General features: G+C 41.3%; 1 protein-coding gene across 2 annotated transcripts; it reads left to right on the top strand.

Moving 5' to 3' along the window:
- Positions 1-31,949: 31,949 nt before the first annotated feature.
- Positions 31,950-52,436, top strand: TRIB2 (tribbles pseudokinase 2). Of its 2 annotated transcripts, XM_075086786.1 has the most exons (4): positions 31,950-32,031; positions 32,929-33,356; positions 37,342-37,634; positions 50,093-52,436. In XM_075086786.1, exons 2-4 carry the CDS (start codon positions 33,087-33,089, stop codon positions 50,559-50,561), a joined length of 1,032 nt encoding a protein of 343 aa, XP_074942887.1. In that variant the 5' UTR covers positions 31,950-32,031; positions 32,929-33,086; the 3' UTR covers positions 50,562-52,436. The 2 variants fall into 2 exon arrangements, with proteins under 2 accessions (XP_074942887.1, XP_074942888.1); XM_075086787.1 differs by lacking the exon at positions 31,950-32,031 and having other exon boundaries at positions 32,765-33,356.
- Positions 52,437-72,089: the final 19,653 nt, after the last annotated feature.

Here is a 72,089-nt window from a genome sequence, read left to right as displayed (position 1 = left end):
TATACCATGAATACAGAACAGTAGTGTAAAAGCATTGCTTTCTTTCATTTTCTCTCCCTTTCTAGCTTGCTGTCACCATATCATTCTGTGCAACACAACTCTAATTTATATTAAATTTTAACTTTTCTTTCTATAGAGCATAATTAAGTATTGCTTTTATTTTGCTGATTCCCAATAATCCACTTGCTGTTTAGTCCTGGGAAGATGTCATCACTGTGTGAAGTTTTTTTTTTTTCATTCGCTAGTATTTGTACATGTTAATACATTTAGGTTTGGCCTTGGTCTAATGTTCCAGAGCACACATTTCACGACCTTTGCTGAAGCAATTATGTTAGCTAAATTAACTGAAGAACCCTTGTTCTGCTCCTGATTCAGAGGGTCTTGAATTTTCCACCACTTTTCAGTGAAGACCCACAACACAGTTTCTAGATTGAGATTAGGACCCGAAATTAAATCAGAAAAGGGCAATCAGCACAAGGAGATGTACATAATTTTATTGTGTTTTTTTTTTCCTCTCAAGTATAAAATAAACATTCCTTTTAAACAAAGGTATTCTTCCAGCTGTAACTTAAAACCTGTAGAATAACCACACATAGTCAAAAAAGGAAAAGGGTGAAGAGGAGGAAGACAGTTCAATACTGGCATTTTGACCTGCATTGATAGTACTTAGGTTTCAACAATAGCCTAACAGAGGCTCCTATTTTTTGAATACTTTTCTTAAAGATGATTTTACTAAGGAAAACATGATGGAGCTTAAAGTCTTAGTAAACCTAATTCCCACTATTAAATATTTTTCCTATGATCAGTGTTGACTGAATAAAGCCCTAGGTTGTGGAGGAACCTGCACAGGAGAAAATTTTGCTGCAGCTCATTTTGTTCCCAACTAATCAGGAGGTAAGATGGCTCATCTGTATGATGAGTCCACTTAGGCAGAGATGTTCAGGTACAGGCTTTTATTGAAAAAGCCCCAGGCTGTAGAGCTGTAACAGGTAGATTAGGTGACCAGAGCTCTGCTTCGTTTCTGGTGCCTACTTAGTTTACAGTCAGCAATAAATATTGAAGATCATCCTGGCAGGTCACACAAATAACCTCAGGCCATATCTACAGTGGGGATTTGTTCTTTTTTGCAGTCATTGGTAACCATCCCATGGAGCTGCTGCACCATCACTGTCCTCAGGCTTGACAGACAGGGCTGGCGCATGAACAAAGGTAGCTCACACCAGATGCAGGCAGAAAGAGCAAATCACTGCTTATATGTAATGGGTCTGTCTGGGTCTATGTCTACAGCCACAGAGACAAATGACACCCCCTCCATGTGAGCAGGGACAGAGACCCAAACTGGATCTCTCTTCTTGTTGACATAGATTTACCTCCTGATTCACAGTTTTCCTGGCAGTTCCTCTGCACACATTTGAAACACTGAGAGTACCTAATTCTGAAAGCAGGCTTAGTCCTGCTCCTAATGAAATCATTAGAAATGTTGCCACTAACGTTGATATGTGCAGGATTGGGCCTGTAGCTACATGCATCATGTTTCCTGAAATATTAGCTAGGCCACGAGTTGCAGAATGCCACACAGCGTCCCTGCCAATCCCCGTCCCTCCAGGAGCTGTTTACATGGAAAAGAAATCAGCCTGGCACCCCTGATATGCCTTGGCTTCCCAGTAGTTAGGGGACTCTGCAGACTTTAATTGAATGAAGTCTATAAATAATTATAATTTCCTGCACTTGGAATTGTAAAGGTGACTTGGAAAGGATTTTGCTTTTGTTTTGAAATCATACTTACCTTCTCCCTGGCTTCTTTAAGAATATCACAGTGAAAAAGCTGAAGTTTTTATTGTGTTTTCAGATCACGATATTTGATAGCTCTTTGCCTTCCTTTATGTAGAGGGAAGAATCTCCTGACTGTCTCACAGAATGAACATTAGATCCCACAATTTAGCAGCTAAAGGCTCAACATACCCACTGACTTCCTTCCTCCAAAGCACAACTGAAATAAAATAGATGTGTGGTGAGGAAGGCTTCCTCACTAAAGGTGAGGAAGCAAGAAATCTGCCTGCTACCCTTTCCATTCCTAAATGCATTTGAATGCACGCCTCCCTTAAACAGTCTTTTCTTCTACCCCATGTGAGCAAGTTAGGTGGAGTAAACATGTCTGTGCAGTGGTAATACAAAGAGAGCCATGTATCATTTCATCCTGAGGGAAGGAGCATCTGGTGCATCACAGATTTGTCAGGAATTAGGTTAGGAGTCACAGTACTATGTTTTTTAATCTTGTTTGACTTAAAACTGTGTTTTGTAATCAGTGTAATAGAAAGGCACCGCTGAGACACAGGGATTAGCTGTAGAGAAGAAAAAGAGTAGTACACACGGTTCTTTGATGTAATTAGAAAGTGCCACTTTAACAGCTCAGAAAGCTGCATATAAAATCTCAGCTTAGCAATCACACTGTCCAGCACTCAAACTTCTTGCAAAGCATTGTTGAAGTCAGACAGAAGCAAACTCTGCGCAATTTAGAAGTGCAATAAAGCATTCAGTACATAATAAATCACAAGAAAGATGGATCATATTGGGTGGCTACAGCTGTCAGCAATGTCAAGCACGTGAGTAGAAAGGAGCATTTAGTAGTGAAAATGAAATGTTTAATAGAGGACGTTTAATGAAAAAATGCCTGTTCTTTAATTAGAGAGACTGGAAGGGAATCAGGGCAAATACTACATATGACTTTAGACTTTACTTTTGTGTGGTATTTTTGAACCCTGGCTTACAAACACAGGCAGAATGATCACGGAGACCTTCCGTCTGTGGAACATAAACTGGGATTTATCACCCTAGAGGAACTGCCACTGTAGAAATGCCTGTTTCAACACTGTTAAAAGCTGAACATATTTGGCAGCTGAGTAAAGCATTAGGAATTCTTTAAAACCCATCTTTTGATCCAAACTTGTGTTGTAAATAACACAGCAGCAGCTGCAAAGGATTCTCAATTTCTACCATTAACGTGGTAGGCAGAGACTTTTCTTTCCCTAAGTACATTTAAAACTTGCTGAGTTGATTCTACAAAGCTTATACACATCCATAAGAGCAAATAAAAGCAAAATATATGCTTTTTATTATTATTATTATTTTAGTGGATCTGCTTCTACACATACTACACTAGCAAATCCTTCTTAAATTATAGAAGTTTTGCATTAAATTGAGTTACAGAATCAGGGTTAAGTATACACCAAATGATTCCTTTCTGTTGACAGTCAAGTTGCATGCCATCAGCACTCCACGGAAAAAAAGAAAGTGCCTAATCTGGAGTTTTACAAGTTAAGTTTTAAGGAGAGGACATGGCCTAAAACTCTCCACTTTGTGCCACATAAGCTCTGAGAAATCAGACGGTCTGTCTGAGAAAAGGGCTAATGAGGCTAATTTTGGAAAGCTGCTTTAGGCTGCATCAGAGAGAAAGATCCAGAAGTTCAATTCGAACAGAAAACCTAAGACTGTACTCCCTGAGGTGTGAGCCAGTGATCAGTTCAGCTGTGGCCAGTTCTGTTTCTATCCATGCTGAGCCGCATCTCTTTCTTTCAGTGCTAAGTAACTCAATACCTGGTTCATGACTCAGCCTACGAAGATATACAACTTAGACAAACTCTTTGCTATCTCCTAAGGGATTGCTCTTTCCTTCTAGGAAAGGCAGAGCCTTCACTTTTCCTCAGTAGCTTAGTGTTCAACTAAACAAGCAGAGTTCCTTTCCTCACAAGAAGGAATTGAAACCCACACCGTTGCTTACTAGGAGAGGACACTCACCACTCAACTGCAGACTGCAGTAGTGTGGGTGTATAGCAGACACCTCTCTCCTCATCAGTTTGATACTCCAGTGGGCCTGTATCCTTTAAAGATAATTGAGAAAAGTTACTTGCCAGTGCGAAGACATGAACTTAGTTCTTATTCCAAAAATACGAAAACGTGCTTGGAGCAAGGAGTACAACCCAGGTTGCCTCCATTTTCACAGGAACCCAGGCTGTATACACTTGGAGAAGCTGACTCCACTGAACACAAGAAGATAATTTTTTTCACCTAAGCTGTCTTCCACCTTTTCTTTTTCATGGTCAGGCGATGATCGCTACTTCATAGTCCTTGAAACCTCTAGGAATCAACCATTTCAGACATTAAACTTGCCCCCTCCCCTTTTCACAAGCCAATAGTTTTGCTTATAACGTAAATCTTTTTAACTCTCAGGAACATCAAATTACCTCATAAAGCATGAGGCTTTGGGTGGCATGCCTGCAGGCAGCCTCCTGGCAAGGCTGAGTGCTTCCCAGGCCCAGTAATGAGGACAGCCCAGTACAATAATATGCTAAAACCATACAGGAAATGTAATTGCTGTTAAGAAAGGTTTACCCTACTCCTGGCAGCAACAAGAGGTGAAATAGACCCTTTTTGTTTCTGCAGAAATTCAAAGACTGCCTACAGACAGAATGATGGGTCTCAGCAGAGAATTGATGGGAGCTGTGAATCTAGAAAGATATATAAGGAGGAGTTTGATTTTCTTCTCTTCTTAGTCTCAGGGAACAAAGTAATCAGAAAGTATTTGGTATATTTAAGCCAACAAATAACAAGATGTCTTCTTTTTCCTTTGATCTGTCACAAAAACCTTGACCTTTTTAAAATTTGCCAACACAAACACCTTATTCTAATGCTGGCTTCTATGATTTTATCCTGAACTCTCACTACCCAATAAAGCCAACTTTCACCTGTTACATGACTATTTTGTAGCACATGTACCTTGCCAGCTTAATCCAGAGTAACATTAAGGTAGTCGGGGTGGATGGTTTATTCATTAGTAGAAAAGGTTTATATATATACATTAATACATATTTATATGTATATATTTTTATATTTTTATATATATATATGTATATAAATAAAAGCTGTTTCAGGTCCATTCTGAGCATTTGAAAACTTACGTCCTTCAAATGGGTGTCTAAAATCTAGATCTCAATGAACAAGCTCCATGTAACAAAAATAACTTTTTGTCAGGAGCAAAGACTAGACATGGTGCATCACCCGGTCTGGTTGCCACCAGCGGACAGAGCTGAGGTATATGTTAGACTGGTGGATCCAGTCAGAGAAGCTAGTATTATTTTTCCAGTAACATTGTTGTTGACACAGACTGCCACTCAAGAGCACTATATGCACAAAATTAAAGGCAAGGAATATCCTATAACCTACTTAAACATGAGATACCGCAACACTTATCCCTTGACCTTTCTGATTCTCAGCTGGAGATCAGAGAGGTCACCCTTCCCATTTCCCTCTCTTTCAAGGTAAATACAATGAGGCGATGCCAGTTTTTACCTGATGGGGATTTGGCTGGCTGAATATGAGACTAATAGCTTCAGAAAACACTTGAGCCTTGGCAGCGATAGTAAATACTGTTTCATGTTAGTTATGTATACCTCACACACTTAGCTCTAACTTACTGTAAATAGAATGAAGAGTGCCTAGTTGCTGAATAATTTATTACACATTAAATATGGCCCAAGGCAATAGAGTTTTCAAGTTCCACAAAGGCCTTATATATTTCCTGCTGTTATAATTATGTAAAGGAAATACTGACAGTCTGAATTATGAAATATAGATTATCCATTCAGCAACAGTTCAAAGATATATTGTGTGTGAGGGTAGTAAGAACAGACAGGGGATTTCAGACATTATGTGTACTCTTATGGCAGGTACAGTATCTGTTTAAATACCTCCTTGCTGTGTAGCAAAGCTGCAGAACATGAAGAGACCTTCAGTTACCCCAACAAATGGGCATGGCTAACACTATTGACTCATATCCCCTTAGAGCCACATTTTTTTCTCTTTCCTTTGTTTCCTAGTCTCACTTTATGCTTCTTTTCATGTTTAATGAGACTTAGAAATACCTTTACTTCACTGAGCATCTTTCATCCAAGCAGCTCAAAGAATTAAGGCTCACAACACCTCTGTGAGGAAAGCAAGAGGTACCCAGAGATTATTTTCACCTACAATAAGGTGTGTGTATCTCTGAAGTGGAGGGTAGTAACACTTCTGAGAAGCAATGTATCTCAAGATTACTTTTGAACAGCATATTACATTGATGTAGTCCTGCAAGGTGCTTCATGACAGATCCTCAGACAAGAAAAATACTCAATACCTGTGCTTAAATTAGATCTGTAGATTTGTTGGAGCTACTCATTCTTAAAATGTCAGGTGATTAAAAGTTTCACTTCTATACCTCAAAGAACCAAACATTTCAGGAAATCAGGATCAACGGATTCTGAAGTCTTAGTGAGACCTGAAGAAAATACCACTTGACATGGGAAGGTTTTCAGCTATGGACAAATTTTAAGAAGGGTACTTTGCAAATCTGCAATGACTTCCATCAGAGTTCAATATGCCTTATAAAATTTATGAAGCACATTATCTCTGTTCTACAAATGAGGAAGCTATGCACAAACAGATGATGTGATTTCCAAAGCTTGACAGCAAACGAGCATGGTAAAAACAAGAACACCCTGCTGGCTTCCTGGGCCCTATGTTTCACATTGAGTTGTACTTCATCTCATATACTCATATACTAGAGAGACTTATGTGCTCCCTTTTGAATCTAGACAAAGATATCCATTCATCTTAATGCTGGAAACTCTGATCTGGGATTTTAAAAAAAAAAAAAAAAAGCCGTCAGGTGGGAGACAAAGATATTTTGAAAAAGATATTTTCCTCTTGATTATTCAGAAGTGATTTTCTTATGTGTTGATGTTTCTTTTTTTAAAAAAGATATTTAATGAAAGGTTTTCAGAAAAACCACACCATTGGTAGGAAGTTTGCTAAGTTTTCTAGACCCTCTCTAAATATTCCTGGCCAAATGGAATTACGAAACTTTCCTATGACACTTTTGAGTAATATATCATGATATGTAGGGAGATGATGCATCATAAGATTTCTGTATTTCAGAGGATGGAAAAATAAATACTTTGACAATCAATGAGATGTCAACCAACATTTTAACACAAAAACTACTTGTGCTGAGTGACATCCATTATGTGAATGACAGATCAAATGCCATATATATAACCTTAGTCATGCAGTCATGGAACTTCACCCTCACTATAAAGCTATATGAAAAGAAAACAGACCGAGAAAGCAATTCCAACTGTTATACTGAGGGTAGGTTGGATTAAGTTTAACTGAATCAGAATTGCACTGCAGTCACTTGGAGGAGAGAGTGAGAGAAGGCATTCTTGGCACCTGCGAAAAATAACAAAACAAGTGTGATTTGACTAAATGGCAGATTTAGGGAAGGGGGCTTGATTTGCCCATATAGACTCTCTGCTATTCCTTGTACTTAGGATTATGATTGAGTATTTAATTATATTGATCATGTACTATTTTTTTTATTTCTGTAGAATCACTGCCTCATTTAGTGGGTGGTACTCAGTAAACAAGGCAGCTGTTCAATATTCCTTTTTATCCACTTTATTCACTGTGTGTGGTCTCATGCCTTATTTAGTTCACACAATCCAAAATCGGCCCTGGGTCTGGAATTATTCACCAAATAGTATGTGATTATGCAATTAAAGACTGTATCAAAATACACAAAAGGGTAGAATTAGAATTGCATACAGCTGAATTTGAGTTAGTTGAACTCCTTACATTCTGAGTGCTTGATTTTTCCACCTTAATCTTCTTTCAGTAGTTTTGTTTTTCTTTTTGCTAACCTTCTGAGGAAAAGTCTGTGGTGGACCTTTGTAAGCCTCAGTTGCTAGAACTGCAAAGTTGTGGCCTAAATTGTGAATGGTTTGCTGTGTAGAGCTAAAAAGCCTTAATTCTCAGCATATCCGCAGAAAAGACTCAGGACTTTCTCCGCTGGGTCATTGCCTGATGTGGCAGTATCATTCTTTCCTATGCCATTCTCCTAATGAAGCCTCCTGAGAAACAACCTCACCTTTGCCAGAGGAGTAAAAAAAGGCTCATTGTAGCTCCTACCTAATATAACACTGTGCCTTAAGCAAGGAAACCCACAAGGGTCTGGAGAGAGGCGACGCATTCCGTTCACCTTGCCATGGCCAGATGGGGATGCTTTTGAGTACGATGACATCCCTGATCACAAACTACAGACTGTGTTTGTGGCTTTCCGGGGACATCACTTCTTCCTCGCTCAGCAAACAAAGGGTATAAGATGGCCCTCTATAATAAAAGACAGATCCTGTCACCTACTTAATTTCCCCTGTGGTTTTCACACGTTTTGGCCTTATTCACATGTATAAGGGATCTCAGTGTTAGCAAGGCTGTTTTTTCACGCTACTTTTTTCCCCCCCTTCATTTAATCCAAGTCTAATTATACCCAAGTATGTCTAATTATATCCCCTAATAGCAGGCTAAATAATTTCCAACCCTTCTTGGCTTTTACCCTGTTCAAATATTTAAAACCAGGGCCAGAATCTCCTCTCATTTCTACTGGGCTATGTCAGAGAGTAAAATTTAGCTTAGACCAGTGGAGCTGCAGACTCAATAGTAGTAGCAATGGTAGTGGCAATGCAGTGTGAGAAGAGGGCAGCGTTCCATACTCCAGGATAATCCTAGGATACAATCACTTTGGTAATTTGGCGTAAATAGATTTAATTTGGCAATTTTCTATAAACCAAATTTCTGAGGCTATGTGAGGTCTGGGGGAGAGGAGGTGGAAGGGAGCAGGAAGATTAACTCATCAAAGAGTAAACTGATTATTTTGAATTTCAAGCGCAGAGAGGGCTCCAAGCGCACACTTAGAAGCACTAGGTTGTGGGCACCACAAAGGGCTAACTGTTAATTATTGTCACATACGTTGTGTGGATTGTTAAATGACAATTACCCTTACACTAGGGTACAGCTGGAAATGTCACCCTTGTTCTTGCTTTACATGACCTAGTGCAAGACACAGATGAACATTTATTTAACTTGTGTAAAGTAGTCTGTGTGCTGGCTGCTGCTCACATTTTTTTTCCTCTTTATGTTGGCTGTCTTCCTACGTGTATTGCAAAATAGTGTCCTCCACTTACCACCACTGCCTCCTCTTCCTCCTGTTCCACCTCAAGCTATGAATGAAGAAAGGCAGCTGGGTTTTCTGCCACTTTACGTATTTCACAACTGTGTAAATTTGCTCCAAGCCCGCCCACCCAAGACCACACCTCCACAGTAGCCTGGACCTGTTCCCACAGAAGGAAGCTTAAGTAATCTTATTGACCAGTATCCAGTACCAAATATCCCATACCAAAACTGAAAAGATAAACTAATACTGAAGGAGTCTTTCTGTTGAATAGGAGCTGAAGTCCTTGTTTTGAACAGCAGAACACCTGAAATTCTTGTTTCCTACTATTGCAGGGGAGGGTTAGCCCACAAATTTAAAAGGAAATTACATCTTTGGAATAGGATGTTGAGGAAAAAATCTATAAAACTAATTTTAGTCAATATCCAAAGATTTCTAGATCTGTCATAGGAGTTCCTTTGGAGGTTTCATAAAGATTGGTCTTCAATCATGAATATAACAGACTTGTTGCACAATATAATATGAAAAGTACAGCATTTCCACTTTTGTCTTTGACTCAGACAGAAATTCCCAAGAATTAGACCAGGTAAATTATTACATGTGTAAATTTAAATTAATTTTCAAACACAGCTTTTAAAGAATTGTGGAGTTTGTGTCTTTCCTTTTTTAAGTACTTTTATAAGAGGGATTTGTAAGATGGTGTCTTTTTTATATATAGTTCTGTTCCTAAATGACTGTTCTCTGCAGACTTGGAGTTGACTGTTCTTTCACAGAGAATTCCACAAATAACTTACTTCCTTCAAATTAACTGTTCAAATCTCATGGTCTTCCAGGGGAATGAGGTTGCAGAGTTGACAGTAGCAAATGTTATTCTTCAAAAATGCCTTTTTCTTCATTCCCCTTATCCCCAGTTTCTGAAAACACTGCACCTTTGGAAAATATGGTAGCCCAAATATGTAAATATATACATATATTTACATATAGAATAGATAAATATATAGAAATATAAATATATAGAAACACACAACTATGACATCTGATTATAATGGAATTTGCTATATGAGGAAAAAAATGCAATGCATTTTTTAAAATTACTTGCATTTTCTTTGAGACTGCAAAGACTACTACATTCTTATCCTAAGCATATTGCTATTTCTTTACATCACCACAACACAGAGCCCAGGGTACGTGGGCGCACTGACAGTGCTAACTTGGCTAGCTGTCTTTTATGTTAACCTCACCTCTGATTTTCAAATGTTGTAAGAATTGAGTTTGGAATACCTGTTATTTGTTTGCATTTTTGTTTCTCTGTATATAGTAAACTTTTATCTAGCATTATGGAGATCTCATCTAGGAATTTCTATAAAATCTCATGATTCTGTTTCACTATTTAACATGTACCTAACATACACTTTTCAAGCACGAAGTCTGGATTGATTCTTTGCTTGAAGGTTTGCTCATGGTTCCACAGCAATTCCAAACTCTGCAAAGGCTAAAACAGATGCTTTAGTCTCTGAGTGAAACCTCTGCAGGTCTGCAGACTAAGTTAGTGACAGCTGATGAACTCCTGGTATAACCAGTAGGTTTATATATGCATCATGACAAGCCTTCCAACAACAGAATAGCGTTCCAAAACTTTGGACCCGGCATTAACTTTGCACTATTTTATTTTCCAAAAAAATTACTGTATTCATTCTGCTCATCTTTTTTACAGTTGGCATGGTAACTGCCTAAAAATGTGCTAGAGGCATTACAGCTCTAAGCTTTTCTTGCAGCCTATGATGCTTAATCAAAAAGTTTGCAATACATCCCAGTACTGTAAGTGGTAAAGCTAAAAATATTGCTCTCTTCAGAGCATAAACAACTGCAACATGCTTTCAGAAAGAGTTTGTGCTTACAATGAAACAGAAAAACACCAACACTTCCCCCTTTATCCATTTCTGCACTTCAGCAGCATGCAGCAATCCTGCAAGTATTGAATGTCTGATATTGAGTAAATTTTTGCTTCCCAGCACTGTATTCTTTTAAGACTGAGGTAAGCATGTAGGCTGGAAGAGTTTGCTCTCTTTAATATGTGACAAAGACGCTATTTTAAGCCATGATACTGCAAATGCATACACATGGAGGGATTTGCACAAAAGCAAATAGTAGCACGGAACTCATGGGGATGACTTCCAATATCAGTAACCTCTACATTCAGCTGGCTACAGAATTTAGGCTCAGCCTTTATAAAACATACAGGTGGCCAAATATTTTCTTAACAAACTACTGGTATTGTATATATTCAATATTTCTAAGAAGACACAGATGCAAACTTAAAGAGGGAAGATGGGGACTGTGAAAGCTTCACAACACTTGATGCAGAAACTTGTAATGTCAACGAAGGGCTTAACTGCACATAGCTATCTTCCAGATAAATCTGCATCTGTCTAAAGGACGGTACTGAAACTAGGGCTATCCTAAGAACAAATTGTATGAACATGGAGCATTACTTGCTAGAGATTCCTTATAAGAGGCACAAAGTAGTTCTAGCCTTTGCTCCAGCACACAGGGCAAATACCTCCTCGTAGGGGCAATTGACAGCCTTCACCCGACTTTTTTATGCCTGTCATATCAGTGAAAATTTTACCTATGGAAAATACGTTCCTTTTTGGTACTATTATACGTGGATCTCTAAAACGAAGGATCACACCATAGTTTCTTTCTAGAAGATTATGATAGTTTATATTTAGGCACCTTGAATTGGCCTTCATGCTCTCAGTGTGAGGCCAGATGAACCCTGCTACTTAAGCAAACATGCACTTTTAGAAGGTGTGTGCCTGGTTTCTAGGGCTATGGCCCAGCCACGCATTCCTTAGCACACAGCAAAAGTGATATAGGTGTGCTATCCCTCCTAAAATGCTGGTCTTTCTGTTCTCTCTTCTTTCTCTGAGGATTTTCAAACAGGGATATTATGTCTACTCCTGTGTAAGAGGCATGACTACCAGTGCATTGGTGGCAGCAGGGGTAATGACGGTGACAACAAACAATGCTGACTCTGAACTTGTTGCTTAGATTTGATGGAAAATCTATGCTGTAAAGCCTTACAATCTTAATATCTGGCAATCTTGATGTTTTGATGGGAGTCATAGGTGCTCAGAGCTTCTGGGGATCAGGTTTCTCAGTGAGGTGTCACGTATGACTTCAGTCATCTGTATTTGAAAACACTACTTTGAGAGGTTTGGCCTCATCACTCTTGTACACTAATAGGAAAGGTTTTCTGACTGTCATGTACAGCTCTAATGAGGGCATATGTAAGCCTGTAAAATTTTTTTCTGGTCTCAAGTGTCAATTTAATTGCAACAGAGGAAGGTTGTTTTTATTGTCCCAACAATTTTGGATGCAGTTAGTTACAGTTTCCTTCTTTGTACATCACCAACTTCTTGCAATACCTTTGACAAGATGGGGGCAGAAAAAGGGCCAGATCTATAAGAGTAAACAAGTTCCATCTTCCACAAGCTGAAGTAAAGACACATAACATGAGAGTGATGGTCTTGTAGAATACAAACACAGAAGCACCCAAAACCTACACTGTGTTTAATATGTTTGCTTTTGTTAAGGAAACACCAGGTTCTTGTTTGCAAGAGAAACATGGATTCAAACATATAAGAGGTAATGATTGTACTGGTGTGAGTACATCTGTTTATTCAGGATTGTAGGAATAGACTTTTAAACAGAATCTTTTTCAATTTTTAAAAAATCTAAGTTTCTTTTAGGAACAACTTTAAGGTATTACTAAGTATTAAATTTTCACAAGAAGGTGTAATTCTGCTCTTCATTAAAGCTATAAACCTGCTGAAAAAATATTATTTATTATTTCATAACTTCTTTTACTTTTTAATTTAGTTTTCTAAGGAATAGAGGCCAATGTAACTATGATGCACTTACCTGTTCATCAGTCTCACTATCATTCTATCTGCCTGGCTTCACAAATAGGTCTTGTACCTCTTGAAAAAATTCAGAGAAATAGAAATTTCAAAGTTATCATATTGCTAAAAGTGTTTTGAAAATACGGAACTGTGTAGGACAGAGATATGATGTTAGCTGTCCCCAATGGGAGTGAGCATGCAATGTGAGCTCACACCTGATTACACATCAGAGCATCCACACAACAAACTGAAGTGTCCCAGACATTAGAAAAATTTCAATGTGATTTTGTGCCTCAGTGTGGGCAATGCTGGGCAATCTATTTATCAGTTATAATGTCTCACTAGTGTGGTTTCACTGAGTTGTAGCAAGAACCAAGCTGGTCCTGCTATTTTAGTGGAACTCAATTAAGAATTTTACCTGTTTCCTTTTTACTGCCAGAAAATATTCCATAATTTTGTAAAGATGCTAATTTTACACCCATTTTGATTGTCTACAACTTTGTCTATGATACATTTCTGTTGCATGAGTGTAACGGACATTGTTTCAGGGCTTTGGGGCTCTTCTGCAACTGCATGGGCTAGCAAAGCCCCATTTTGTTCAATACTCAGGTAGGCTGTCACCCAACACCAAGGGGACACAGGCGCCATGCCAGCTTTGAGTCCCATCCAGGTGAAGGGTGTGGCTGAACTGAGACTTCAGTTGATGGTTCTGTGATCACCACGGCTTGTAACACCATTCAGTGGAAACTATAAAAAAGGCACTTAAAGTATCCTTTACAAATAGTTCTTCTAAAATCCAGTAGAATATCTATGGAGATATTTTCAAGATGTTGGGCTTCTGCTCTTACTGGGAGAGGCAACATTTCAGTTTGGAAAGAAGCAGGGACCAGATTGGAGTTGTGTTTTTCCAGATCTTGTCCATTTCACTTCAAAACCCCGAGTATAGTGAGGTACTTTTGACCCTTGAGATGAAGGAAGTCTTACCTTATTTAGTGGTCAAATTTTACCAAGAAGCTATTAAAATTATTTCAAGCCAATATTAGAAATACTAAATGTTACGGAAAATTAAGGATAAACCTAGAAGTGAGAACTTATTCTTAGGCCTTATAATGTTTTTAGATATTTCACCATTCCTCACTCTGTGCAGCTACTGTTTCATGAAAATGAGACATGCTTTGCAGTTGAATTGTTCTTTAAGCAGAGAAAGTTCCCAGTAGCTGTGGGTCCAACACAGAGGTTGAATTCAAGGTGGTGGCTCCTCTGACTCAAATGAAACAAGATGCTGGCTCCCAGGACAAGAAGAAAGGTAGTGATTCCTTCTTCCCCAGGACTCTGAGTGACCAACACAAGCCTAAATAATGATAGTATTGGGATGACAACGCTTTAAAACCACTGCCTTTCGTTTACATATACATAAAATACATCTCAAGTAAAACAAAAAACCCAGGATTTTCTAACGATTTAACTATTATGCTTGTGAATACACATTTTCTATTTTAAATAAAATTTTATGTAAGTAATACATGGGATTCTTTGTCAAGGAGATTGCAGGGGTTATTTTAACTTCTTCCTTACTTTGCAACTCTTCCATGACAATATTCAACTCAATTTATTTGGCTTCTTCAACAGTTAAGACTTTCAGGAGCATGACTTTCTGTTAAATGCTACCTGTACCAGGTAGCCAAAAAGCTTCTCTCCTTCAACGGGTCCGATTCCTGCAAAAGAATCCAAGATACAAACAGCCCCAGACCCTGCAGACACATAACCAGGTCTACCCTTAACAACATCAATGTGAAGTTACATATGTGAGTAAAATATGTGGATATGGGCCAGGGTAACATCAAGGGACATTTGCCAGATCCTAATTGAGCAAGAAGACAGGGTGTAGACTCTGATCCCATGCTTTGGTATGTTGCTAGGCAAAGGGCAACAGCCCTGCACTATCACTCAACAAGGTGTGCTGTCATTGCACAATAACTCTGTACTGTGCGCCGGGATGATTACAGAGTGCTATTTTCCGTGTATAGAAGATATTTTATTTATATATATTTTATTCTGCTGACATGCAGAGGAAATAGCTGCTTGGTAAATGTCATGTTAGAGTAAGTGTATAGTCTATTTTTAGCTAGACAATAATGTGAAAGGTGCTGTTGTTTATAGGCCACTATGGGTGTGCATGGCCTTACACACAAAGGCTGGATGGAAGACTTAAAAAAACCAATGCCTTGTTTCTGCATTGAGTTGTTGGCATGGAGAATCGTACCTACACATGACACTGAGGAAAGAGGAGTTCAGCGCCTTGCTACCTCCAACACTGAACGTATACCTATAGCAAAAAATTCCCAACACATTTTGTGACGAAATACAGGATATGTAAAAAGATAAAACTGCTCCTTGGAAAACAATTTCTCATAGGAAGTAGCATGAAATTGTTTTTGGTTTCACAGTTATCTTGTTTGTTTTGCTAATCCTCACAAAGATTAATAAAGGAATGATGAGACAACAGCAAACTGTAAGCACAGGAAGCAACTATTGCCTAAAGCATCTGGATATGATTATGTAAACACGATGTAATAAGAAAGCTGAGAGATCTAACTTTCGAAATCTCTTTTATTCCCTCCTTAAAAAAACCCTCTCAGAATATTTGCCTTATTCTCCAAGTATTATGTAAGTTGTTAAAGCATTGCAATTTTCACTGCAAGTTCCTTGCTACTATTGATCAATCTGCCTTAGATTTGATCTTTTATCCAAACTTTTCCCAGCATGTTTTCTGGTATCTGACCCTTTAATTTGAGAGAGAGGTAATTATAATTTGAAAGGGACATTTTGTATCTAACTGCTATACATACTATTTTCCTCCTACCTGCTGGTAAATACAATCAATCTTTTGAAAATTTATTACATGGTAGGGTTTCTTTTTCTCTGTCACTGTAACAGTGACCTCTTTTTAAAGAGCAAGCAGTTGAACAGTATAAACAGTGAGCAAGGCTAGTCACTCCAGTTGACAACTGGGCTACTCACTAAAATTCCAGAGAGATAAACCTTCTAAGAATACTACTTTATCATATCTAAATGTCAGCAATTTTAATATTCTTTCTATCTTTTAGCTTTCTACTCCCTCAGCAATTCCATATTGTACAGAGTGCTAGCTGTACAGATTAATTTTTTTAGCCCTTTTGTTCAAAGTAAGGACTCCAGTTTTATTAACAAATCAACTTAGATCTGTACTTTGTACAAAATGTATTCTAAACGCATTTTGACCTCTTTGTGGTTCTTCCTCCATAGACAATCATTACAGAGTTTGTCTGCATAAGGCTCCTGGGGGATTCTGTGGTACTACTATCTGGCAACTGATGCAGAGACACCTAAAATGTCTAAATTTGATCCTTTCTCCAATCAAGTGATTCAGGTAAACAGAGGCAATAGGAAGAGTTTTGCATCTCCAAAAGCTGACCCACAAAACTCAACATGCTGAAGGAGGCTGTCCAGAGCAAGCCAACAGGCACCCTCACCCATCCTCACCCCATGGTCACTGGAGCTAGGGGTATATCAGGCATGTGTGTGCAACTCAGCAAGCCTTACATCCTTCAGGCTTTACCTCAGACAAGTTCTTAGACAGCCATAGAAATGTTGCTTTTCATTATGGTTTGTATGCAATCTACTGGTCTGGATGCACACTTGGGAAGGGGGCAGGGGCTGCATTCAGTCTGAAGACGTGCAGACACAAAGGCTTCATAGGTCAGGACAGTGCCATGCTCTGGTCATACACAGCACAAGCTCATCCTCAACCTTCTTTTGAAACCAAGACACTGGAAAACCCCAAATGCAAGTATGGTGGGTTGACCTTGGCTGGACATCAGGTGCCACCAAGCTGCTCTGTCACTGCCCTCCTCAGCAGGACAGGGGAGGGGGAGAAAATGAGGTGGGAAAAAAACCTCATGGGTCAAGGTAAAGGCAGTTTAATAAAAGCAAAAGCAAAGGCCATGTCCAGCCACCTCCTGGGAAGCAGGGCTTCAGTACACATAGTGGTTGCTCTGGAAGACAAATGTTGTAAGAAACAAATGCCCCTCTCCCCCTTCCTCCTCCTTTCTCCTAGCTTTTATTGCGGAGTGGATGTCATATGGCAAGGAATATCCCTTTGGTCAGTTGGTGTCAGCTGTCCTGGCTATGTTCCCTTCCAAGATCTTGCCCAGCCCCAGCTTACTGATGAGGGGAGGAAATGTTGGAGAGACAGCCCCAATATTGTGCCAGCACAGTTTAGCAGTAACGAAAACACTGGTGTGTTATCAACACCTTTCTAGCTACCAGTACAAAACACGGTACTATGAGGGCTGCTATGGGAAAAATTAACTCCATCTCAGCCAGACCCAATACAGCAAGAGACATTGACAAAGATGCAGAGGAAGACCAACAACTCAGTAACTTGGACGCTTCATTAAAGCAAGAGAAATATGCACCTAACCTGTCATTTTATACCCATCTAATAATGTAGAATGACTGGAGAGTCCAAAAGGGAGAAGGAGCTGGACAAGTTGCTGTCTGGCACTTCTATAGCATCCCTTGTAATGCACAGAAAGTCCTGCTTAGCCTCAGTAGCTCTTGGCAGAACATGGTCATTGCAGAGCCCTCTTCAGTGAACTTAGGTCTCATCCCTACTAAGCATAAGCAAAAGGAGACTATTTTGGTGGTAGGGGGCTAATGATTTGCCCAGGTACGTTTGTTTCACAGGGCCACCAAAAATATTTATCTGGCAGTAGGACAAAAAACCTGCCTCTCTTTTCCTCTGGCTTTTACTGTTTAAGCACAGGGCTGAAAAAGCCTATCAATGGCACGTGAGGCCAAACACAGACTCCATTGTCTTTTTTTTTTTTTCTAAAACACCATTTTAGCTGAAATTTTCCAAAAGAAAACACATAAAAAGAGGTTGAGACAGATGTCTGACAGGGGTATTTTCAATTCAGTTGGTCTGAGTCTGATAAGGTTATAAACAACAAAAATCAACGTTCCTCTTGACTAACACAGTTAGTCAACCTTAATGACAGACAGACAGCTAACCTTGCTCATAACTGTAATAAGGAACTACTGAATGCCAGACTATTACAGTTTTGCCCATAATATGAAGTTATAATAGATAATTACAGGTATCAAGATGGGCAGCTGTTTCTCTGAATTAATATTGTCCTTTCTTTTTTTTTTTAATTTAGGTAAGGCACCAAAAATGTTAAAGATTTGTAGTCATTCATTCACTCTACAAAGCAGCAGCCTAGCAGTAGGTTCCTGCTCCTAAGCAAACACACATACAGTGTCATTTTTTAAATTAATTTTATTTTGATGGAAAAAAAGTGATCTTCCATGACACAGAGTTTTGATTGGTAGATTTTTGTTGCAGTTTTTCCTGTTTAATCTCTGAAAGCTGATGTCGCTCATTCCAATTGCCCACAGCATCAGCTTTATTCTCTTGAAAGAACTTGCTCTTTTATTAGTTTTCCCTTAATGTTTTGAGCCCTTATCAGAAATGGTAATCTTCTTAAGGTGTTGGCAGGAGCCATAAAATTCACCAAAAATAAAGCTTGTGTCTAACCAAGTATCCCATTAGCAGGACCACCCAAGAGATCCAGGTTTGTCACAGACACAGTATATTCCTTTATATGATTTTCTAGGATTAGAAAGGAGATTTGGGGTGTTGATTAGTCAGGTTAGAAAAAGGTTATGAAGACTATTCTACCTAAAAAACACAGTCTTTTAGTTGTTTTGGAGCAAATACATTCAGGTCTATTTCTTTATTACAGCCAGTCCGTTTATCAGGGTTATTTGACTTCATGCAGCCATCCTGGTTCTGGGTCCCACAGCTTGCGTCAAAGAACTTCCCTTGGTAATTTATGACCAGCCTTTGTCTGAACTCCCCTCTCTTTGCATGCTGGCACTGTGCCCTATGCAAGAAGGAAACCCCACAGGGGCTGTGAGGTGCTGCTGCACCTCTGGGTTATGAACTCTGTCCCTGACCATGGCTTTGCAAGCTGAAGCCTCGATTACCCCAACACGCTGCCCAGGCTGAGCCACACAGGTGCATCGCTGTTACCCCACGATGGGATGAGGAGGGCAAAGCATTACCCAGGAACTGGTCCAGGGAGGGCTGGTCTGTCCTGCAGTAAGAGCCCAAAAATCAGGTGTGAGCTTCAGCTTCACTGTTTGTTTCTCTGTTTTTTTTTTTAGGGAAGTGAAAGCCCAGAATGGGGATGGCTCTGGAAACTCTGAAGCATTTTGATTGTTTCAGCACAGGTTGGGAGTTGCCACTGTAGCACTTATTGGAAAAACAGTGGTTTGCATCACAAGAGCAGGATGAGACATAGTGATACTTGAGCTAAGTCACCGCTGCTTCCCAGCACAGTTCAAGGTGATGACTAGTCCCAGAGTAGCTGGCATCCCACTATAGCAAAGATCACTTCTTTCACTGTCTTGTACAGTAGTGATTATAATCTGCCAGATCAATCTTTCCTTTCCTGGAGCTGAAATCTCTGTGACTGACAGAAGACCATATTTGGAGGCTCCACAGTTCTGAAATTGGTTTATTCTGGAAATCTGCCAGTGTCACAGCCTGGCAAAGTAGAGGGATCAAAATTACACTTGGCTATTCAGTCAGTCTTGCGAACTGTTGCATCACCGCTTCAGGATGTTAAAAGCTTTTGAGTTTAAGGGACAGCTCTTCACTTTAGTCTTAGGATCATTTCCATTAATTTCCACATACCTAAAAACTGGACAAAACACATACTTCTCAAGTTCATTACACTTTGAAAACATAAAATTTATCTGTTCAGTATTCCTTTGCCCATCTTAGCTGAGGAAGCCAAGAAAATAAGTGACATGAACTGCCTGTAAGTGGCAGACTGGGGACCAACATCGAAAGATTAGATGACAACAGTCATTCATTCATGCCTTGTGAGACAGAAATAAAATGACTTTGTGTTCATTTCCTCCCCACACCTCCACCCTTTTCTAAGGTTAGCAGAAAAGATTCCTGTAGCACACAAGTTATTTTAAGATCTTGAACAACTTACAGATCTAACATCTTTTTCCATGTGTATAAATAACCCCACCTGTTACAGTATCATATATATGTGACAATTAAAATAGATGCAAGTAAAAAATAGTAGTATACTATGTTTCAATCTAAAAATTATTCTAGGAACAAAGCACAGATATGAGACACAGGCTTTTTCTATTTCAAAAAGATAGAGGGGATTCTCCAGTCTGAGAAGGATTTTCCAGTATCAGAAACCTATTACACACTCATCGACATCTTAAAAGTTACTGAAAATTGAAAAAAAGAAAATTTTCCTTGGACAAGCTGTTGAAGTTCACAATGTTGTGTCACTGCGCATAGTAGGGGCTGCCAAAGTGGTGCCAGGGATGTGTCAAATTTGTCTCAGCTTCACAAGTTCATGTGTCCCCTTTGTCATGGTTTAACCCCAGATGGCAACTCAGCCCCATACAGCTGCTCACTCACTCCCCCCCGGTGGGATGGGGAGAGAATCAGAAGGATAAAAGTGAGAAAGCTCATGGGTTGAGATAAAGACAGTTTGATAGGTAAAGCAAAAGCCATGCACACAAGCAAAGCAAAACAAGGAGTTCAATCACTGCTTCCCATGGGCGGGCAGGCAGGGGTTCAGCCATCCCCAGGGAAGCAGGGCTCCATCACACGTAGCAGTTACTTGGGAAGACAAATGCCATCACTCCAAACATCCCCTTCTCCCTCCTCCTTCCCCCAGCTTTATACGCTAAGCATGACATCATATGGTATGGATTATCCCTTTGGTCAGTTGGGGTCAGCTGTCCTGGCTGTGTCCCCTCCCAAATTTTTGTGGACCCCCAGCCCACTTGCTGGTGGGGTGGGGTGAGGGGCAGGAAAGGCCTCAACTCTGTGAAAGCACTGCTCAGAAATAATGAAAACACCCCTGTGTTATCAACACCATTTTCAACATAGAAACAAAATATAGCCCCATATTAGCTAAGAGGAAGAAAATTAACTCTACCCCAGCCAAAATCAGCACACGCTTTTACTGTGGCATCTAAAACAATCACAGTTCACCAGGAGTTAATGAAGTGCTTTTTTTCCCATTTTTCATTAGAGATCTGAGACACAAACTGAGAAAGCTCAAAGATATTTTGTGACAAGTAGGCACAAGACATGATAACACACAATATCTGCTTCAAACAGTTTGCAGGCTGATCCTAACTATACTCCTGGAGCATTACATGGTGGAACAGCCATACTTCGGATAGGGAAAAGATCTGAGACCAAACTTCTCACAAATTGTTCCCAGTGAACTAAAAATCCACGGTGCAAAGGTGGTTATTTTTATAGTGATATTTTGGCTTCTTTGTTTAGTGGCCATATCACATTTTCAGCACCTAGAAATCCTCCACTTATGACAGTGTCTGAATGAAATGTTGTTACTGACGTAACAATTATCTCCTCACCCTGTAGCTTTCAAGTTATGACTTAATGTTGAGAAAACTGTGGGCTAAGTGAGTGAAATAACTTCAGTACCTTCAAAGGATGTGGTTAGAATAGTCTGTAGGGGTGGGAAGAGTTTTCCTTTGCAGTTGGTAGAGTGGCAACAACAGAGCGGCTTTTCAATTGCTTCTGTATTGCAGCTCAGGGCTTTTAGCCCCTGTCTGCTGCACCCACACACGGTCTGGTGCCATCACTTAAAAAGCATATAGCAACCTCTCAGCTCAAGGAGTCCTTTCAAAGCAAGTTTCAGTCACCCAGAGGGCCAGCAATCTTAGAGGCTGCTTTTTCTATCCCTGAGATAGATTATCACATTGACTCTGCTGCACTGGGACCACCCTATGCCCATGGTGGAGAAATAGGATTTGCTTTTCATTAATCCGTTACTATAAAAAATTCCTGTAGGATATTCTGTAGCTAGAGCACTGATTCATTTCTGAAACTTCCTATTCAAATATTTGTTTTATATGGCAATGGTATTAGTAATGTGCAAGTTTTATGCACTGCTATTTCCTCCCACACCCATTGAAAACTAACAAGAGCCAGCCTGTCAAAATAAGCATGTGAATTATAGATCAGCTAAAACACGCTTCAAATAGCCAGTGTTCCAGCCTAGGTGATACCATATAACTCTGCTTTCCCTGTGCTTGTGAAATTGCACAGTCTACAGTTCACCAAAGAAACCCTATAAACTGGAGTCTGGATTTATCCCATCCCATTGGAGATACTTACATCAGGTGATTAAGAATGGAGAATTTTCTTCTATGGTTCATGGAAAGGGACAGAAAACTTCCTTTCAGCTCACCTAGGATTTAACTTGTCCTTCAGGAGGGCCACTGCCGGCTACCAATGGAGCCCAAGGTGACTGATTTCAACTTAGGTGCCTCAGTTACGTACTTCATTTTCAAGGAGAAGAAAAGGAGCCAAGGCTATCTCTGAGGCTCCAAAAAGCTTGTAGGAAGGCTGAGTTCTTTCTTTCCAGTCTGGCCCCTTTTCACGGACTGCATCCATATGTTGCCTCGGAGGTTGGCTCTGGCATTACTTTGTGGTGCCAGCTGCTCCCAATACTGAACACCTAGTATGTATATTGTCCTGCAGGCTATATTCAAAATGATCAGGAAATGGGAGCAAGTAATGTGTCCGCAATGTTTGCTCATGTGGGGTAATAAAAACGAAAGCTGACTCTGAGGAGCTGCAGAGGCGCCTTGTGCTACAGAATGACTGGGTAATAAAATGGCAGAGGAAATCCAGTGTTGGTGAATGCAAAGCAGTTCACAAATGGGAAAAAATAACCTTAACTGCATGACCCAGCAATGGGCTCTGATCTGATCTTAAACACGGAGGGGACACAAAAATCTTGGAATCGTGACATGCAGCCATAGTCAAGACTGTCCTATTCAGCATAGCAATTAGCAGTGGTCAGAAAAGCAAGTCAGTATCAGCAACTGATAGAAAGAAATGCAGAATAAACCAATAGCCAACGGTGTGCCACTGTAAATCCATGCTGCTGCCATATCCTGAATATTGAGTGGGATTCTGGTTTCCCATCCCAAAGGGTATAGCAGAAGTAGAAAAGGAGCAGCGAAATGAGATCTTTTATAAAAGGAATTATTAAATAGACTGAGATTCTTCAGCTGGGAAAAGAGACAGGATATAATACAGGGTCTATAAAATCATGAATGGCAGGGAGAAAGTAAGTACGGAATTACTGTTTGCTGTCTCCTCTAACACAGTAACGAGGGGGTATCAAATGAAATTAAGAGGCTTGAATGACACAAGTTCAAACAAAGAGTTACTTTTTCATATATACAATTAAGTTATGGAATGCCTGGCCACAGGATGCTGCGGTTGCTAAGAGCACATTAGGGCTCAAAAGCAAATCAGAAGAATTCGCTGAAGAAAATTCCGCTGATGGATATCAGAAAGAAAGGCACTGCTGCTGGTTCAGCAAGCAAATGGGCTGCAAATCACTGGGAGAGGAGCCTGAGAGACTACTAGGAGGGTGTGCCATTATATGCTTGCACTGTTTGTGTCCCCTCCCATGGACATTTGCTGTTGCCCTCTGTCAGACAGAAGATACTGTGCTAGATGGACCGCTGGCCTGACTTTGTATGGTCATTGTTACATTTCTAGAAAAGATCATTCTAAGTAAGATCATATACCTTTTTTTCTGGTTGATGTCATCACTTAAGCAAGTGGAAAGTAAAAAAATGCTCATGGAAATCCAAACAGGAAGCACGTTGCAAACAAAGAGGCACAGGCTGGTGCCTGCAGAGCTGCTACTCTTCATGCTCCATGGGACCTGAAAGAGTCCTCTGCTACCTGCAGCCAGAGCACAGATGCTGGAGGACAATGAAATTATCCAATCATTTTTTTTTATTCCCCAAATTATGGCAGACCTGATGCTTATCATTTGAAAGCTAGGACACACCTGGGCAGCAGCAGCACAGTACTGAGCCAGAACCATGACAGACAGTAACTCTCTCTGGCTAATATGTTCTGATGAAACCCAGGCCAGCCACTCAAGCAAAACTCTCCAGTTTTAGTGCTTTCAGAGATTTCAATCTTCAGTGCCAGCAGGGTGGTAACTCTTACAGTATAGCATGAAGCAAGGCTTTGTTCCAAGCAACCCAGAATTGGCTCATTTAACCAGCCCTACCTCTGAGTGTAGGGTGAGCTTCCCAATTAGCCTTTTAAAAGCCTTTCACTATATATGGCACTTTCAGTCTTGGCAAGATAAATCTGAAGGGAGAGCAAAGGGATGTCTCATGATGCAAGTACTAAAGCATTCTTGGATTTTCAAGAAAAAATACACAAAACTACTTCCTGACTCAAAAAGAGCTGTATCTGGCATGGGAAACTTCTACATTAGACCTCATCCTGACAAGGAAATATTAATCACAAAATTTAGAGTTTGCTTAGGTGGAAGTGACAATGACTTGGTTTTATGTTTTACGTGCTTTTAAAATGCGTTTTACATGTTTTGGAGGTGAGCAGGATAAAGTTCTAACTGGTAGAACTTATTGCCTTAAAAGATCCTGTTCCACAAAGCTGAAAAACAATTAAGAGAGGTATCAGCCAGCCCAAAGGATAAAATTTAAACCAAAAAAAATGTGAATAATGATTTACAGGCAAGTCAGAAAAAAAATCATCAGATCTTCAAAAAGCCACAGTTAAGAAAGATGAGCACACTGGCTAAAACCAATATCCTTCTGAGGAAGGAATGGAAGAAAGTTAGTATTTTGCCAATACTTCTGCAGACAAAATAGGGCAACCAGGTAATTATAGGCCTGTCAGTTTGACGTCTATTCCAGGCAGAGTGATGGAGTTGCTGATAGGAAAGTCAATTAATAAAGTATTAAAACAGTGCAATTTAATTAATGGCAATCAACACAGATTAATGGAAGAAAGATCTTATCAAATTAATGTGCTATTTTTATGAGACTACAAATTTAGTGGATAAAAGCATTTGTGGTAATATTGTATACTTTGACTTTGGATGCATTCGCCATACAGTATCATAAGAGATTCTGACAGAAATCAGAACTCATATGATGAACACACCTGGCCAATCAACTTGTTTTAAAGCTGGCTAGCACCACATCTAACAGCCTAATGGAACATGGGGCTATTGGAGAGTGGGTTCTGCAGGGACTGCTTATCAATCTTGTGGTTATTAATAATGCTGTCAGCAATGCGGAAGAAAGCAGTGCCTATGCTAATAGTATTTCTCAGTGAACCAAAATTTGAAAGAGGGCAGAAGTGGGCAATGCCTTTTCCACATTGCTTGAGAAACAGGTGTAAAATAAGCTACAGGTGTTTCACATGTAGCCCAATGTAAAGAATCAATTTAAGAACAAACATCTCAGAAGTTATTTATGTAAGAACGGCTCTCCTTTGGGAAGCTAAGACTGAAAAATGAACTGGGGGTCCTGGCAGACAACCAGCTAAGCCCCAGAGCCCTCTGAAATTGTGTTACCAAAAGGGCCAATGCAATCTTTTTCTGTGTGTGGAGGATAGCATTAAAGAGGAATAACAAGGTTGTATCATTTCTGCATTTGGCCTTGGTAAAAGCTACTGGAATAAAGTCAGTGCTGATGTCAGCAACTCAGGAAGGATATTAGCAAATTGGAGGTAGTTCAGAGAAGAACCACAAGAATATGAATTAAAAAAAAATGGCTGTAAAATGGAGTGCCTTCATGGGGTAAGTCTATTTAGATTTAGTGTATCAAAGTAACAGCTAAGAAATAACTTTATTATGGTTTATAAGTGCTTTCATGTGGAACCGACATTGTCTAATAGGAAAGTTTTTGCTCTGTAGAAAAAATATACAAGGAAATTCAATGGAAAGCTGAAGGTGCATCATTTAAATTAAATTATATTAAAGATAGGCAACTACTGCAACCATTTACCATTCACTGTGATAGAGCTGGATGTCTTTTCTGTCTAGTCCTTCCCAAGCCCTGTTCTTTTTCAACAGGAATCAGTTCCAGGTAAGCTAATGACCCATGCTGAAGAGTTAGAAGACTGGTCAGGAGGTGGTCATAAGATGGTTTATGCCCTAAACATCTGTGAATGCAACGGTGTAAACTATATCAACATACATTTTTAAGTAAGCTAAATAAATATGTCTGAGTGAGGAATGTGATCCAAGTTTAGTGAATCAGAGTTTCTTGTGTACATCAAGAGGTGCTTTGTGAATGATGGGGTGGTGTTTCTTTCTAGCTCTGCTCTGGGAACCTGCTCATTTTTCAGTGCTACCCAAAAAGCTGGCAACACAAGGTTGCAATGAAGTTTTGGAGAACAACTCCTAGAAGCGCATCCAGTTGTCACGTTTCCATATTACATTCGCCTCCACCAGCATCATGCTGATGGGTGCAACTGAGGTAGCAAAACCTGCCTGAGAGGGATCTGGTTCAGGTTATGTACTTGTCTGGAAAATAACTTCTCAAGGCAACTTATTCCTAAAGTGAAAAATTGATGTTATACCTATCTAAAAGAAAAGAGACCTTAATGGCAACTGGGAGTCTGAGTCTGTTCAATCCCAAAATATTAGGAATAACTAGTCGTAATATTTCACAGCTTCTCTTGCGTATACGTGTTTTGCTGGAATGTGAAAACATAGCACTTCTCTTCCTGATCTTATACCCGTGGGTGTGCTGCAACTCACCTGGCCCATTACAAAAGAAATAAACCCACCCTTTCTCTTAACAGTATTAGTATAACTTAAAATATGGGAAATATAAAAGATGCCACTTATATCTGACTAGTGAGGGAGTCTTCTTCCCCATGTAATTTCATAAAGTCAAAAGACGGGGGCCATTCCGAAGAGAATTCCACCACGTAAGATTGACTTCAATTAGTGGAGGATAACATTGATATGGATATACATAACACAACCACTTTTTAGCTTCTGGGAATGGTGCCATCTGCAAATAAGAAGAGCTAGTGGTAACAGAGGAAATGTAAGGTCTGGTTGGGGTAGCCAACAGCCCACAGTCTTGACAGTCTGATTTGGAGGGCAGTGTTGTGATTTAGAAGGTCACTTTTCTTTTGCTTATGCTATCTGAGACCCAGCAGCAACACATCTGACATACAGATAGAGATTTCTAAACTACCAGGAATGGCCAGGCTGGGAACGTGCTGTGGTCATAGCCACAGCTAAAGCCTGGGTATGTAATACTATTGCTTTGAAAAATCTAATACATTACTGGGAGCCGGAAGCAGAGGGAAAGATCACTAATTCTTGAGCCAAGGACTGCTTTGCCTCCTAGGCAAAACACTCTCCCATATGCAGAGATCTGTCCTGCAGACAACTAAGACACTTTTTAGGTCCCAGATGAATAAACATATGATGAGAAACCTCACAACACTTCAGCTAACAAGCTTTTTTTTCCCTTTACAATTTCTGTACAATATAACAAGAAGGCAGCTTGCAGAAATGTTGGATCTGCTTCTCTCTACCTCATTTAACTGGCTTCTGTACATAAATTACTTTGGAGTGGTTTTTTTTTTTTTTTTTATTGCACTGTAGTCAGTTGTAAATCTTGCACTGAGTTATTCAATAACACCTTTTTTTTTTTTTTTATTGTTTGAGTGAAGAATGAAGCCTAAGGCTTGATTCTGACTACAGATACGGCACATAGGTATTTATCCTTACATACTTTGTTGTATCCTTATTGCACATGCATGTAAGCCCCACACGAGCAGTTCATGCAAATGGATAAATTTCTTGTCAAGTTACCTCTTGACAGCAGCTCATTTAATAAAAAATGAACTCACATACCAAAAGTCAAAATCATGCCTCTTTTTAAAGAACAGATGCTTGTCTCCATGTCTTTGAATTGCCCTTTCTGATGGGTGGAGAAAAGACTTGTCCCTTTACTGTCCCATGATTTATCATTTTGCCTAGCCTTCCTTACTAACATACTCTAAACTTCTAGTGTAAATTATTACAATAAAACAATTACAAAAAATAGAAAAACCTACCCAAGTTGTCATGGGGATCCAGCCTTGACAACTGGTGGTGAGGTACTTGCAAACGTATTTTGAGTTAGCTACTTGGATTAATTTTGCTGGAATGAGACTGTCTTCTCAATGTGACAGTTCTCAATGCTTAATAGTTGTTTGATGTTCCCAATAGGCTCAGGCCTGCACTTTGTAAATCAGCAAGAAGTAAAATGAAGTTCTCTATTTTACCACTTAAAAAATTATCCTTTTTGTCCTGCCTTGTGTTTGTATGCTGACAATATATTCTCTGTAAAGGGACAAGGAGCAGACTGACCTGGAAAAGGAAGTCTTTTTTATGTAGAACTGTCTTTGATCACTCACAAGACTTGTGCTCTGATCTAAGCTCATTGACATCAATGGAAGAAAGACTGCTATTGGCTTGGGGGGGACGGTTGGCTCCTGTCCACACAGAGTCCACATACGCAAAAGCAGATGATAAAAGATAAAACATATTGAAAGTCAGAGTTACAGAAAAGATACTTTTCTTTGCACAAGGTTAGATTTATAACACAATCAGATGTTTTTTCACCTGATATTTTTTCTTAGTCCCTGACACAGGAAACTCCAATTTCCACATCTATTGTTGTTGCTTACCTGCAGATAAATCTTGGATACAGAAAAGGGGAGAACTTGGTGGATACTTTGCAAAGCATAAAAATGGAAGGCCTCCTCTGTAGACACTGCTGGGACACTGAAGAATAGGAAAAGGGAAAATAAGGCTCCAGGGAAACCACCCCCCCGCTGTATTTCCCGCAGGAAGAGCCATTCCAGACAGGGAACTCAGCACTATAGTAAAGGACACAGTCATCAAAGTGGATAATTGCAGAGTCTACTTAAAAGATAAAGAAACTCCTAATGGGATTGGCTCTCTAGGTGACAGTTTCCAGAGAAGGCAGATGAGCACAATGAAGTCCAGAGAAGAAAAGTCGGTCAGTCCTAAAAGGAATCCGCCCCAGCTCACTTGGGGGAAAGAAGGCAACCTTCATTCTGACATGTGTCAGTATCTTCAGAAAGGTCATGGGGAGATAACGATAGTTCCGTCATATGCCATTCAGCTGGCTACTTCTTTGGTACCAATGATTCGGTAACTGGTTTATATTTCATATTGAGAAAATTTCTCTCATTCAGTTGAATGAGATGATATAATGAAGCAATACTTTCCACTGCCAACACAGTCTATTTCAAACAAGAGTCTCCAAGTACTGTGAACATGACATTTATGCTTGGACCAGCCACCGGCATTGGTTTAGTCCAGACATTCTGACAAATGTGTTTCAAGTCAAGCATCTCTTCTCGTTTGGTTAATGCCTCCTACATAAGCACCACAGCTATGCGAGACAGGCAGCAGTTAGACAAAACTTTACTGCTGACTTTGCCTTCAGACTTTGATCTGACCTTTAGAACCTGATTCCTTTTAACATCTCACATATTATATGCTGACCTTGCTCTACAATTTCAGCTGACTGACATATACTTACATCAGTAAAAACAGGCATAGGATTATGTACACCCAATGTCTCTGAGGCATATAAAGACCTGTTCATTAAGAGTTTATTCCTTTAACATTGGGCTGAAATGGCAATAGTTTCATTGGCGTACCTGAGAGCAGAAGCAATGCAGCGTTAGGTCTGGGAAAAGATGCCATAGAAAAGGAAAGTAAAATTATTAAAACATACAGGAAGAGAGAAATTGATCCCACGGATAGTTAACTGTGTCATTCCCAATCACACCACATTTATCATTCCATGCCTTTAATGGTAGAATTAAATCCAGAAACTGAAATATATAACCTCTTTCTTCCAAGCCTGACTATTTATCTTTATGGCAGGTGTACCCCATTCCACCCTGAATCACTTCTTCAGATGCTATTAAAAATATTGGGAGCTTCCAACCAGAGGCTTAGAATGAACTAGATAATTCACTCCTTTCTCCTGTTGGGCTTGGAGGCTCTGGGTAGCCTTTCCAGGGTTGCTAGGGACTGTGGCTCCAGCTGATGCTGGGTAACTAAGAAAGTTAAACAGAAAACATTTGTCTGGAGAACAAAGGTTGATGCAAGAGCCTAGGTCCCTCATGCTTTGTCATAGTCAGAAGGAGTATGCAGGGGGAGAGGAAGGGAGAAATTGTGTAAAAAGCCATCTACTAAGAAAAGAATGTTTGATTTGGATCACAGGATGTGAGACTGGAGAATGTATTGCATAACTTTATGGCTTGTCCTTATTTGCAATGATTCAGTATCCGGCACTGCTCATCCCATTTCTAAAAATGGTATTGAAAAGTTACAGAGTATTCAGAGGTGATGGGAATAACTGAGGAATGGGAGGAAAACACCTTTTCATTTTACAGCAGACAGCAAACACCAGCTCTGCAGGTCATCCTACAGGTTGTTGCAGATCACTGGTTCTGTGTCCTTCTCCACTACCCAAGGGACATTCACCAGGTCAAATCCCAGCAGTCTCTGTTGCCAGAGGCTCATCTCCCTGCCAAACATAAGGTCATGACAATCCTTTCTCAGTGGTATTGCTTTTGTAACTGCATAACAGGGCACGAGGAGCTCCTAGCATGGCGGATGAGAGTTGAGGTGGGTGCAACACTGTGGAGGGAGAGCTACCCCTCACCACAGGCATTTCTGAAGACTCCCCTGCCAAGACCAGCCCCGATGAAGGAATCCCTACAGCCTCATTGCAGCCCTGTTGAGGTGTTCCTCTCTACCCCAAAGCATGCACCTCTGGGATAGCCTTCTCTATTAGGGTCACTTCATTGTTAGTATGCTCATTTCTCCTTTCCCCTTGAAAACAAGCATCATCCAAATCCACAGGTCCTTACCCCAAAACAACCCTTCTCCCATTTTGGACCTTCCCCTGTGCTGATATGGGAAAAGGGGAACCAAGACATGGCCAGGCTCTTGGCATCGCCCTGCAAAGGCTGCAGATCCGGGACTGAGCCCTGCCCTCCCTGTCCTCTTCTTACTGCTGGATTACATTGGATTGGTTTTGGTTGTTTTGTTGGTTTGTGGGTTTTTTTTTTTTGGGGGGGGGGGGGGGGGGGGGCAGTGGTGGTGTTAGTTTTTTGGTTGCCTTTTTTTTTTTTGGGTCGTTGTTTTAAAGGAATTCACAACCAACACCCTGACAAACTCTAGGGAGTAAATGCTGTCTCATTACGAGTTCAGGAAGCCACTCATCAAACTTTAACATATACCCAAAATTGTTGTTTAAACAATAAAAAGGGAGCGGGTGAAAAAACCTAGCGGAACGCAGTGGTGCTGGGCGAGGACAGCTCGACCTCATTCATGGCTTTCTCTGTGCGGGGCGAAAGGGCTGACGTTTTCCCTCTGCTCCCCCCGCCTCGTTTTAATTTTGGGATGGATTAAGACAAGCCTGGAGTCGGGAGAACTCCTCCCACGCGACTGCACCGGGAAGCAACCGCTTTTGCTCCCGTAAATACGCGGAAACCCACGCTGCCCGGAAAAAACCGATTTCTTCATTGAGAAAAAAAACCCAGGACGCCCGCCTAGAGCTCCGGCGCCAGCACATGTAATACCGCGCCCAGCATCCGCGCCCGGGCGGCGGGGGCCCGACTCCGCTTTTAGGGGCGTTTATTCTATCATTGTTATTATTATTAAAAATAATCATTTTGTTAATGTATTAAAATTAATTAGTTAACAGCTTGTCTCCAACCGCAAGGGCAATCCCCCGGCAGGCTGGACCTGCCGGAGCTCAGGCAGCGGGGGAGCGGCAGTGCCGGTGCCCGCCGGTGCGAGGGCCCGCGGGCGGGCGGCCCCCGAGCCCCCCGGCCCAGCTCTGCAGGGCTGCGGAAGGACGCCTCACCTTGTTTACCCCGACCGCGGCTGGCGGCGGGGGGAGGCGGTGGGTGGCCGGGGCGGGGCGGGGCGGGGCGGGGCGGGCGGCGGGGCCGGGGCGGGGCGCGGCGCGGTGGGCGGCGGGGCCGGGCCGGGCCGGGCCGGGGCGGGCGGCGGCGGCGGGGCAGTCAGCCTGCGCGCTGGGCACCGTGCGGGCGTGCGGCGGCCGGCAGCGAGGCACGGAGGCAGCCAGCGTCCTCGCCACGTAAGTAGCTATTAATACGCCGGGGCGAGACGGTGCCTTGCTGAAGGGGATCGGCGCGGCCATCGCTTTCCTCCCCTCGTCCTACCCCCACGGAAAAAAAGAAAAAAAAAAAAAGACTCAAACAAAATCTGCTCCCTGCATTTTTTTTTTTAACGATTCCGATTGATTCCCCGGCTTTTCGCTATTGCCCCTCCAGCCCCCGTAGTAAGAAGTCAGCCCCCCTTTTTTCTTTGTGCGTGAACTACATTAAACCGCCGCGAAGGCAGCGAGTCCCCCCCCCCCCCCCTTCCCAGGCAAAAATCCCGCTGTGCGGTGGAAACGTGAAAGCGTTCCTCTTCCCTCGCCCGCGGTTGCACTTTTTGTTCTGTCGAGGCGGCCGCGGCCCGGCCGGCACGCTCCTTTCCGCCGGCGCGGAGCGCGCTGCGCCCCGTCCCTGCGCGGCCGCTGCGCGGCCCCATCCTCCGGGGCGGCCCTGCCCAGCCTCCCGCCCCGCCGAGCGCTCTGGTGTTTTCTGTCGGCCCGGCCGCTGCCCGCTCCAAGTTAAATGCTCCCTCGCTATTTCGCGGGGCATTTTCGGAGCGCCCCGGGCGCCAGCGGCGAGGCGCACACGCCATCTACAGCCCGGCCGCGGCAGCGCGGCTCTGCCTCGCCGTAGGAGAAAGGACGGTCCCCGCTGCGCGCAGCGCGTTACCTAACCTTTTGTTTTCGCCCTCGTTCCGCGCCCCGCGGGAGCGGCGGCCGCCGCCGCCGAGGCCCGGCCGCTCCGCGCCGCCGCCGCCCCCCGGCACCGGGCGCCGCTGCCCCCCCGCCACCTCCGCGCCACCTCCGCGCCGCTCCGCGCCCGGCCGCCGGCGGGAACAAAGGGCCGCGGGCTGAGCGCTCTCTCCCTGTGCCCAGGACGCGGCGCTGAGGCCGGTCGCCCGCCGCCGCCGCGCTCCCGCGCCCGCCCCCCCGCACCCCCCCGCCACACAAAGGCAGCCGCAGCTGGACGGGCGACGGACCGCGCTCCACGCCAGGGCTCCGGTGCAGCGTCTCGGCTGGTCTTCTCCATACTCATGAACATACAAAGGTCAACCCCTATCACGATAGCACGATATGGGAGACCGCGGAATAAAACCCAGGATTTTGAGGAGCTCTCGTCCATACGGTCCATCGAGCCAAGCCAGAGTTTTAGCCCGAATCTAGGCTCGCCGAGCCCGCCGGAGACCCCGAACTTGTCGCATTGCGTTTCTTGCATCGGGAAATACTTATTGTTGGAGCCTCTCGAGGGAGACCACGTTTTCCGAGCCGTACATCTGCACAGTGGCGAGGAGCTGGTTTGCAAGGTAATGCCTCTCCTCCTTGTTCTCCCCCGGGTTAGCCCGCTGTCGCGTGTTGGTTTCCTGTGTCTTGCAGGAGGGCCAAGCACGGTCGTGTAGCTTAATTATTGAACAGTTGAGAAACAAAAGGCAGGGAGACAGGATTAAAGGCGCATCCTGTAACTTTTCCCTCTCTCCAGACAATGGCCACGTTAGAGCGGTGGCCCTGAGCCAGTTCTGCCTCTCACCCGGGGGATATTGTTCTGCCTAGAGCCGTCCTTCAAGTAGGTCTTAACGTGAGTTCGGATCAGGAGAAAGCCTCATCTTCCCCACTCTCACTTTTCAAAATGGAGTAGGGAATCCCCAGCTCATTTCAAGGTGTTGGGACCTGCTGGCTTCCTCGATTTTTTCCTGTCCCTTATTTTGCGAGTTGGGGTGCAGAGGAGGGTGGAGAAGCGGGGGGAGGGGGGAGACTGCCGTCAGCTTTGTCTTAAAAGTGATTTTAAAAAAAGCCACATCGAATTCATCAGCCCGAGGTCCCTCGCCGTGGAGGTTGTTTGCAAACAGCATCCTCCCCCATTGCACAACTGAGCAAGAATAAAAGCTGCACACCTACGTTTTTCAGACGAGCAGACAAAATAGCTATCCCACTCTTTGTAGCCTGCCTGCTTTTCTCTGCCTCCTCTCAATTTGCTCCCACTATTCGAAGGTGAGCTGTGGGAAAAAGAAAGCCACGTGCGTGCACGTTCGTGGAGGGATGTTTTTCTCTTTTCAGGCTGAGGGAATATTTTTCTTTGTTCCTAAATTGTGATTCTCATTGTCTGTAGTGAGCCAGACTTATGCCCAGCAAGCTGAGGCAGTACCCAGTAGTAGTTTTTATAACTACGCAGCAAATTGCAACCTTGCAACGCACGCTGCAGTGTTTGTATTGTTCCCAAAATATGGAATTGTGCCATTTGGCTATCGTGGGCAAATTTCTAGTGTTGAGCTAACTGCAAAATGGGGAAGTAGACATATACAGTGTATTTGTATTTCAGGGATTAATGATAGTATTGCTGACCGTTTTGTAGTTTCTCATGCTTGGTTCATAAGAAGTTACGGACTAGGCTGTAGCAGGGAAGTGAAAATAATTGCTCCTGTTTGTAAAGATTGGAGTTCAGAGGGCAATTTAAATATGCTTACTGATTGAGTTATAAACCCTGATGTTGAGGCAACCTCGGACTTTGTGTGGTTTTTTTAAGGGGGAAAAACGGGCCCGTGACTTTGCAAAGGACTAATATTGCATGCTGAACTGAATGCTTTGTTACTAAACTGAAACAGAACATGAGGATTTCTAGAATGAAAGCCCTGCTCGGTGCAGTAGTACAGTGCTGCACTCTAGGACGTTGGCATCTTTTCATGAAATAAACAGATCCCACAAAGCTGCTGCTCTGCATGAAATTATAGGTGAACTTGCATAGCAAGTCGTAAAGCGGGGGCTACGCTCTTCTTTGTTTCCTGTTTGGTTTGCAGGATTAAGGCACTGTTTTGATAACAGTATGAGCAGCATAACTGCAGCTCACGAAGAGTGGACTTCATCTTTTTTCCTCCCCTTTAAGCTGTACGTTTCTGAGCTGATCCTGACATTTGAATAGTATCGGGTTTTCCACATGTGTGAGGCACTACTTCTAGCTGTGCTCCAAAAATATGGTCTTAGCCTGAATTGCTACTTTGTGAATACGCAGTTGTCAGTCCTGAACTCAATTTAATGCGCGCTTTAAAATGCCTGCAGTATCATGACTACTATTTTGTCAAGTAGCCTTCCGGCTGAGAGACCTGCTATCTGGTATCGTATTGAAGATGCTCTTAGAGATTGCTTGCAGAAACATTGGTTTGGATAACAGACACATACTGATGATTCTCAAGATTCATTTGGCTGCACCCACTGACTGTACAGATGCCGTTATTTGCTTCAAGGCTCTGTGGCATCCAAACAATGGTAACTTCTCACTTCCAATTCACAGCAAGAACTAAATCAAACTGCAGCTTATTGGACATTCGCTGAATTGAGGCCAGGGATCTTAAAAGCTGGAATACAAAGAAACCCTTTTTATAAAGTATTCTAGATTGTAGCAGTAAGATAGCACTTCCCGTCTCCCCCCTTTCGAACATAGTACTGGTACATATCCAGACCTACTTATTTAACGTAGTCTGGGAACCACAAAATGCAACGAATTTATATCAGGATAATCTGGTTAGGAGAGAATTCTGGAAAGGCTTTTCTTCACACGAGGGTTTGAGCTACACAAATGTTCCTGTTTAAATTTTATTTTATAGCAGCCGCTTTGTAGAAGAGCGATTCACTTACAATGTAGTGGTTATGAGCTTTGAGATCCAAATGTCAATGAATTCTCCTCTGGAATGAATTACACACCAGGGATTTTAGCAACACCCCCTCCCTACCCTGGCTCCACTCCCCTGGCCACTGTGTCACCAGAATGCCTCAGTGCTAATCTAACCCCCATAAAATGTGTTGGATCTGTTTGGCAGTCTGCCTTTAAGGTTGTTTTTACCTGTGCTGGAGTATAACAGCACAGGTACGGGGTGGGGAGAAAGAGGTGTGTGACGAGGGGGTGTCCCCATTTCTTGGGATTTGTAGTCCTTTTTCTGCAGAAGCAGTTTCTTAGGATTTCGCTCTGAAGCATTAAATGTATCGGCTTTTGAAGCCTCAGGTAAATTTTGATTGAACCGTATCTCTCTCACTCAGTTCTGAGAGCTTTTTGAAGCGTCAGAGAAAGCAGGGAGGTTTGCCTCTTGAAGAGGATATAAATACCCTCTATTGGAGTACAAATACTGGAACACAAAAAAAGAAGAAAAATGATTGCAGTTTAAACCAGTTAGTTAGAGACTTATACCAGTTCTTCATTTTTATGTTCAGTTAGAACGACACATGACTCCCTTAAATTCTTTTTACCAAAGTAACAAAACACCCAAGAGTAAGTTACATATTAATAGAATTTTTATGCTGGTGGAAGTCCTAGTCCCTTGCTTTGTAGTAGCTCTGGAGCAGGTATAATTGAAAATAAAAATCACTCCTGTCAATACTTTGCTCATACTCTCTTTCAGCACACTGACTTCTGTTATGCTCAATGAAGTCTTTCTTCTTGTAACGTGTGCATTTCTCAATTGACTCAAATACTGATTCATTCGTCATCACTAGATTATAGTGACTTTTTATATTTGGGTTTCCCAGCAGCCTTTTTAATTCTTACAGCTCATTCATAAGATCAGTGATAACATACTTAGTAGTAAAGGGACACTTTGCTTTTAATGGAGCACTTGATTAAAATGCAGAGAGTTCAGGGTGGTTTTGTCTTTGCCATTTGAAGGATGTTTGTCTGCTATTTCCCCGGTTGTCCTTCTGATCTTATAAACAGCCATTGTAAAGCTGAGACTTTGAAAGTGAAAGTGACTTTGCTGTTTGTCAGAGATGAAAGAAAGGCAGGAAGTAAATATGACTAGTGCTAGATGATAATTTAAACCTGAATATCCTTAAAGCTCTAGTGGGTTAATAAAATAGAGAGAGAGGCATGTGGATCGGGGTGGATTTAATACGACTGATTCTCTCAATACAAAGCTACTGGCCATATTCTCTATGAGTTTATTTGGATGGAAGATAGAAGATAAACACGTTTCCTTCTAAGTACTGCTCCTGTATGTCGCTGGTCTTCAGAGCTTAATTCAGATTACATTCTAAATTTGATCAGCCATTAGCTAATGAAACTATTCTTACTACAAGTTTTGAAGACTAGCCTTTCCTGTCAAGGTTATGCGTATGTTCTGTGTGGGGTTATATAGCCTGTTTTGTCGTGTCCTCACTGCCGTGAGCTTGTGACATCCTGTTTACATCAGTGCAGCTTTAGCAGCAGCATAAATTGTACTTAGTGATGGTTCTGTTAACAGAATTAGATGTATCATAACTTCACTGTCCTACGTGTCGCTAACCCTGGCTTTACTGTCATTGTTCCTGCAGGTGTTTGATATTGGCTGCTACCAGGAGTTATTAGCACCATGTTTTTGTCTGCCTGCGCATAAAAATATCAACCAAATTACTGAAATAATTCTTGGGGAGACAAAAGCATATGTGTTCTTTGAAAGGAGCTATGGGGACATGCATTCGTTTGTTCGTACCTGCAAGAAGCTTAAAGAAGAGGAGGCAGCCAAACTCTTCTATCAAATAGCTTCTGCGGTTGCACACTGCCATGATGGTGGACTGGTACTGCGAGATCTCAAGCTGCGAAAGTTTATTTTCAAGGATGAGGAAAGGTAAGAGTCTCCCTTACTTTACAGGTCAGGGTGCCCGAGGTCAGATTCAGAGTACTGGATATTGTGCACTTCGTTGTCACCATGCCATTAGTTTGTGGTACACAAGGTGCTGTGCTTGCTTTATTTTCCTCTGCAACCTGATCATGGGATGGATGTGCCATTTTACCTTCTGGCTTAGGCTTTGGAGTAAAGTAAGTATAGAGTGCCATTTGCATCTGTGCCTGGCCTCTTCATTTCCACCTAGAGGAGCACCCTCATTCCTCAGGAGGGGACATCTCCTGGAGGAAGGCTTTGCATAGATGTCTGTAAAAGGTCTGTTATCATAGATGCTGCCGGTGTTAAAAGAGGGAAGGAGCAAAAACTCCTGTATGTTAAAGAGAGCTGGGGACTGAAATGGCTCATTCCAGTGAGGGGGCATGAAGAGGAAGAACAGCCAAGTGGTTAATGTGGGCATAGGTTGGGGAGAAGGGCCACCAGTGCTTTGGAAGGATACTTTGAGGACAGCTTCTTGCTTCCTGTGCTGGGAAGGGTCTGGAGACTCCTTCTGAGAGTATTATGTGGTCACTAATCATACTAAGACTAAAACTGCCTTGCTGTGTGGGTGCCTGTTTTTAGTATCAGAGCTGTTGTAGTACTTGGGGAGCTACCCTTTTTTTGTGTGTGTTTGGTTGTTTTTTTAATCTCCTCCCTGCACACTCTTGTTTCTCAACAAATGCTTGGTAAATGATTTGGGGAAAGAGTATGAGAAGACAGGGAAAGAAATAACACTAGATGCTCTGGGTGTATTGTTGAAGTGCTATTTTTGATGCTGAGCCATAGCTATACTGTAGTACCTGTGGAAACTTCATATCTCTTTCCTTGTGGTTATCAGTTTTTGTTATGTTACATCATGTATTCACTTGCAACTTCCACATAAAGGCCTGAGTAATGAATGACACTGTCAGATTAATGCCAGGGCTTCACAGAGGAAGATGACCATTATGGAAAAAAATGAAACTAAATGGGGGCAGAGCCTGCCTTTGTGCTTCTTCATTTGTTGGTAGAGGATGGGGGAGATGTTTTTCCCTTTTAGTTAAATCCTGTAAATTGTCTGAAATCTTGTTCAAACTGCTGCAGAGTGAAATGGATATTCTGGAGAGCTTTGCTGAAAATAACCAGTGCATATCAACCCCATTTGGGGCTGTTTGGGGAAATTATAAGCAACAGCAGAGGCACATAAGTTTTCTACAGGCTCAGTAAGTCCATGATCTGAGAATTAGAAAAAACTAACACAATTCAGTCAGGAAAGAGAAGTACCTGGCCTTAAAGTGAAAATGACAGCCATCTATCCTGTTTAAGTATTCTCTACCTAAATTTTATTACAAGCTGAATTTTGGAAAATAAAATTCTCTTTTCGATCGCTTTACAAACTGAAATATAAAAGACATATTTTCACTGCTTAATTCAGTTCAGTCAATTCTCTGCAAAGCAAATAGCTATTCAGTATTTTTCTACCGCAGCCCCAGTATATTTGACTACCCTTTGCTTTACTTCAAATAAAATAAGCCTAAAATGAAACTAGCTTAATGTCCATTCAGAGAGTAATGCAACACAGATAAGTGTAAACTGCACTTTCACAACTTTTACTCTGAGTTTAATAATTAACACCATTATAGCACCTTTGATGCAGATAAGAAGGAAACTTGGACAAAATAGTTGAGGGATGGATTGGTTTCTGTCGCAGCTGATAATGTCCTAATGTTAAAATTGATTTTTTTTTTTTTTTTTTTTTTTTTACCTGGGGATATATGTAAACTTGTGTGGTTTTGTACAAAGGATGGGACTCGGAGAAGCCCTAGGGCTCACCTTAACTTACCGCTCTATGCGAAGGCCGCGTGAGCTCAGGGCAGTTCAGTGGGTGCAGACGTGGGCCCGTGCTGAATACTTTTGAACTCCTACCCTGCCGCTTACTAGGAACTGAATGCAACACGAGGCACAGGGCCAAATCCTTTAGCCACCCAAGAAGAGTGGTGTGTACTATAATAGCAGTGTTTGCTTTTATGAATGTTTTTAACGTAACTGCAGTCTGCAAAATCACACAGTTACTCACTTCTGAACAGTGTCTTCTAATTATACAATAATTCTCTGTAAAGGTCAAATACAACTTGCTGGTTATTTTTAAGTTAATGTGGTTTTCTTCTGCATGTAATGTTGATTTGTAAGTAGAGAGGTATTGAAATCCTTTCTCTGCTAAATAAACAGAGAATAAATAGTGTGAGATAGAAATAGAACCAAACAGCAACCCTCTTTTTTCACACATTCTGATTGTAAGACCGTAATCAGTCATCACTTTCGATCTGCTGCTACATTTAGGCTGAAAAATCTTCCTGGTCCTTCCGGGTTCATGGAGGTGTTTGTGTGTTGCTGGTACCCCTCCAAGCTCGTGTTTCCCTAAGGCTGCTGGTGCTGGTGGGGATGCCTGTGTGCTGAGCAGCCTGCCTTTCAGAAGCTGCCGTCGGTGGCAGTGCCTGGGAGATGGGTGCTGCACAATCTATTTCTCTTTGATACTGGTAATGAACCAAGAAGAAAAGAGGTGAAAATGACGTTTTGAGAAACGTGCGTGAACTCTGCTGCTGTGTGTCACCTGTTCTTCAGTGGAACTATTTCTTCGTAGTTCTTTTCCTAACTATTTCTTCAGGTCTGTTTTTCTGCAGCTCACATTTAGTATCTACTGCTTTGAAACTGTCTTTTATTTAAGACTCTCGCAGCTTTTATTTTGGTAGAAGAAAAGATGGAAATCCAGCATGCAGGCAATGCATGAATGGAAAAGTCGTTTCTTTTATTTTTGTAGTAAGATACTTGCCTGCTCTTAGCTGAGAGCTGCTGGACTGGAGGAGCCAGAGAGAATGTGAAGGATGTATGGAAGCAGTTCCATTCTTTCTTTAAAAGAAAATCAATTAAAGTGTTTCTTAGTACGTACTCCTTTCATTGATCCTAATCATATCCTGGTAGTTCGATATGAAATCAGGGCTCCTGGAGGTTTTCAGACTGGTGCATACAGCATTGAAAAGCTTTCCACCTCATTCCCGTTATCTAAATTACAGCTGGAATTTGCAAAGATCCAGGTTCCTGATCTAGCTGCGGTCATGAGTGCTCTTTGCTTCTCCTGATGTGACTGCTAAGAATGCATATTATTTGGATGTTGCAAACTGCAATGCCTTGGCATGTCTGTAATAAACTGGGAAGTATGAAGGTGGAAAAAAGTAATGTTGGAGGCTGGTAGTGCCGAGCATTTTGTAGCGGTCCTAATTTTACTAGTGATGTCCTCTTGATGTGCTAAATCAAAGGTGTGGTGGTGTGTTACGTCTTACGATGTATATGTGTAAATACATCAGCGCTTAAAAGGATGTTGCAGAATGGGCAGGACTTTTTGGGGTGTGCTAAAAATAGCGCTATACGCAGTACATAGCTAATAAAGCAGTTCATCAGTCTTGATATATGGCAGATGCTTTGAGAAGGAGCCACCTCAAACATCTCAGAATTAAATCAAGCATTTCTGTGTTGGTTGTTCCAATGGTTTTCTTAATATGAGAACATTTCTGCTGTCAGGGAATTATTAATTTCTTTAGTGCGTTTTTAAGCCTTTAATTATATTAAAATATTAGCTGTCGTAACATTTGAAGCTTAAAGACCTTGTACATTCATCATACTTGTTGAAGGGAAAATTAAAATAATTTTGGTATTCAGATATTGTAATTTTCCTGTATTCTTTGAGTAAATATGAGAAATGGGAGGCAGGTGGGATTCAATAAATATAAATAGAATTTGACACTTTTTGCTCTGCATCAGGGGAATGCAGCCAGTACAAAACACTAATTTATAAAGCCTGTGTTAGCATAATCTATTTATTTGGTGCTCTTAGAATGCTTTTTTCTTTTTTTTTTCTCTAGAATTTCTCAGCTTGAATGGATGATGCTTTAAGGTGACCTAGTTATGTTGTTTGCAATCCTAGTGATACAAACCTGATCCCACAAAAAAAAATACAGAATGCATGTATTTTCCAAGCAGACCTTTCATTTTGTTACAGTTAGTAGTAAGTTTCCTCCCCAGCACTTGTCAAATTGTAATGCAGTTAGCCGCTTTTTCCCTGTGGTGTTAGACCTTGATGTTTTACTTACGATTCAATAGAGAACAGGTAAGTTAACGCTTTCTCCAAGTCCTAGAAAGAGAGTCCTAAAGTGAAAGAAAATTAAACAGAACAGGAGTGCTCTTTAAATACCAGAAGATTTAGAAACACAACCGGTCTTCATCTGTTTTGTTATTTAAGCACTTCACATTACCCTGAGTGGGGCCACAGGACCAAAGAGCATAACTTCTTCAATAGTGGAGAATCATAGGTCAGATTTCAACCCAGAAACTCTTATCCCTGGAATATGGGGAGGAAGGTGAATTTCTTCACAGGCAGCAAATCTCTGCTGTCAAACTTAGGATAGAGGATGAAACAGTTGCACAACTGTTTTCCACAAAAGGGTTTGTGCTCCCTTTTGCCTTCATGTGGTTTGGTTACTAAGCCTCTGTTTTCTCCTGGCATTCCTGGAAGCAGCGCACTTTGGATTTGTTGTGTGAGCGGTACCCTTCCCAGTGGGGCAGGGGAGGCTATCTGCAGATGTCCAACATCGCGCCAGCCCTGTGAAGTGCTTAAGTGTCCTCCTGAGGGCATAGGTAGTCATAGAGGTTAAGTGCTGTGCCTAAGGTCATAAATGAAAGCAAAAGCCAGGGAAGGGTTGGCTGCTGGCTGGCCCTGGGATGAGAACGGGAGCTCCAGTGAACCTTCAGTTCAAGGCCCTTCAGTCAGACCATGAGTGGTGAGAGCCTTTGCTGTAGTACCCAACTCTGGAGTTGGCAGAAGGTTTTACCCTTGGACTGTGCTGTCTTTTGGTATTTGGCTCGTAGCTGGACCTGCATCGTTTCTTCTTCACTCTTCAGTTTTTTCCCCTTTGCAGCCTCATGTACTAGCTCTGCTGAAGGGTGGTGTCGCGGTGCAGCCCTGTGCCATGCTTGGAGCAGTAGGGAAGCCCTGCTTGGGGGCCTGCCTTTAGGCTGGGCAGTACTGCTGCAGGTTATCCCCGTGTCCTGCCCGGCCTCCCCAGCCATGCTGTGTGACTTTCCGAGAGGTGCCTCTGGCTGAATGCTGTGTTGCTTGTTGGCTGTACTGTCAGATGTGGTCAGCACGGTTGAGTGCCTGTCATGAGATGCCTGTCTCCGAGTACAGGTGCTCTGCAGTCCCTGGAAGGAGACGTCTGTTGAGACATCTCGCATCAAGAGTTCAAGAGCTGTTCATTTTGAAGACTTGAAAAATGCCATCTATAGACTCGGTGCCCAATATTCCATGCTGATTTTTGAGTGGATGTCTGTGGACATCTGTGCTGGGGGTGAGGAGGGGAGGCAGGGACCCTGGATAGCAGCAGCTGCAATGGACTGTCATTAAATTCTTCTGCTGCCTTTTTCTTCTAATTGTCCTTATTAGCACACCATGAGATTACTTCAGGCTTGGGAGGGAGAGAAAAGGCCAAGATTGTAAACAGGAGCCAACCTGGGGCGTATTTAGTCGTAAGCACCTGCTTTTTGGTAGATGTATATTGCTTGGAGAGAGGTTTACAGACACCTAAGCAAAAGCTTTCCAGTGGGATTGTGAAATAACGGCCCAGCTTTATCTTAGAGGTGCAATGCACCCACTGCAGGCTCAGAAAGTGTAGGGCTTTTTTTTTTTCACAACATGAAGTTATGTTAACAAAATTTTGGTCTCCTTTCACTGTGGAGCTTCCCCATGCATTGTATGAAAAGACCTAGAAAAGACAGTGAACACAGGATACAGCTGACAGCAGAGCCTTTTAAAACTCTGACCTTCAATGTGATCTAAAAAGATAAAAGTGAGGCGAAGTAGCTGCTGTGAGCCAGATGCTTATCAGATAATGGACTTGTCACAGTATTGGAATCAAGCCCCTCCATGGAAGGGTCTCCACTGGGTTTCAGAGCCTGCACCCCAACACACACGTTGCTACCTACCTATCCACCTACCTGCTTTTTGGGGAACGTGTTGTCTCCTTAGGCAATAAGGGCATGGAAGAAACTAAGTATATGGCATATAGGACAAGCTGTTCCCAGCAACCCTGTTTGAGTGTTGTGAAGCTGAGGACTTTCAGGCCCTAGCCCTTCCTGGAGGTGTGCGAGGGGGTGGTCTCTGAGCATTGTTTAAGTGGAATTCTGTAGAAAAAAAAGCAAGCCAGCTTAAAACAAGTTGAAAGCTGTAAGTTGCTGGGTCCTGCATGTCAGCAAAGGGGGTGTGAGGCAGGGCTGAGTGCGCTGGTAGCATCCCTTTGGAGGAAGGGTGGGGGGGATATGTAATTTTTAGAGGCTTCCTCATTCTGCGGAAGTATCAGTGAGCGAATCTTCCCTTAGGACAAGGTTCATCCTGTAAACCTGTACTGCCTGCAAGTCCCAGTTGTCTTTCGAAACATATCCTTGAGACTGTGTCATTATGCAAGAGACTGTTTGTCTGACAGCCTTTGTGCAGGTTTTGGGTGGTGGCTTGTTTGTGTGTTTTGTTGTTTTTGGTTTTTTTTTTTTCTTTTTCCCCCTGAAGTTGCGTAGGATGATGTCTGGTGAACTCCCAGGCTGCGTGCTGTTATGCACTGGAAGGGATCTTACAGTGAAAGGAGCAGGATTTAAATTGATGGCATAACATTTCCCCTCTGATCCCGTGTGTCTTGCTGCCCCCGGAGGAGATCGGGTAGTTCTGAGTTCAGAATAAGTCTTTGCACCAAGCCACAAATCATCTGCACGGGGTTTCGTTAGCCGCCTTCCCCATCTCACTGTCTCCGCAACAGCAGCCTACTTCTGCATTATTTAGGAGCGATTCCCTTAGTTAAAAAAATCAATTAGCAAGAGATAACTGTTTCCAGTGTCAAGCTTCCCTTTTATTTTTTTGTTCTTCCTTGTGACTAGTGCCATGATTGTATTCATGCTAATCTCATCTTTATGATGGGGTGCTAGCAACTGACCTTGATTAAATGACCTGTAAATTATTGGCCACACAGGAGCAATCCCTGATCTACTGGGCAGTTGATGGCTTGAGTGCCTCTACCTAGGGAAAGGCTTTCCTGTCCTCAGTCAGAGTAATGTTGAAATATGAGATAGCATTGCATGGGTGCCTTCAGTTTTTATGTGTAGGGGGGAATCATGTTATATTTACCTGTAGTCATATTAATAAAATGGCAATTCAGATGGCAATGATGGTTGTTTTTTGATCTCTGGAGGCACAAGACTGCTATATAGAATCTAAATCTGGATCATATAATTTTGACCTGGTCTGAATAGCAAGTGGATGGCATACCTGAAGTGTCCATAGCAGGATGGCTCCTTCCACCTTCTCCCAAAGCAGCTGATCTGGCTGTCATTTGGGGGGTGATGCTGCACTAAAATTGTGGGTCTGGTCTGCAAATAGTGTTTCCAAAGTGGTAACAGTAGCTCAGCTGTGGTTCAGGTGTTATTTCCCATATTTCCCAGCTTCAGGAGCTGACTAGAAGCAACTGCTTTCATTGATTCAGCCATGGGCTCCCTTGCTACTGACTCTTTTTTCACTGCAGTGGACATATTTTCCTCTGAAACACTCAGACTCTCAGTCAGTATTTCTGCTTTAAATGTTCCAGAATTTTTTTTAGATCTGCTTTATGAGCTTAGAGTCCTCTGAATAATTCCACTGATTTTGGTATGGAAATTGTGTTTGCTTTTGGAGAGCAAGTGTGAATGCTGTGTTCTTACAGCCCTGGCTTTGGTGTCAAAAGGCAGGATAGCGATTTTCCAGTAGCCCCTAAGTTCTTCAGGGAGGAATAATGTGAATCACTCTGAAAAAAAAGTGTGGGATGTGCAACAAAGCCGTCTGCCAGAGACGGGTGCTAGCTCAGGAGATTGCATTGAAGAATCTTCTGGAAGACGTTTAATTGATTAGGTTTTGTTACATTACTGAAGAGCAAAGTCTGAATGCAGTCAAGTAATGAATGGCATATTGATAAGAAATTCAGAGTGGTATTGTTTTTCATGGGTTTCCCTGACGGTTTCTATGGGGACAAAGACGCATTTCCCGTCTGAGTGCTGCTGCTGCCCTCTGATTGCACTTCTGTGGTTTCATTCACCAGTAATGGGAAAGCATTCATAGGCAGAATAGCTTCCCCTTTTTAAATAGCCATGATTCAGGGTTGTATTTTTTTTTAATGCATTAGACTAATGCAGTGTTTTATCAATGATCTGATAGATGCATAATGCTCTTTTTCCAAGTGCTTATTCAGGGTCTGCATTAAAACTTGAAATTATGTACTGTAATTACGTAAGCCTTGACAAAAGTCTTTGTTGCCCTGCAGTATGTGTACAAAGTGATTCTCATCCGGCTTTGGCAGTAGCTTACATTTGAACTTTAGGGATTAATTTTGTTGCAACCACTTGAATGGTCAAACTCGAATGCTGATGCTTTTGGAAAACTTATTTTCTCTTGTGGGGGTCCTTCAGTTAACTGATGTGAGTTAATTATTTAGAGAATGGGAGTTTTTTAGAAATGTGACTTTTTTAAAAGAAGAATGATATTTGTTTATCCTTTTTCTGCTTTGTGATGGGAGGTATTTCAAAGCTGATTGTGATTTCACATCTCAGTGTTTGGTTTTGAGTCTGTCCCATGCCTGCCAAATGTTGAATTTAAGGTTGTCCAGTGACTCTGCAATTGGATGCACTCCCCACCCTTTGCTGTGAAGATTCTGTGTTCTCAGAAACTACTTGCAATTTTGAGGGTCTGTTTGTTGTTGTTGGCTTTTATTCTTTTTCCTGGATATTTGATTTCAGTGCTTCCTCTGAGAGAGAGTGTGTTGGGGAGAGAGAGAGATTGCTTCTCATCCAGGGTGCCTCTGCATTTCTGTGTATTTAGACTCCCCTTTTTCCTGTTCTCTTCCACCCCCCAAAAAAAAGTCTTCTGGCTTGCAGAAAACAGAGTTCTTTTAGGCAATGCTTGAAATGTGGAGGAAGGGAAGGACAGCCAGAGCTGGAAGCTTTCTTACAGAGATGGGGTGCTGTGCGCTAGGAAATAGCTCCTGAGCCAGGCTGCTTCTTTTTGATTGCCTGAAAAAATATGAAATGACTGTAAAAGGGGGAGTGAGATTTGCTGTTTACACCTGTATATTACCCAGTTGTAGCACAGTTACAGACTGTGTTCTGTATGCAAGGCTGAGGTATGTGAAGTCATCTGTCACTGGTGAAAACAGGCTGGAGTGGGTCTCCCCAGCCGTGGCGCTGGCTCACAGTGAGGGGCGCCGGCAGAGCTGAGCCAGGGCCATTGGCAGCAAAAGCTTGTGACTGCTTCTGTGCACTGCCTGTGCCAAGTGGGCAAGCCGCCGTGCCAGCGAGCCCTTCCATTACTCCTGCGCTCTCCTTGCTGTAAGGATGGAAAACCTGCGTTGTCACCTTCTGCAAAGACACCCAGCCTTACAATTGAAAATGGGAACACCCGAGCTGCTTCTGGTGGTAACTGGGAGAGACAAAGTTGTGCTGAGGCCATGCACCTAGCACTAACGTCCTCAGGAGTCGCAGCACCTGCAGTTTGCGAGGGAAATGGATACCTGCGTGGAGGTCCAGTGCCGTACCTGTGCTCGAGCATCGCTTCATTGCAGAGGTGCCATTTCACCACTTGTACCTTATACACGGGGGTGTTCCTGGTTGAGGGTTTGGGGGCTGGCGAGAAGGAGGACTGAAGGTTGTGTTTTTGTTTAATTTGGGACCTTTTGTTTCCTCAAAGTCTGTCAACTCAGTAGGATGAAAAACCTGGTTTGAGTGTTTGCTTCATTCGGCCACAGCTTATGGAGGAGCAGCCAGATAAGGGCCAACTGTTGTTCCGTTTGCTTGTTTAAACAAAACCCGCTGCACCACCTTGCAAGATGACATTTTTAACACACCTTGCAGTCTGCGCTTTGTGGTTTTGAGCGACGTCCACTGTAGAAAATAAGAGATTAGGCAATTCCAATAACTTTCTGTAATATAAAAGCTTCTCATTGAACTGTTTCTCTAAATTCTTCAGCAACTCTCAGAAATGTAAAATAGTATGGGAGAGTAAACAGTGTTTCCCTGTGTTGTTGACACTGGGATGGCAGGAGAGTATGTGTGTGGGGTGAATTCCTTCCTTTAAGTTGCTTATAAATAGCATGCTCTGCCCTGCTCCTGGTGTGTGTGTTCTGCTTCTGTTAGTTAGCAGGAGTGAGTTGATGCTTTCCTGTCTGGTGGTTCAGTGACTTAATGCGTGTTTGAGTAGCTGGCCTCACTGTTTTATTGCTACACATACTTCTCTATGGAAAAACTGAGGTGGGCAATGCAAATGGAACCATGTCTCATGTCCCTGCCTTCCCTTTCATTTCCTCCTCTCTGTTCTCTGTCCTCCTTGGTGTGTTTTTCTTCTCTGGGCATTTCTCCTCACTGCTTTTCCCATGCTGTGCAGGTGCAGGGACATGTCGTAGCTGAGCATCGTGAAAGGACTCTTCTCTAGTCACTCCTGGTTTTTTTAGACTCTCTGAGCTGTGTACAGAGGGAAATTGCTGTGGTCTTTAATTGTAGTTAAGTTTCTCCTTGCAGCCAGTTTCCTGTGTGAGGTATTGCTGCTGTAAAGTATTGTTTGAGTGCTAATGAGGGGGTTGTCCATCGCCAGGAGAAGTGCTGTTAGGCTGGCAATGCGTAATTAATTAGGAAGCAGGTGTGTTACGCAAACCCATCAGCATCGGCACTGGAGGAGAAAACACTGGCCTATTTAAGGAGAAAAGGAGCTGCCTTGACACACTGTGCTTGAGAGCCAGGTATTCTGAATTCTGTATTTATGACTTCCTGATTCGAGGCACATTGCCAAAGGGGCTTTCACCTCTGCTAGTAAACGTCTCTAGCTGTTGAAAAGGTCCAAGTGTCATTATGAGAGTTTATGGCACAGTTGCCTCTGGAGTACTCCATGGAGTAAAATGCTCTTCTGTTGGTTCAAAGAAGATAGCGCTGAGCTGCTGTGGAACCAAGTCTAAGCCAAAGCTGGCCCAGCTGTCTTTTGCAACTCAAGCCCAAGCAGTGTTGTCTTCAGTAAACATTTAAGAAACAGGGCTCTCCTTGTCTGTTTTACTGCCTGTTAAATGATGTGCTTTAGTCAAGAGACGAGAGTTTGCTTTCTGGGATGAAGTTCAGTCCCTGCCTGTGAATGTCTGTGGTATGGGAACATGGCCATGACACAGGGCTAAGAGTGATCATACAGACCGGTGAGGTTGAGGGACGAGGACAGTAATACCCAAAGTTGAGTTACGATCCTGACTTGTTGAAAAGAAAGTCTGTACTACTGCTAGGTCATTTTTCCATCCAGATGCACTGGACAAGTCCTGGTGCATTGTAGTGACTCTGCTCTCAAAAAACCAACCATTGCTGGCAAATAGTCTAAAGGGTAGTTGGTAATCATTTTGGATGCCTTTAACATGGACAGATTTTTAAATATACTTACAGACACTAGCAGTGAGAATTCAAAGGAAAGAATGGTTCTGTTCATCTGATGCTATGACAAGCAAGTTGGCGTCATTTTTTCTGCTCCTGTGTGATATCCGTAAGGGAAGAAAATTCCCTTGCAGAGATAATTACTGCAGCACAATGACAAGTTCACAGTGCTTTACAGTCTAGATAAGGCATCCCTGTCATCTCTCTGCAAGCCCTTTGCTAGCCTCTCTGTTCATTCCAACATGAGGAGCTCCTCTGGTTCAGCTGTGTAGATAAGCTTGCTGTTAATCTTGGCAGCCTTCAGCTCACCTGATCTGCCTTTGCCCAAAGGTCTATTTAGGAAGACTGAGATCTGTTAAAATTGCTCTTCCATAATGCTGGGATGAAGAAAAATGTGGGTTGGTCAGAGGGATCATTTAGGGTCAGAGTGACCATTTTATTGCTGTTGAACCTTGTGGAATTATAGGTGCAACTAACTGCTCACCAGAGTGAAGGTGTCAAAATAACCTTGTCTAGTAGGGCTAGGCTTGTACTGGGGCATGGGCCATACACACGTACATTATAGTGCAGCCAACACAGAAAAAGTCTTGAGGTTTATGTCTCCTTTTGGAAATCATGTCTCTGTAAAATTTATCAAACACATGAATACGACAATTCCTTTTTAAGACCTTACTAATGAGTTTACTGGATGTAACTGTGTTTGAAGTCTTGTAGCTGTGTGTGTGACAACATTCCCTATATGTCTCTAATATCTCCAACCAGTGTAGAAGAGACAGTATCACTTATCTGTAACAAGTGCGGTGAGTGGGATTTTAAATCGATGCACTTCTGCCATTGTTGAGTTTTGTAGAGTATTACTACTACAGCCGTGTATTTTGTGTTTTGGTGTTTGCTTATCTTGATGGTTTTGGTATTTTTTTTTTTGCCCACAGGACTAGAGTGAAATTGGAAAGCCTAGAAGATGCTTATATTTTAAGAGGAAATGATGACTCTCTTTCTGATAAGCATGGATGCCCAGCCTATGTGAGTCCAGAGATCTTGAACACAAATGGCAGCTACTCTGGCAAAGCAGCGGACGTATGGAGTCTAGGTGTCATGCTTTATACCATGCTAGTTGGACGCTATCCTTTCCATGACATTGAGCCTAGTTCCCTCTTCAGCAAGATCCGTCGTGGGCAGTTTAACATTCCAGATACTCTTTCCCCCAAGGCAAAATGCCTCATACGTAGCATACTGCGTCGGGAGCCATCAGAAAGGCTGACTTCACAGGAAATTCTGGACCATCCATGGTTTTCTACAGATTTTAATGTATCGAGTTCAGGATATGGTGCTAAGGAAGTATCAGATCAGCTGGTGCCTGATGTCAACATGGAAGAAGACTTGGACCCATTCTTTAACTGAGCACAAAGACTGGTGTTCAGAAGGTACACGACCTGGAGATGGACACATGAAGGAGCCCTTCCTGACCATGTTAAATCACATCCTGCATCAGCCTAGCTTGGTAGCAAAAGACACTCAGAGGTCCTCAGATTGAGAAGGAACCTCCACAAGGAGCTAATATAACAAATGTAGCATGGGGACAGATTGGGGGGCGGGGGGAGCTTGCTATCAGGTTAGATTGATATGGAGGAGAAAAGGCAGCATGGAGCAATTGTAGCTTCTCACCTTTTTGGAGCCAAGGAGACTGCACATGCCAATTCTGGTGCAGCTGTATCACTCCTGTTTCTGTTCCATTAAAAATAGTGGTAACTCACGACAAATAGAAACTTTTTTGCCTCAGCTCACATCTTGGCATCGCACTGTTAGATATTTAACTTCAGCCATTATTCAGGGAAAGTACAATTGGCTAACATTTTTTTTTAATCGGATGTCTAATAATTAATGGGATTAATTTAAGAAAAAAATTAGGTGCACAAAGACGGACATGAAAAGTGGGTGCTAAAAACAAACAAAATTTCAGTTCATGTCTCTTGATAGCTATTTTCAACTCATTTCTTCTAAATAAACTACTTAATATTCTTGTCAGGAAATGACATTTTAATGCTTTGTTCCCTTAAGGGGAAGTAACTGTCATTTAACAAGCTGTTCTGTTTTGTGTCAAATGGTTTGTTGCAGGAAGCTATTATAACTCGAACTTCCAGATGCATTACTGCTATAATAGGGGGAAAAAAAGAAGAAAACTGTGTAATTTTTTTTTAAAGATACTGGCTTCCATATCTGCCATGCTGCACGTATATGACTAGAGAGGGCAGAAAGCCCTTAATCGTGTCTTTATCTGAGAACCGATCTCTTCTTTAACTGACTGGCCCATATGTAAATAGAGGGCTCTTTATTACTGAAGAAGAGTATTGTGGTTTTTTTTTTTTCCTTTGAATTCCTCTCAACTTGGGAAAAGAATTGTTTGGGTTTGATTTTTGTTTATGTCCAGAACAAGAAATAAGAGGGTATTAATAAGCTGAACATTTATATTACAGATATTCCTCTTGAAACATACACAGTAATATGCACCTTTTGTATTGTCAAGACTTATTCTATTTATTGAAGAAAATGTCACAGTAGTGATGTATTAAGCCAGTACTTCAATTACGGGTTGACTTGGGATGACATGTTACATGCTGTAGTTAACACACTTCTTTTCTGTTCAGGTATTTCTGTCCCTAAATAACTTTTTATTTAGCTTCTTTTTCTAGATAGCTTTATTTGATTTAGACTGGCAAATGTTTTTATTACTGCTTTTATATTGCTGTATGATATTGAAATCTCTTGGCATAAATATTTGTGTTTCCAGTACCTCAGTTGTTCTGATATTACTGCCTGTATACGTTTTGTGAAGTGGTCATGTTTTTTGGGTAGGTACATGTGGACTCTGTAGTATGTAAATGTTACTTGAATTTGTGCTTAATTATAGTATGTGGCATGTGCGTACAGCTACTTGGCATTTGACGTATGGATGCTATTTGCCTGCCTTGCAGGAAAGTTATGGTCCCACTCTCAAGAGGATGTTTCACAGTTCTTTATCAAGAGACAAAGCTAGCTGCAGCTGACCTGCCTTGGTTCTATTTTGGTAACTAAGAATAAAAAGGAGTAATGTTTTTACACTCTGAAGATGGTGCTGTGTCAAGAAGGACTTTTTTTTATTTTATAAGTACCTTATAGGAGGAAAGATTGGTGATGTGCATGGTGGGGTTTTACTGCCTCTGGTGCTTTGTCATGTATTTGGTTTAATGTTTTTGTCCTAATCTCTTCAATAAATAAAATTGTGCATATTTAACTAAACTTCAGTGGTGAATCATGTTGTTACTGCATGTCTGAGGTGCTGCAAGAATTTGCTCCGTTAGGATCATTTAGCTGGTGTTTTTTGTGCTGCTAACAAGCGCTTGCCAGACCTGTGAGCTGAGAAAGCTTAGCACTTATATTTACAAGGTAACACAGTAAGCCTTTTCATCAAAAATTTTACAGTTTGCTATGAATGAAACTGACTTTTATTTTGTTTATTTTCTTTTGGCTTGTCCCTACCATTTTTCAAGCCCATTTACCTTTTTCAAGGAGGGTATTAAAATGCAGTGAGAACTGTGTCTTTTTGGTGATGGGAGGCTCTTTGGGTGACGAAGAGAGATACCAAAATGGAACAGGCTGGCACGTACACTTTCCGAAGTCCTAAGAGAAATGCGCATCTTGCATTTGCACCTCAATTCCAGAAAGGATAGATCTGAAATAGCACCTCCTAATTTACTGCCTTTTATTTAAGGCCAGATTCTGTTTCTGTCATTCATCTTGGATAACAATTAATAGGTGTAGGTAGTGAGATCATGTAGAAGTGCATGCGGACTAATAAGGTGCTTTGTAAACATGAGGGAGGACAGATGAATCCTGGTCCATTAAGAAAAGACCATTTAAACTGAGCTTTGATTTGAACCAGGATGCAGCCTGTTTTCAGCAGTTCTATGGTTTGGAAAAGCTATAGTTAGCTGCTGATCACCCCTAAAGAAACCCCCAAGCCGCAAACCTCTTCGCTTCAAAATAAGAGTATTGCACCAAAACTGCTAGCACGGGTTACTGTCAGGCTGGCTAACTTTGTACTACATGATTCCATACTAGGTAATTCCTGGCACGTGTTGAATATTTCAGTGAGGTTGAGAATCCAACGTGTTGATTATAGCATGAACCAGAAATGTTATTGACATGTAGAACGCTTGAAGATCAGTTTTTAAATGATCTGTGTGCCTGCAGCTAAAGTTTAAATTACTTGAAACTCTTTCAAATCAAACTCCCACAATAAATGTGCTTTATAGAAAAAAGCAGATTGTAATCAGTCATAGAGAGAAGGGGAGGGGAGACTACTGAGGATTTCCCTCTCCCCCACTAAAACTTATGTGAACGGCTTCTGTTCTGTTTGGGTGGAAGTAGTTAGACCTTATTTTACAGCAACCTGGACGCTTGCTTTTTCACTGCCAGTAATTGCACGAAAAATGTGGCTGACTAATGATTGCTCATTTACAGCAAATTTTTTTATTCACGGCAAAAGCTCTCTTGGTGTTACTGCAGAGGAATCCTTTGGCAGCTGAAGTCAGCTTTATAAAAGGCTGAAGGGGTCCCTTGTTTTCGGAGCTTCCTTGTCCCTAATGTGAAACCTGAAAAGGGGATCTGTGGTTCAAACAGCTGATTTCTGGCTTCTTTTTTCATTCTTGCTTCATGGGCGCTGTTAGTGGAGTACGGGTGTAGCACTGCTTGCTGCAGAAATGCCTCAGCAGCTTGCTTAGCGCTGCTCAACCCTCGATTTGGGTAGCAACTGCAGTGGGATGCAGGATTTTACCGAGCAGAGGCTGTCAGATGGGCTTGGCTGCCTCCTGGGGAAAGGGATGACCTTCTCACAACTGTGCAGGGTGAAAAGCCAAGTCTGCAAAAAATCCTGTTTCATGGAACGTGACCCTATGGCAGACTTTGGGAGCAGAGGCCCCCCCAGGCCCTCTGTCTCTTCTATCCCTCCCAATTAAAAAAAAAATGTTTTGTTATTCACCACAATGTTTATTTTGTCAACGCAGCACTGTGTGTGATTTCAAGTTACAGGGTTTTCTTCAGGACTGCACAAACAAGTGACAGTTGTTCCTCTGGTGCCATGATGTCATATAACCTGATCCCTTAGTCTTACTGAGGTATACATCTATTATGGGGGTAAACAGGTCAATTAAGAATGCATTATCTTAGAAATGAAATAACCTTGGTAAACCTGTGTTTCTGAAAAGAAAAAAAAATTTAAAAGCCCAACCCAAGACCCTAAAACTCCAAACCGCACTTTCCTGGCAGTCAGAGAGGAAGGGTATGAAATGTGATGCCAAGGAAAAATTATTGGGAAGGGGAAAAAATAATACTCCTCATCCTGAAATGATTATGTTGAAATTTGGAAATGTATGAGTGAGCTCTGTGACTAATAGCATAATGAATACCAAAAGAATTAGTAATGATCGGCTCTTTATTCTTAAAGTTTTGTCTAAGGTTTCTCTGAAAAACTTGCTAATTTAATAAGTGACAGTATAGCTAACAACTTAACTAGCTTGTAACTTTCCTATTCTTTCACTAGAAGCAAATGTTGAAAATTGGTAACACGATGAGACAAATTGAAATCAAAGTATAAGTAAAGCCTGTAATATGGTGTAATTCCACTGGAACATGACGAACAACTGAGGAAAATTTCTTCCAAAAACAAACAAAAAAAAAAACTTAAATCAGGCCAGTTCTGGCACTGACTTTTGCTTTTCCCAATGTCCTTGATAGTTACGTTCTTGGTACCAGTTTCCATGCCTCCATTTCTGCTTTTTTTGACTTCCAAATTAAGCCAATTTCAGCTATTTTCTCGAAATTTTGATCCTCCTGAGATGCCTACCCAGAGGCCTCTGTACAAGTTTGAAAGTCTAGGACATATTTGGTTTGGAAAGTTTTAAGTATATTGGTGAATATATGTAAACATGAGGAAAAATGTATTTATAGTGATGGTAGTATAAATCCTGAGAAAATAATTTGTTATCATTTGTGCTGATGTAAATGGGTGGAAACCATTTTTAGGGCCTAAATGAGCCTGATGTGTGTGCTAAGAGGTGTCATTTATTCTAGTTATTATTTAATTTTATTTTGTTTAGACTCCTTGCAAAAAATGGCTCTGTACAGGAGGGAATCACATTGTTCTCGCATGGGTCTCCTGCCTCCTTTGCACAACATCCATAGCCTGCAGGGGAAAAATAAAATAATCTTGGTGTGGCAGCTTGTAGAAAGTAATAGGTTAGCTGCTGCATTTATTTCTCCTCAAGAGCTTAAAGTATAGCTGCAAAGCTGGTGCTGACATCATTCCAAGCACACACAAAGCTGACATCAGTTATACAGTATATCACAAGGTATTTATCTTCATCTGATTAGGTTAGCAAAATGCATACTGCAAAGGCAGCACGCAAAGAAGGAAATATGTGTTTGTCCGTGCTTCCTTGCCCTCTGACACTGGAGTCGGCCCTGAAGAGACTGAAACACTTTGTGCTAGATAAGGCCTCTGTAAAAATCTGTGGAGCTATCATCGGGCTTGAACTTTTCCCATCATAATCTCCAAACATCAGTGTTAAGCACACAATTTGTTTGAGGTGGTGCTGGGCAGCCCCTCCTGCAGGGAAGTCCAGATCTGAACTTTTGGCCTCCTCAAAGCCAATCAAACTGACAAAGTGAAAAGGGTGGTTGTGACACAGCAGTGCAAATGCTGATCATCTCTTCTGCGTGCTCATCTACGTGTGTGCCATCAGTCAGCAAGGAAGGCAGGAAAGCTGCCGCCGGCCAGTAAGTAGCAGGCAGGAGGCTCCATCCCCTGCCTGCTGCCCGGAGCGTGCAAGCAGCACCGGCTGCTGCCATGGGAGTCCAAGTTACGCTGCCTCTGCTTCCCCTGTCTGCAGGACTGTGCTGGAGATGTGGAGGGCAGCAACAGGAAACAGGTACCTCCTGCCCTTCAGTTGTGACTGAATGTACCCTTAAAACCAGACACTTCCACCTGTAACTCTAAACCCCTGCACTAAGAGGACACCTAGGAATAGTGTGCTCTATGGCTCAAGCCAAGTTCTTCAAGGTACTGGGCAGAGGTGGATACTGAGACCTGACTCCACCACCCACACGTGTTGTGAGATACAAAGCTGTCATTAAGTGTACACTTACGTTCTATGCTCACCCTTGAAAGGGCAATTTCAGTGTTTGCTCTGAGCACCTGGCTGGGATATTTGCGTGTGCTTCCACAAGAGGAGTCTCATTGCTCCATAAGGAACACTGGTACCAACTAGTGACCACTTGCCTGATGCAATCCAGTCTTTATTTCAGTCATCTTTTTTTCTTCCAAGTTAGCTAGTTCATTGTTTCTCTCATAACAGTTCACGGTTAAAATTTTATCTAATTTGGTCACTGGAAATAAGGATAAAATTTAGGCATGCATTTTAGTTAGAATTAGAATATCATGGGTTGAAAAAAAAGTTCGATTTCATGCAGTTATGGTTTAATTTTAAAAGCTCAATATCAGCCTGCTAGAAGAGGGACTTCATGCTTGCTGGTCACCAATAAGCATTTTATTACTTCATATTTTCTTGTATTCTACTCCCTCCTATGTGTAATCGCCATAACTGCAGATTATTTGTAATTTCGAAGTGTTTGTAATTGCTAATTAAGCATTTTAGTTTTCATATTAGCAAGAAATGTGCGTGATCCATGTGAACAGCCTTCAGAGCAGCTGTAAGATGGAGTGTATCTATGTGTAAAAACTGCAGCTTTTCTGGGTACCGAGTTCCTGACAGGGCTCCAGCTGCATTAGGGTAAAAAGATTTTACTACACACAAACTTTTTATTAGAATAAACATGGCTTCAAAAATTACATAACATGCCTACTCTCCTTGGTAGCTCAAATCAAGGCCAATCAAATCAACATGCTCAAAATGAGTAAGTACATGCATATTTTACCAGTTGTTACTTTTTACAAACTCTATAATTCAGTCAAAAGAACATATCTTGGAAGAGCAATAGCATGATTGCAACAGACACTTTACGGCAGAGAAAGAAAAAAACATTTTTTTTTCCTTTTTTTTTTTTTCTTTTCAACATGATGAGAAATGTCGACAAATCCATTTTCTTGGTACTGTGTGGAATATCAAGTCTTTGCTCTGTTTGAGGAGCTGCTAACATGAATAACCAATGATCTCGTGTAACCTCAGGACAGCAGTGAGATTTGTCAGAAAGTTAGCAATGTGCTGTCTTTAATTTGAAAAAGGAACATCAGGCAGCACGAAATACATGATTCAGAGAAATCCACTGACATTTTGCTATTGAGTACAGCTGATAAAACTGGAGTAGTCAAAATCGTCTACTTTCATCCCTACTGATTGATCAGGCTATGAGTATAACCCACATTTTACTGCAGGATGAAATTTTTCTAGGATAAATTTAGCTGTGTGTAAGAAGCCAGGACAAGGTCAAGGTTGCATTTACGTCCTCAGAGCACAAGAGATGTAGAGTGATTGTGCCCTTCCTCTTTTATTTTTCCTTTCAGAGTAGTCTTGTCTGCACAGGTAAAGGTGAGGAAGATAAGGCCCTTTGCCCCTTGCATAGGAGAAACATTGCTGAGCTGTTCCAGAATAACTCTGCATGCTGACCTGTCAAGAGCCAAGTGGTATTTTGAGTTCTACTTATTTGCTAGTTGAGCAAGGGGAAGTCTGTGGCTTATTTTTTTCCCTCAAGTGAACTGGGATCGTACAAATGATTTTGCAAAATGCCTTGAAATCTATTGATAACGTACCTCCATGATTTAACAAGCATATCATTCCGCTCCTTCTTCTACAGTTCTCCTTCAACATCATCATCACCATTATCCGTAGTTAGTAATAGTTAGAGAATTTAAGTTTTTAGGTTTCATATAACCTTGCCTATTAATAAGTCACAAAGATAACAAACGTAGCAGATATAGGGTATTTTATGCAAGCAATCATAGACTTCTGGTAATCTGTTTTCCTAAATTACAGAACAAAGACCAAAATCCCTGTAATTGTGTTTAAACAGCTTTATGTTCTGACTTTTTCGATCCTGCCAATGCATTTTGCTTTTATTTGGGACAACTGCAACTGTAAGTGATGTTTGCTACCTTAGGGTTTGTGCCGCTAGGTTACTCAGGGTACATTTGGAGGCCACCATGGTAAGCACACCATGAAAGTAAGGGAGAAATGTGTGTATAATATCCAAAGGCTGTCCGTCTCAGAAGCACCAGACTTTTCTAAAGGGTAGAAGGCTTCTCATCTTCTTTCTTATGGTAGGTGGGATTAAGAGACTAAATATTGCTGCTTCTATTGATAAGTAATGTTTCTAACATTGTAGCTGTTGGATGCCAATTGTTCAGAGAAGTGGAAAAAAGTGTCTAAACCACATCTTTCAATATTTCATTGCAACTTCTTGACACCATCAATTTACTGTGAGTTCCAGTCAGCTAAGTCAGTAACAGATATAATCCCTAGAGACCTAGGAAAGTCCTTCTTTCAGGAGGTTAGTATATAGGCTGTAGGCTTCATTGTCTGGAGTGGGATGATCGTGCTTTTGCTGCAGAACTAGACCAAAGACTGTGATATTTAGTGCAATTTCAAAGCTTGTTCTAAGATTGTTTTCACAACAAAAGGTTACCTTGTCAGAGCACAGCAGGGGAGGCTGACCGCACTTCTGGAGTCAGTATAGACAAACCCAAGCTTTGTTCTGCCTCTCATCTCTTAAATCAAGTTCCGCACAGAGGGGCAGAGAAACCCGCTGTCAGCCTTATGCGTAAAGGAAGGATAAAGACAAGATTCAGACAAGCTAATGCTATTGAAGTTGGGAGCTATGGCTTACACAAACGGAATTTGGGGTGGGATTTGTCCAGCTAAATGTTGATAACTATATTTCTCTCTGCTGACTATAAAAGGAGCTCAGTGTGATTAGCTCAGGCATAGACATCTAAAGTTAGATGGGATTATTCCTCCCTACTTGCCAAAGTCCCAGTTCATTTGCATACACAGAAATCTTGCGTTCCTTTTGCGATATATCAGGTATCCAAGACATCTACACAAGGCTTGGAGATGTGACACAGGAACTATGGAAGAAGGACTTCTTGTGAACAGACAGGTGGAGATGTGGTGGGGTGCCCTCAAGCATCCCAGATAGTAGTGGGTGGGCACGTCAATATGGATAACCACCTAGGGTAGTCTAGAAGACCTTAACTTCTGAAAACCTAAGGTTCAGATCACTATTATCTCATTAGTTTGAGAGTTTCCTAGGAGTTAACACTTGGATACCTTTAAAAATGTAAATACATGTACAATTAATGTGGGAAAATGTTCTCCTTCCCTCTTCAGAAACGGCCACTTGTGAAACAAACTTGCAGATGGTGTTGGCCCAAAAGGGTTTCAGGCCAAAGGAGACCTGACCCTTATGTAATATGTGAGTAAGTGCTCAGCCATGGGCATACATGGGCTGCTTTAAGCCTTTTACATCAAGCAGCTGGTGGACAAAACTGAGAAATAAACCCAACTGCAGATATAGCATAAATCATCATAATAAAAAATACTGTGATGAATGTTGATATATCAAGATATACTGGGAGACTGAATAAAAGATGAAGAGCAAATTTATTTACCTTTTATAGCATGTCAGTATTTTATTTCCCACTTATTACACCTCCATATAGGAGGTGCACCTAGTGAAGTCAAAAGCTACAACCTGCTAAGTAGAGAAATTAAATGCTTTAGAAAAGCATTTCTCATTTCTTTCCTTTAGTGTCCACCAGAGGATGTGCTCTCTGGCTCCAGAAGCAGCTGGTGTAACTCAAATAGCTCTTTGAAGGTGCCTTGTGATCCTTTCTGTTGTGTACATGGCACTTTAACCTGTTTGCTCTTAGACTTCCCCCCCCCACAACTTCCCTCAAAACTAGGTCGCTTTTTATTTGAGAGAGACATCTGTGTGTTGTCAGAGAGAAAGATTCAAATCGGGCACAGCACAATAACACAACACTTGCAAATCTCTCTGGTTTTAGGCAGTAGGAAAATTAGTTCCTAGCATTTGCTAATACTTCTCCAGACAAGTGTGTTCATTAAACAATGTTAATGTTTTTCTTCTCTTAAAAGCCAAGCTATGGTGTGAGGCAGCCTTGTGTTTAGCAGTTGCTCACTGAGTAAAAATCCTATGGCAACCAATAAATGGAAGCCAAAAAAATGTTGCAATATTATTTTAGAGGACTCATCTGCTTATTTTTACAGTTAGCCTTGCATAACCCTCTGCATTTTTGGACTCTGCCTTATGTAGAATATTTCTTAAAGTTTCCATTTATTTCAATTGTACACTGCACATTAGGAAAACTTACTTATGAGTCACAAATACTTTCCCTTTATTATGTTATTCTGCCCTTCTATAACTTATTTATGTATTGCCCTTACATAATATTTATTTGGTGTTATAGTTTTGCTGAGGATCTATCACTAGTTTTTCAGTCTGCAGAGCGAAGTTGAGAATAGTGTCATGATGGTAGCTTGAAATGTGTCTGCTTCCTGGGATTTAAACATGCAGACACAACAAATAATAATTGTGGCTTCCAGCTGATGATCAGAGCTGGGTTTGCAGCTTGAGCCATCCTATATTTATCACAAGAGTGTGTGGGCTTTGGGATGAGTCTTTTTTTCTTTTTTTTTCTTTCGGTAGTGTGGTGGAAATGCATTTTTATAAACAATGAAAAGAAGTCTAATGATAGATTTAAAATGACACATAAAATGATCCATTTAGTATCCGTGCAGCTCAGGTGTTTGGTGTACGCCCATCTCTGTATTACCCTGGCATAACCTGCAGTTATCAGCAGAGTATCAAAGACTACATCTGTAAGATTCGGCCTTGATACAGATATGATGTCCAAGCAATGATATATTTCACTCTCTTTTACCACAAAAATATCAACAAGGTCCTGGCAGTCTGATCATCTTTAGCCCATGGTATTGCAGTACATGAATTGCTTCAAGACAGCTCTCTATAGATTAGCTGGTTCATGCATGACGTTGCCACCCCATCACCCATGACGATTTACACATATAACTGTTGCAAAATTGTTTTCTGAATAAGGACTTGGAACTTTTTCTCTGTCTTTCTTCAGCAAACAGTAAAATGTAAAAGTGGAGATGGATGAGTTTGCATGCCTGCATATGTGCACAAGGGTGTGCGTGCACGTGCATAAATGAACAATCCTAAATTAGAGAGGGCGTGGGGACGGTACCGTTCTGCTTCTCACGTATCTCTGCACCAAGCTGGGTAAAAAGCTGAAATAGGAAATAGTGACATATTCCCCAGTTGCTTCAGAGCATCACAGCTTACTTCTTCAGCAAGAAGAGCTGGGGAAAGGTTTGGCACTTCTGTAGGCTGGAAGTTTCCAACATACTGTGCCTGCTGTTTGAGAAGGAGGCTGATGGGAGGTGGAAGGACCCTTTCCTTCACCTTTTCAGGAAATCCGTGCCCATGCAAATAAGCAGGTCTTGTAATTGAAAATTTGTGTTACTTTGTGCATATATGAAAATAACAGGGGCATCAACCAGTTCAATCCTTGGGTTCCTTAAATATGCTCGGGTGGGTTTCAGCCCCCTGAGCTTTAGGTTTCTGCAGGAAGGATGTCTTAGTTCCTGTACAATTCATGGAGACTCCATCACCACAGCCTGTGGAGGCTAGAGAGTGATTAATCTCACCCCAAAGTAGAACTGATATTTGATCAGATGAGTGGCACCTTACACCTACTGCCTGGGAACTCTTCTCTTTTTTAATATAGGAGCCAAAACATCTAGCTCAAATATAGATGGCAACCTTATAGTCACCAGAAAACAGGGGAGCTGCATCCTACTTCTAGCCTGACACAAAGTCTGAGAAAATCAATGTAATAATTTACATTCCCGTTGTTTTCCATGGGCCTTGAACAAGAACATTAAGCTTAGGAAATAGAAGTATGTGTAGAAACAGGTATTTTTATACATACGAGTATGCATGTATAGATAATAAGGTACAGTATAACTATTCATATGTTAATCCTATTAAAATGTGTACTTGGATTGCAAGTTCTGTGGGACAAGGACAGGTTTTTTTCTCTATGTTTGTATATAGCAGCATAATAAAGTCTGCATATGCCTAGGACTGAGGGTCTTTCTGACTATTGAAGTAAAACTAATATGTTAGAATGGTTGGATAGTTTTAGGATCAAGTACAATATGTCCTATCTTATGAGATCAGCAGCCTCCTAGTCTTCAGACAAGGCATCTGCTCTGTTCTAATTGAATTCTTTGGGGCTTTTTTTCTATGAAGGGAACAAATTTTATGTTTGAACTTTAGCTGCAACTGACCTAATATTGCAAAACCCATTTCTCACAGAACCTAAGCAGGTTTTAACCCAGCTTTTGAAAGGAAAGCAAAATATAATAATCTACTACAACAACTGTACTCAGAAGATAATCTATTAAAGGGTGAATGAAAACAATGGAATAATTTCCTTTTTATGGTCTTGCTCTGAAAAAAGGTCACATAAAAATCTCATAAACTGAGGTATTTTTTGTCATTTTAGATGCTCCCAGTATGCCCTGGAATATTAGTCCAAGAGAAACCATCCAGTATATTTTCTGAAGTTTGTTGTTGTTTCTTTTTAAGCAATAATATTTTTAGTTAAATCCAACACTATATTATACTTCTATACTTAAGAGCAAGGAATCACCTTCTTCAGATTTATGAGAAAAAAGAAATAGCAGAAGACTTTTGAAAAGCTTAAATTTACTGGCTTGATAAGCATGGTTTACTGGTTATAAAACCAAACAAGGTGTGCCAATGTCAACAGTGATCCTTCCTGATCCACAATGAAGTTTTGTGGAGTTCTGTTGGGTTTACTCCTGTTGTTCATTTCCTAAAAAGACTTATTTATGCTCAGTCCTGACTAGTAGTGGAAATACTGCCAGGAACAAGGCTGTTGTCATGATAGTCATGGTCACAAAGTTCTGGATGCAAGGTACCTGTGCTGCCATAATGAGCTGCCCACATAGATTCATTTCCAATGTTTGGACCCAATTTCAAATACTGCAGAGCAAGAACTCTCCAAGGGTCTCCTGTGGGCTGCAGGTAGCCTGCAAAACCCCTGCTTGGGGTCTCAAAGCATCTTCTCACCTGAAGCCAGCACTGGCAAATCCAGGTGGCACCAGGCTGGAGCTGCCACAGGAATCTCCACAGCTGCACCACGACTGTAGCACTGGTCAGGTTGTGCAGGACTGCAGTTCAGGAGATCCCTGAGAGTGCTGTAGCATGGCTCAGTTTTGCTACACACACCCCACCCAACTTTTAGTTTCATGCGAAAGTAATTGTTGTGAGGGCAAACTCAGTATCTTCATAAGGTGAAGGTATGTGGTCCTCTCGTTTATAAACCAGTCTGGTGTTTCTTGCAATAGGAAATGCTTTTGTAAAGGGATATTGTTGCAAATTGCCTGTACTTACCACTTGCTGGAGGTTAATGCAATACACATTTAACGATCTATTAATTATGGTTGGTTAATTAGAACAAAACCCCCTTCCTTCTAGGGTTTCTTTCACTTCATATTTCTACTTGAAATGAACAGCCTTCATGAATGGGAGGTTGTGAATTAGAGTGGGAGGAATAGAGGATAATTTAATTTTTAAAAATAATTTCATTTTCATTTTAAATTAAAATGTGAAATTAGACAAAGAGGAATGCAGAGAACTCTCTCCTCCCCTCTCACAGCTGGGTACATCCACGGTCCCTTTTTTTTGGTCCTATTGTGTCACTTTTCCCACCTGTCATAGCAATGCACAATTCCCAGGCAGCAGTCAGCACATACAAGATTTTCATAGATTCACCCATGACATCTTTCCACCTCGTATTGTAGTGCTGTCTGCTCTCATCTTTTAACAAAAGTTTTGAGTTTTAGTATTTTTTTTTAAGACCTCATCTTCTGGAGGTTTTTTTCATCTGTCCCTGGTTTAAACTTTGGATTTCTCTCTCTTATGATTCTACAGTAAATCTAAAATGACAGAAATGCACAAAGTGTCTTCAGATGTGTTAGTTTTTTAGAAGTTCACAGTTATTAAACAACCTATGTGTGTTTTGGAGGCCTGACTTGTTTGTTATTTTTAGTGCTGAAGCTGAACTGAACTGCAAAAGCCAAGAAATGTTGTAATCACAACTCTCTAACTACTGTGTTGTAATCTTATTTCATTCAGCTGCTGAGGGCTTATATGACCACTGAAAGGACTGCAGCCCTGGCTGTGTATTTTTCCTGTGAAAAAAAAATGTTAATTTGTTCCATGTCATCACCGGTTTTTTGGGTATCTGTGTCCAAGGTCAACTTTTACTGGTCACTCCAGGTGAGATACAGAAGGACAGAACAGGAGACTAAACTTCCCTGTAATTTCTAGACCTCTCAGAAATTATATCCTTTAAAAGAAGTGGCTTTTAAAAGTTTTGTGGTTTAGTGCTTTTAGTAACATACATTATTGTTTTGCAACTCTATTCCTCTGCAAAATATCCCAAACGTCAGAAATAAAAGATAATAAGAATGATGCACATTCTGAAAAACACTTAGATGGCCATTTCACACCAGGAACTGGAGTAATCATCAGGAAAAATGGTGTTTCATTCCCTAGAACTTGTGATCCCATTTCTGGCCCATGATATGCTGGGGACATCTGTCTTTTAAATGTCATGCTTGTGTTTGGAAATAACTGGGCCTGATGCTGAGCTCCCTATAATTTGGGCCATAGTACCGAACAATTAACCACATAATTTTTTAAGAGATAATTTCACATTTTAAGCATTTTATATGATTGCTTATATTTATAAATAAGAGAATTAATAAAGTACATGTAAACATTACATATAATTAGCACACTATACATTATATATTAAAATGTATATATTTATATATGTATATAGTTTGAAATTACTTCTGTGTTTACATAAATGTACTTATATATACACAAAACCAGAGTCCGTTTTGTGGTATCTTCTGTTCAGCTAGGTGAGGAACAAATTGTTCTCATGCTGCATGACACATGGCTATTTCATCAGCCTGCTCCTTGTAGTTCCTTTTATATAAACAAGGCTAAGCAGAGTAACCAGCGAGAAAGGAGCAGGTTGCAAATGTCTCATTGCACAGATTTTGCTTTCACCCTGGCGAGCTTCCAGGACAGAATAACTCAGGTGACTGATGGTGTTAATGCCAACAGGAAAAAAGATAAAAATTTGGATGGAAGGAATGCAGCAAACTGGTAGAAAGAACTTCAGTCTCCTTAGTCATCTGTCATCTTCCTGATCTAATCTACTAATTTTGCTCATCCCTTCCCTTCCCTTCCCTTCCCTTCCCTTCCCTTCCCTTCCCTTCCCTTCCCTTCCCTTCCCTTCCCTTCCCTTCCCTTCCCTTCCCTTCCCTTCCCTTTTGTGTTTCCTGCTGTCCCATGAATCGTGCTGTGGCTCCTGAATCATGAATTGAGGAGTGCAGTGGTCTGAGGAAGCAAACGATTGCTATAGAAAAGCCACTATTGCACAGTTTCTCCCCTTCAAAATCCACAGTCTGAAAGGGATATACCTGCCCCCTTCTATTCCCCCATTTGGAGAGCCACACAGAAACTGAAAAGAGAGGCCAATTTTTAATTTTCTTAATTGCCTCAAGACAGGTAAGGCTTTATGCTATAGTATCCCCAACCCTTATTACATTCAATCAAACTTGAATATGCTGTAAGATTTGGCCTTTTTAAATCAGCATAAATTATAATGTCCCAGTCAATACTTTGTCCAGCAGACAGCAAGTCACTTGATTTTGCTTTAGTATGTCTCAATCTGTTAGACAATAAGTCTTTTCTTTGCTGAAGTAGGGCTGGTGTGCATGCAGTAAGAATAAGCTCATTCTAACAGTTTTGCTTTGCTTTTCTGTTTTATATAGTGGTAGTTTGTAAATATACAGTATTAAAGCATGTTTGGTAGCAACATGTGAACCATGTTGATAAAATAAAAATTGACCCAAACTACTCAACCTCAATCTAATAAAATCAAAACACATCAGGAAATTTTTACTTATTGGTTTGGTTCTTTTGTAGCTTATTGTTTAACAGCTGTTTAGTTTTTGTTTCGAAGAATGGCTGAAAACAGCACTGTGAAATGCTGTATGACAGGGAATTCTTATGATGTTTTTCTACCTAAGCATGAACCAGAAAGCTCACAAGAAAGGTCGTTTTCATCCTTCCTGGCCAATATAGCTAAGTACTGACTTCTTTATATGGTCATCTGAATAGGATGTTGCTAATTACTAATCACCATCAGAAAAGGGATTAAATATGAAGCCATACATACCCAAGATATTTTTCAGATGGAGGGATAGGTTTACTGACATTAACCTTTTGTATCCTGGTTTTCTCAGTCTTGTTTTTCTTCAGGGTACTGCAGACCAGATGCTGTAAGAGAACATACACTTTAAAAGCAAACCGTCTTTGGCACAAAGCTTCTTCTTAAACCAGCATCAGGATAACCCAGCTATTCCAAATTAAAATGAGGCTGATTCCTCTATTTTTAGGAGTATTCTCTATGACTTACAATTTTACATACATTACTATGGCAATCACAAAAATTAACTTACTAACATAAACTGTAGGCATATGTTCTGCTTCTTACTCCTAGTTAATTCCAGCCAGTTACATATTTTCTGAGAACTAAAGACTCTTTTGGTTGAATATTGTAAGTGAATTAGCCAAATATTTGTCAATATTGAGGAAAATTAAGGCTGAATCTGCCATCTAGGTTCTGTATGGATTTTTGAAAAGTTCTGTGGTGGAAAACTTGGACCTGCTGAAGGGACTAAAAGCCCAGTCATTGACCTCACTGGGACCGCAATTTCATTTTAGGTATTCTGTAGGTCCACTGAATGACTTTTCTTTCCAATTCCTAAGAGAAAATCTAAAAATTTTCAAAAACTTCAAAACTACTTACTGTTCGTCAAAAGTAGCAACCATCTGCTCTCTCAGAATTTGGTTCCTTATTGAGCAAAATGATTGGAATGAATCTTTTAGGTGGTTTTTCAGGAAAAGTGAAAAAAAGAAGAGGTCAGTGATATCTTTTTTCATTGTCTTTCCATGTGACTGCCATATTTCATTCTTTTCGAATACTGTGGTGCGCATACACATGGGTGGGTGTTTCAGTTCTCAGGATGCCATTGTCTTTAGTACCAGTGGATACTGGGATTAGATACTTCATATTCAGCTTAAGTCTTGCTTTCTTTTACAGTCATTCCATGCTTTTAATTATGCTTGTTTGGCAGAAGCTGAATCACTGCAAACCAGGACCTCAGGTCCAGAGTTTCTGTGGTCTGTATCTGGATAGTTTTTGTGGGGGGTTTTTTAGAGGAGAAGAACGGATGAAAGAATGGTCCTGTTTTTCCTTCTCATTTCTGAAGGGAAATTAAATAACAGCCATGGCTCTACATTATGGCCTTCCTTTCTGCCTTGCTTTAATTTTAGCCATCTTTTGCTGGTTCCTGTTATACTTAGTTCCTGAACTCTCAGCACAATAAATGTTATTGTTCATGGGGAGAATGAGTTGTATAAATGTCAAGTCATCAACAATCAGCTGGCGAATTGCCTGAAGCCTTTTTTGTTTTCTTCATGGGACATAACTGCAAGTACTTGTTCATATGAATGAGTCTTACACACCTAAGTAGACCTATTGACAGTAGTGGTGAATTGAATGGGAACAAAAAAGGGAGGTTGTGCAACAATGTCTTTTAAACTTAGGACTGAAGTTCTAGTTGTCACAAATCTTTAGCTGATGGTATAAATTCACTTGCTTCTGGCAGCATATACACCCCTATACCATTTTTACTATTTAAAAAGGTGGATAGAAGAAAAACAAATTCAGAAGTAAAAAATTGTTATGCAAGTAATTTCAAAAGCAAGGAATGATGTGGTTAGGGCAAAGATAGAGGCTCTCAAAATGTTTAGTAAAAATATAAAATTGGATATGTCTCATGCTATTAGCATCTCACTGATTGCTGATTTCTTTGGAAAAACAGTGTAGAGAAATCATTATCTTACTTGATACACCAAACCCCAAGTTCAAGACTATGGAAGAAGGACATTACAAAGCAGACAATATTCACACCATCTAAAGATGAGAAGGAAGCTGAAAAGTAAAAACTAGTAATTACAGAGCAATATAATGAAAGGTATTATGCTTCTTGCAGTAGCAGGAACAAGCATTGGTGTTCATTCATTCAATAATAAATAAAGCCAGTAGTAATAAATATGTTTACTTTTCAAGCAAACATTCTAGAAGTCCTAAAATAAAATCAAACTAAAAAGCAGTAAACCCACTTTGAAATTGCTTAATGTTGAACTTTTAGGCAATAATTATTTATTTTTGTAATGCAGTAAGACACAGCAGGGGAATTATCAGCATGAAATGACTGGTATCTGGGGAAGTCTCATGTGCTGACTTCCTGCATTTACTGTCAGGAAGGATCATCTGCCCCTTCCATAGATGTCATTGCATGATATGTTTCCCCATCTAATTTGATATGCCATGTTTCCTTTCTCCTCAGCAATATGAGTGCCTCTTAGCTGCAGGATCCCTTTCTGGAGCCACTGAACAATATCTGTGTTCCTCACCTAAGGTGGGATTCAGTTACCTAAACATACGTGTCTGGCACTGTTTGGGACACCTTGGCCTAGCCTGCTTAGCCTTCAGCTGCTGGTTGAGAAATCCCAGGTCTTTAGTGAGGTCTGTGTTATGTCTGTCACACCAGCACATCCTGGGCATCTCAAATGTCATAAGACGCTTGGGTCTCTGATGGTGTAGGTGTTTACATGTGAGCTAGGTGTCTAGGCTACCAGTGGAGTCCAAAGAGCCCCTCATCTTGTTCTAGCCACCTCCACGTGGCCCCATAAAATGCTTCATAAACCCTGCTGACATCTTCAGCTTTGCTTCTCACCAGCAAATAACCCCTCATTTCAGTTCTATGTACTTTCCCCGAGGCTACCTGCTCTTTGGCTCAGCAGCCAGCACCCACCCATCAGCCCACCAGTACTCTACAGGGTCTACCTTTTCTAGCCTAGTACAATCTGAGTGCAGCACATTCTATAGAGAGAGGGGGGTTTTTGGCTAGGTGTTGACTCATAGCTTAGTAACTGTCAGTGACAGTCCCTCCAGCTCATTGTGGAAGGATGAAAGTCCTTTGTTGAAAAGAAGCTGATCTTTCTGTTTCAGCCCACCAAAATCTGTACAAAGGACACCACAGCAGAAGGACAAGAAAATCACTCATGCAGGAATTTTGAAATGCCATGAGATTTAGTTCTTTTGTCTAAAATCAGTACAATAATTTTGCTGTTCTGATGTAAAATCGGAATCCCTCATCTCCATCTTGTGGGTCAATTATATTGGGGATGCTGTAAGAAGTCTGTGCAGTGACTGGAACTATGTGAACTTTGAACACCAGATTTGTTTCCCAAAAGTTAACTTGACATTTCCTCATCTTGTCATCTTGTTGTTTAGCTTTGGTGTCTTATAAGATTATATTTCTTCTTTTTTCTTCTTCTAGCAGCTGGAACTGGTAGCTACTTCTCATAGGGGGGATTTTTTTTCCCTTTACATCCTCTTTCAAGGTGAATTTTAATAATAACTCATATGATACAATTTGTCTCAGTATTTTTAGTATTTTGTAAAATATCCTTGCTTTTTTACATTTTTTAAAGACACAACCTATCAGGAAAACCATACTCCCTTTTTTTCCACAGTGGAAACTGTGAATTATTTATAACAGTAGTTTGATTATATTAAAAAGCACAATCCCAAGGCTGCAGTACATTACTGGCTCCATTCCTTGACTAAAACAGGCGTGTTTATATTTTTCCTCAGTAAATATGTGATAATTAAATGCAAATAGACCATATTTTTCAAATGAATTCCCAACCCTGGAAACTTGGATGATGATAATCTTGCCTAATAAATGCACAACTGCAAGTGAAATCAAAGTTTACTGAAGCAGAACATTCTTAGCAGTCAGTAGCAGCCGTCACTTAGTGAAAAAAAAAATACAGGATTAATATAGACACATCATTGAAAAATGGATAGCCCTAAGGTATTTTATAATCATGGTATATACCTAAGTATTAATTGAAAATACTGTGCAGTCTTTATGGGATGTTCTCAGCTAATCCATTCCTGTAAATTTTTAGGCTATATTGAAGTCATGCCTAAGGCTGTCATCAGTTCTCTTGCATGTTCCCCATTGTGTGTGTTATCCCCTGTTTCTAGGTCAGCTTTCCAGCCTTCTCCTTTCCCCCTGTGAAAGAAAGCAATCTCTCTCCCATATATTTCCTTTATGAAGAGAGATACTCATGTTCCTTGCCTGGCAACTCCTGTCTTCTCCCACTTCTGTACAATCTGAGGTCCTGAGTCTTCCTTGGGGGTAATGAAAGGGCTTTCATATCACTCTGCTAGTTGCATCCCAACAAGTGGCTCTGTTTCCTCCTCCTTTTTAATGGATTGGATGTCTCTGTCTTCTGTCTCCCAATATGCTGGGCTAAAGGAAGGGGAATATCGAATCACAGAGAAGAGAGCATCAAAGAAGGGACTATCTCCTGTCCAGCCTGCAATGAAACTGCAACTGAATCCTCCTCTGCAACTCTCCTCATTTCCTCCTCCTTTTCTCATTCTTCCCAGCATGCTCCACTTCTACACAGCTGTTTTCTAACATCTGGAAATAAATTATCATATGCCCTTAAGAAAAGCCTTGAAGTGTGGGATCTTGTCTCAGTGGCAGGATGCTGGCAAGAAGCCAAGCATTGTCTTTGTATTACTGGGCTGGCTGCCCTCCCTGTCCCAAATAACTCAGTTTTCCTTGCTGGGATTCCTGTAGCTGCACCCTCAAGACCATATTCCTGAGATATTTGGAGAGACGCTTAAGAATATCTCCCCTTCTTTCCTTATGACTTCCTCACGAGAAAGTATTTTTTACCTTTATCTAATTCTCCTTACCAGCTAAAGAAAAAGGCTGAGTTTCATTCAGTCTTAATGACCTTATGAATGTGGGAGAATATTATATGGCCCATATGAAGCATGAATTTAAGGTCTGATGCTATTTGTTCTGTGGCTCTATATATTTCATGCATCACTATTTACTTGCCTGAACCTGGAGAAAGAGAGCAGTTGTGGGGGAGGAAAAGGCAGGTTCCTGGAAGAAGGAGTAGCTGACAGGATGTTGCTTTTGTTGGACAAGATCCATCCTGTTGACAACAGGGAGGACCCAATAAGGCTGAGAGTTAGCTACCAACCAAGCAGCATGCTCCCAATCAGAGTTCAGAGGCCAAACTTTCATTCTTCCTGCCAAGAAAAGGCTTTTAAATAGGGAGTCAAGTATGATTTCAATTTCACTCCAGTTTAATGCAGACAGCAGAAAAACATGGTGACTCACAATACATTCTTGCCCCTAAAATAAATAAAATTTCCTTTCAGTAGTCTGCAATTTTGAATCAGTAGAGAGGCATGGTGAACACTTGGTCCTAGGATGTACACAACATACCAGCTGGGTTTTCATTCTAGCAAAGGCTGAGAAATGAACATGTTGGAAGTTGTGAGAAAGGCCACAATTTACATTAATATTCTGTTTTCTTCACAGATGCAGAAATAACTGCTTTTAAAAAATATTAAAGGGCAATAACTGATCTTATTCCCACAACTATAAATCTTAAAACAACCAACCTATGCCCCAAAGCAGCCACCTCCTTACCCTCATATCTTGTAGCTCTCTCCATGATGTAATGTGAAGGGAGGGAGGTAAGGGGGATGGATGAAGGATGTATTGCCACAGACAAGGCTGAAAAAGTAAAGTTACTGTGTAAACT

Source organism: Phalacrocorax aristotelis, chromosome 3 (genome assembly GCF_949628215.1).
Source record: "Phalacrocorax aristotelis chromosome 3, bGulAri2.1, whole genome shotgun sequence".
Taxonomy (NCBI): domain Eukaryota; kingdom Metazoa; phylum Chordata; class Aves; order Suliformes; family Phalacrocoracidae; genus Phalacrocorax; species Phalacrocorax aristotelis.
This window is presented reverse-complemented; position numbering and strand designations above follow the sequence as displayed.

What these genes read in the sequence shown, in the direction of transcription:
- TRIB2 (XM_075086786.1), top strand. Translation starts at nt 33,087, where the DNA reads ATGAACATACAAAGGTCAACCCCTATCACGATAGCACGATATGGGAGA. An exon ending in GCGAGGAGCTGGTTTGCAAG is followed by an intron (nt 33,357 to 37,341) that starts GTAATGCCTCTC and finishes TTGTTCCTGCAG; the next exon opens with GTGTTTGATATTGGCTGCTA. An exon ending in ATTTTCAAGGATGAGGAAAG is followed by an intron (nt 37,635 to 50,092) that starts GTAAGAGTCTCC and finishes TTTTGCCCACAG; the next exon opens with GACTAGAGTGAAATTGGAAA.